The sequence below is a fragment of the Mya arenaria genome, chromosome 11, assembly GCF_026914265.1.
Source record: "Mya arenaria isolate MELC-2E11 chromosome 11, ASM2691426v1".
Lineage (NCBI taxonomy): Eukaryota > Metazoa > Mollusca > Bivalvia > Myida > Myidae > Mya > Mya arenaria.
This window is the reverse complement of record NC_069132.1, coordinates 7,816,904-7,879,435: the sequence shown is the minus strand read 5'-3', so window position 1 is coordinate 7,879,435 and position 62,532 is coordinate 7,816,904. Positions and strand designations below refer to the sequence as shown.

General features: G+C 37.5%; 2 protein-coding genes across 4 annotated transcripts; both read left to right on the top strand.

The window, feature by feature from the left end:
• The first annotated feature begins 10,509 nt into the window (after nt 1-10,509).
• Nucleotides 10,510-55,451, top strand: LOC128208275 (eIF-2-alpha kinase GCN2-like). Of its 3 annotated transcripts, none has more exons than XM_052911790.1 (40): nt 10,510-10,746; nt 15,251-15,372; nt 15,896-15,998; nt 16,464-16,637; nt 17,172-17,255; nt 18,030-18,163; nt 18,619-18,660; nt 20,548-20,672; nt 20,773-20,936; nt 21,116-21,226; nt 21,873-22,022; nt 22,268-22,332; nt 24,501-24,609; nt 25,245-25,345; nt 25,574-25,698; nt 26,001-26,194; nt 28,507-28,640; nt 28,944-29,255; nt 29,684-29,756; nt 30,115-30,186; nt 30,527-30,649; nt 30,895-30,999; nt 31,860-32,027; nt 32,312-32,464; nt 32,852-33,088; nt 33,377-33,574; nt 40,944-41,092; nt 42,129-42,312; nt 42,606-42,752; nt 43,086-43,166; nt 43,708-43,842; nt 44,243-44,350; nt 44,662-44,796; nt 46,260-46,346; nt 46,528-46,622; nt 50,904-51,078; nt 52,062-52,166; nt 52,378-52,430; nt 52,900-52,968; nt 53,316-55,451. In XM_052911790.1, exons 1-40 carry the CDS (start codon nt 10,642-10,644, stop codon nt 53,377-53,379), a joined length of 5,070 nt encoding a protein of 1,689 aa, XP_052767750.1. In that variant the 5' UTR covers nt 10,510-10,641; the 3' UTR covers nt 53,380-55,451. The 3 variants fall into 3 exon arrangements, with proteins under 3 accessions (XP_052767750.1, XP_052767751.1, XP_052767752.1); XM_052911792.1 differs by having other exon boundaries at nt 10,744-10,804; XM_052911791.1 differs by lacking the exon at nt 18,619-18,660.
• Nucleotides 55,452-57,332: 1,881 nt separating this feature from the next.
• On the top strand, nt 57,333-60,632 carry LOC128209151 (membrane primary amine oxidase-like). The gene is made up of 2 exons (XM_052913050.1): nt 57,333-57,376; nt 57,821-60,632. The coding sequence occupies exon 2, from the start codon at nt 57,843-57,845 to the stop codon at nt 60,303-60,305; it is 2,463 nt and encodes an 820-aa protein (XP_052769010.1). The 5' UTR covers nt 57,333-57,376; nt 57,821-57,842; the 3' UTR covers nt 60,306-60,632.
• The last annotated feature ends 1,900 nt before the right edge of the window (nt 60,633-62,532 follow it).

Here is a 62,532-nt window from a genome sequence, read left to right as displayed (position 1 = left end):
GAGTGGCAGCTTTAGTCTGTCTGTAGTTGTTAAGTGTAAAAGAGACTCATTATTACTATTTATGTATAATTGGCCTAGGAACTTGAATTCCTTGAAATAACATTGATCATGCGTAATATGCTGTTGTTGATCAAGCGATAACAAGATTAAATTCACGATAATAATGAAGATGATCAACATCTCAACAATGACCAAAGTGATAGCCAGCAAAAAATATTTTGTCAGTCATCAACAGTTGTCCAGCGGATAATTTTATTTGTTCAAAAAGTAACACAATACGAATAGAACACTCATAAACGGCTGCCATTCAAATACTAAAAAGTAAAGTAAAAAGGCTGACTTTGCCTTGATTGTTTACTTTTTGCGCCCTGGAACTTTTGAAAACAGATTGTGACGTCACCGCTAAGCGCGCGATTTTCAAACACCACCGAATAGGACTCGAGTCATTCGGAGCTCCTCGGCCATTTTTTCAACAACGTTCATTCGGAGCTCCTCGGCCATTTTTTCAAAAACATGTTCCGAATGAACAACGTTGTTTTTGAAAAAAATGGCCGAGGAGCTCCGAATGGACTCGAGTTGGTTATATACCCCACTAATATGGTAAAGAGATACATTAGGTAAACGCTACATCAATTTTAGACTGTTTTGCTGCTGTCATTTCCCCAGAGCCTAATGTCTGTTCCCGAGTCTGTATAAAATTATGTCTGCAGTGCTTGTTGAAAATATCTCCTAGGATTGAGAACTGTTCCCAGGATACTTGATGATAGTCATTGGTCCGAATGTCACACTAGGGTTCATTGTTTAATTTACTTATATTTGGTTTGTTCAGACTTTTTTCGACCACGCATTTAGCGCGGATTCTAATGACAGTAATCAGAACCTGGGACCAATAATATAATCTTACTCCCAGTCAAAACATTTTCGCATTTATCTTAAAACAGAAATATTGGCCCTATATAGTAATTGGGATTTTCTGAAATAATGGACACTTGTTTACTTGAGAGAATAACACTAGAATAACATGGAGTGTTATATAAGTAAAAGGTAATCTAGTAAACATTGTTAAACACTACCAAAATATAAGAAAAAGGTGTAATTTCATTTTCATTTCACAATAAATCTTAAAATGTTCGAGCTGCATATTTTTTGCAACCTGTCGATGTCCCATAACAGCTGTGATGTTACATTTTGTGATGGCAGTAGTGGGATACGTTTTCCATAAACGGATCTGGTGATACGGACCTTTGAGGGGAAAGTATCCACACCTGTTGGGAGGGTCGCACATGCGGAGGGCGACTGCTGCGCTCGAGAATGGGTTACATAGGTTCATCACTGTAGCAGCGTTGCGGGGCATCGGCAAATACCGGGGACCAACGTTGGCGCAGTGGGTAGTGCTGTATCAGCTCAACGGCGAGGGGCGGCGCTACACGAGGGGGAAGCGCTGTTTGACGAAATATCACAGATAGGCCCTGTGTGGCGACGTAATGCGAGGCTGCGCCGTTCAGGATCAGCTCGATTCGAGGAGGCACTGAGTGGCGGCGTCGCGTGTGTCTGCGCTATTTAAGTGACGTTGTTCCGGGTCGGCGAGTTGCTAGGCGGCGCTATCCACGGTCGGAGTTGAGCGGAGGCACTATCCTAGGCCGATGTTGCGAAGGTGACACCAGTTTATATCGATAAACCGGTGCATGTATGTGTGCTGTTGTGCACACTGTCTTTGAGAAATAAAATGTGACGTATAAATGTGTATGTTTTAAGTTTTATCATTTTCTTAACGAAATTAAATTGAATCCTTAGAAATGGTGCGAAAATCATTTGATCAGTATTTAAGTGTGTTTAGAAGTGCTGTTTATAATTTTCACATGATAGATAATAGAGAAATGAGAACGGAATTTTAATTTTGCTTTTAAAATGATGACATTAGTGGTATTGGTGTCTGATAATTAGTTAAATGTGAAGAATACTGTGCATGGAAACAAAGCCAAGACGGTGCAGTGCCTCCAACATTGCAACGCCCGCCGGTAAACAACGTGTACCGCCCTATAACGGGAAGGACGATTGGCAGGTGTGGACCACATGATTCGAGATATCACCGACCGTCTGGGTTGGAATAACGAAATGAAGCGGAACCAATTACATCAACGTCTGGATTGGCCAGACTTTGTGTAATTACCTATATATGCTCAACAATTACCAGGTAATCAAGACGGGGCTGTCGGGCAGAAGTCATCGATGACGTTTAGCCACAGGGATCAGCGCGATGTAGAGACGGTCAAGGCATACGTGGCTAAGGGCAAAATGTCGTACGGTATGGCACACCCACACCGGGAAAAGCAAACGCGGTGGGACATGGTCAGACGTTTTCTGGACGGTCTCGATACGCTAGTTTCAAAGGACAGTTCGAGAAGGATCCGAGCAGCATCGATGACGTGGTGTTCCACGTAGTGACACTAAAGATGCAAACAAGACATCAAATTCGCAAAGGCAAAGTCGTAATGTTAGAAATCCAATGAAGCGGACGACAGCCCCATCTATGGAAATACCGACCATGGCGAAACGCGTGTGATCGATAGCCACGATGATGACATCAGTGACGGACTTCTAGTCCAGATCTTAAAGCGGTAAGACAATCCTGAAGATACCGCACATTTCATGCGTTGATGAGCTAAAGTGCCAAAATGGGCCTTGGAGTGTTACCACCGCCTCACAATAGGTCATTAGGCTCGCGAGCACCCTTCAAAAGCACTATCAGAAAAGGAGACAAAACTTAAAATTATTCGACAGAAAATTCAAAGACTGAGCCGTTTAATGTTCAGGGGCCAGTTCGTGTTGGTCCGGGCTTGAGACAAACTACCGATGAAGTGTATCCTCTGAACAACGTCGACGCATGGGTTCAGTAGATGACTTATTGCGAGGGGCCAAATCAACTAGGATAGCGCAGTGTCCAAGGTAGACACTGGCAAGCTAATCTATTGATTGCGTCAAGGAAGTTAGTGGCAATAATTGGGCGGCGACGGGCCGAGGACCAGGGGTTCTGAAGAATGCATGAGAGCGGGGAGTTCCCAAGTAGTTCTAGGCTCGCTGCAAATCGTCAAGGAGTCGTCGAGGATAATGCGATATTTGGAGTTGACTTGGACACGGCGGACATTGTGTTTAGCAGGAGAGATATGGCCCGAAGTGCCAGCTAGAATGGTAGGCATGTAGGCATGAGACCCAGCAAAAGTCAAACGCATTACGGAAACAGCTGTTAACTGCCCTCTATATGTACATTCGGTGATTATACGACAGGGAGGGCGTTGACCGCACCTGCTACGCTATTGGCCCCTGAGTGCTGCGCTGAAACTAAAACGGTGACTGACTGAAACCGTCCGTGAAGAGAGTGTCGCCTGCTGTTGTCAAATGTCTTACAATCTTAATTACATAGACATTAATTTTCAATGTTTGGTCACTTAAGCCCCCCAAAAAGGTTTTTGATTCCACTAAACAGCTCCAAACAATGGGATTTAGGTAGGCATAACTTAATGTTCTTCCATAATTATCATTTGGAAAACTGGGTATCTGTACATGTATCAAACCGACCTACATCAGGGTATATCAATATCAATTAAGATTTTAAACATAAAACGGTGTACATGTTTGACATGTTCTCAGACATGCACATTTCTTAGGAAACTACAAAAAAATAGTTCACACCACGCCAAAAATATATAGGGTCGTACGCCGGGTAAAAATGGTCGGTCGGGTCTGGGAGTAAGTATTATTGGTTCCAGGTCGGGTAGAGAAAACAGGCATTTTACACTTTATTTGAAGGGAAAGAGATGAACTGAAAAAAAAATGCTGGATACAACCTGACGACGCCTTTTAACATCTGTGGTGTAAGTAACTGTATCGTCAAAGTTACCGGTGAGCTCTTAGGCTATACATGGTGATCAATGGGCAATGGGCAATACGAGGGTCGGTGGAATTACCGAAAATCCGAAAATCCCTGTAAATACCGAAAATCCCTTCCATTCTCTGAGGTATATAGCGTTTTCTTTAATACGCCCGGATTTACTACATTATTGTGTTCGAATGTTGTATGCCGTAATTGTTGGAGGTTGGAGAGGGGTGGGGAAGCCTAGGGGTGGGGGTCGTGGTGACTAAAACCCGGGACCCCCTTTCATTTTCAAAAGTTCGTACAAAAGAAGAGTATGCGAGGAGGTTCTTACGCCGTTCCTTCAAAACTGCATTGTGTTTTAGTGGGTTGTATGCTGTATATCTTGGTGGTTGGAGAGGGGTGGGGGAGTCGGAGTAGTTGGGGTGGGGCAGGGAGTGATTAAACCCCGGGAACCCCATTCATATATCTAAGTACATACACAAGAGTATGCAGTATGGTTTAAAACTGTATTGTGTTTAAGTGGGTTGTATGTCGTGGTTGAGGTTGGTTGGAGAGTGGTGGGGGAGTCGGAGGAGGGGGTGGTGGCTACGAAGAAGTCTCAAATACTACTTTCACATATCTCATTTCAAATTGTAGAGGTAAGGGAGGGTAAGGTCGTACCTTACCGTATGCAAAAAAGTATGCGAGGGTGTGTACGCCGATATTTAATACTTCATTTTGGTCGTCCTGTATGCCAAAGTTGTTGGTGGGTGGAGGGGGGTGTGGAAGTCGGACGAGGGGGGTGGCTTAATCCCGGGAAGTCCTTTTAATTTCATATATGTTAATGTTTTAACAACTAGTTCAATATCACATTTTATTGTGTTTGATTGCTATAATTTCTAACTACAATTCATATGATACCCAATACGAGTATCGGACGGTCATTCACATGAAGCCAGAAAACATTATAGTCAAATCACAATGAATAAGGTTGTATCAATAGTAGAAATATTACCTTTGAATCACTTGTACATAAGAAAAAGAATATCTAACAATTGTGTGCCTAATTTATACAATTGTTCTTATGTGTATCATAACGATTTGTATGTGTCTCAACTGTTATGTGGAATCGCTTGGTATGTTTCATTGCACAATCTCGCGAAGAAAGAAATGCAAATTGTACAATTTCACATAAATACCATCACTGTACCTAAATGAGAATCATCAACATATTTTAACATTTGTCATGACAATGATAGGAAAGTGTATTTAATGAATAAAGGCTTAATATAAGATAATAATATCATAAAGCATACTATTTAAATTCATACATGAAATATTCGTCTCAATATCGATATGGACATGTCATTGTGAGATATTGGTCCATGTCTGATACCTATCTGTAATGACACCCCGCTGTGACAGATTCTTATCGTGCGGTCAGTACTTGGAACCATGCTGTCACTGATGACTATAATACGATGTGTATTGAACCCCAATGGCGGTCAGGTTCAAAACGGGATGCTCCTGTGAACCAGAAATTAAATCTTGTATTTACACAAAGGAGTATTTGAAGATCAACTTTAAATATTGACTTATAATTATAAAAGTTTTGTTCATCCTCACCTGATGTGAATATTTTTTTGAATGTATTTATGATTCTATTTCATATTATGTATAACCTATGTTATACCATGTGTTTGTTTATTTATTATTCATTTGTGGTTAAGAAGATGATGTACGTTGTACAAGTCTTAATAAAATATCTGTTCTGTTCTATTTACACGAAGGTAACAAGTAAGAGTACGCGGTGTATGAGAGAAACATCTGAAGTCGGAATATTTATTTCTTAATGCAATGCAGTTCAAGAGTACATTGCACGTCAGTGTTTCTATTTATATATATATGTTGTTTTATCAATTATATTCGTATTGTTCTTGGTATAATAATAGTACAATATAGATTTAGTGAATACATTTTAGGAAAAGCGTTGTAAGCATTTGCTTTTAAAGAAAGCGAATATGGATTTTAAAATTGGCTAATTAAAGTCGGAACACCTTGAGAACGTGATATGTTAAATTTCACGTGTTTGGTAAAAAGGTGTGAATTCGCAGTACCTAATGAAAGCGCTTGTTGATATATCAAAGTTAGAACCGTGTAATGAATGTTTGTAGCAGAATTAACACCTTGGCATGGCTTGAGCACAATCGCCAGATTGTCAGTATATATAAAGGTGTGCTCAAATATATTGCATGTATGTTGTGTTCACTCTTGTTATTAAAAATGAAGAAAGTTGCAATTTTCGGGGACAGTCACGTCTGGCGACTAGGCGCATTCTGCAATGAGGACCTCAAGGTGCGTTGTTTTTTCATGTTCACTCACTATGTACAGTAAAACCTACCTTCCTATTTAGTTAGCTTACATCGGCGATTTATACGTGTTTGTTTCTAGTTGTCATATAACTACGTAAATGCTGATGTCGTTGCCTTCATCATGTCCAGCTACTTACGAACTAACCCCCAAATTTACTGTTTTTTACCATATCTGATAGGGCGCCTCATATGGGAGATCATGTGACACCGACATACCCGAAAAAAGCGTGTTGAAAATTACCAAACGAAAATTTCCCATTATATTGAGTAACATCAAATTCATGCATAGGCGCATTCAATTGTTTGTTGTGGATTTACTGTGCGCCATTGTCCGGTACAAAAAAAAATTGTCATTTTAGATGTTATGTGTTTTATTGTATGTCATTTTGTTCATATAATGTGTTTTTGAATTATGTAACATTTTGTATCATTTTTGCTCGTGCCATGCTGTGTCTACTCTGGAAAACATGTCATACCTTTTGAAGTGCTTGCGCGTGAGTTTGTTGCTGCAGAGACCCGCCGTGAATCCCATTGTAGGGAAACTTCAGTCTCACTGAGGTGGCATATCTCTCAGCGCAACTCGCGTCGCAAGTGCAACTACTCCTTTTTCCAAATTGCGTTAACCTTTTGTCGTCGTCGAAAACCATGCGCCAATAATAAGCAATAATAGCGGCTAGCTGATGTCAACATGCACTTTTATGTCAAACGATATACATGGTAAATTCAATTTTGGGGTGTACCATTTATGTCAGAGCTAGACAATCGGTGAGACCCTTTTAAGCGCGTGAGTTTGTTGCTGCAAAGACCCGCCGTGAATCCCATTGTAGGGAAACTTCAGTCTCACTGAGGTGGCATATCTCTCAGCGCAACTCGCGTCGCAAGTGCAACTACTCCTTTTTCCAAATTGCGTTAACCTTTTGTCGTCGTCGAAAACCATGCGCCAATAATAAGCAATAATAGCGGCTAGCTGATGTCAACATGCACTTTTATGTCAAACGATATACATGGTAAATTCAATTTTGGGGTGTACCATTTATGTCAGAGCTAGACAATCGGTGAGACCCTTTTAAGCGCGTGAGTTTGTTGCTGCAGAGACCCGCCGTGAATCCCATTGTAGGGAAACTTCAGTCTCACTGAGGTGGCATATCTCTCAGCGCAACTCACGTCGCAAATGCAATTACTCCTTTTGTAAACGGCCAGCAATAAATACGGTTAGCTGATGTCGACTACATTTACTGGGATGAATTATTCCATAATCATCGCTTTATGATAAAATATTTCTCTATATCGCATCAACAACAAATAAATAAAAATAGTTCAGGAAAAGTTCATGAAGAGTTCGAACTTGCTCGACAACATGACATGTTACAGGCATATTTTCCTCGCGTTTCGCTTTCGAGTCTTTGAGGTACGCATGAAGTAACAACTGTACTTAAAAATGAAAAAAAGGGTGCTTATGTTTTCAGCTTATGTCCCCCTTTAGGGAAAGCGGAGACATATGCATTGACGTGACATTCAACAGTACTGCCAACAATGTCACACCATTATACCTATCTTTCTAGCCATGGGTTCTTTGTATGCTTTGATTGATAATTGACAGTCATTATACAACTGTTTTGTCAACTCAGTTTTACATCTTGTACATATGTTTTATTTATTTTGTTTTATACACTGAATGTTCAGGCTATCATATGTGTATTTAACTTCTATTATTATACATGCTTTACATTTGCCACAACCCTTGCGCGTTAGTGCTACATTGCTGCTGAAGAGAGCCATTACATAGCTCTCTTACGTGGACTTAAAACATTGCATTTCTGTATGATTACTAACCCATTTAAATGCTGGTGTGCCTTTATGTGAATAGTTCTAAAACGGGATATTAAGGTTTACAGAAAAATGTTTGTGAGCTAGATAGGTCTATATAACAAACAAGGTACAGTTCACGAGTACTGTCATAGTGGCAAGACGGTTGTTAATTACCTTTAATTCGAACATATCACTTTACGGTCATTCCCGTGAATGTTTCGGCAACCTAACTGTTTTCGCAGAATAGGATGATTATTTCAAAATAAGTATCGATTTCTTTCGGGATTAATTGATGAATATTTTTAACATTGCATAAGCAGTCCGTCTTAAAATAATACGAAATGAAAGTCCATAAGGAAGGGAGGTTATTTTCAATTAGACCAATTTTTTTATGATTTTTTGAAGATGCTGTTGCATTTCAATGTTCTCTGAAGCTGTAGTACGTAACAAATTAGGAATGTGTTGAAACTTCTTCAACTAAATGAGGGTAGGTTTTGGGTGGGGGTGGGGGATGGGCCATGACGAGAGCGTGTATATATAATACAAATCTTTGGTCCAATTCAAGTCCACATTCATCCTGCCATAACTGAACGCTCTCATATGGTCGAAAATTAGCAATATCACTTCGCTTAAGATCATCCTCTTTCATATAATATACCACTTCGTGACATATGGCATTATAATAACCGCCTACTCAACCCCCGAAGGTGAACAGACCTCGGCTTACGCCTCGGTCCATATACACCTTCGATGGGTAAATGGCTGTCCTTATTATGTCATATGGCCCTCAGTGGTGTATTATATTTAATTTCTTTAATATCGTAAACACTGACGTGCAACGTACTCTTGAACTGCATTACACTAAGAAATAAATATTCAGACTTCCGATGTTTCTTTCATACACCGCGTACTCTTACTTGTTACCTCCGTGTAAATACAAGATTTAATTTCTGGTTCACAGGAGCATTCCGTTTTGAACCAGAACGCCATTGATTGGGGTTCAATACACATCGTATTATAGTCATCAGTGACAGCATGGTTCCAGGTACTGACCGCACGATAAGAATCTGTCACAGTGGGGTGTCATTACTGATAGATAACAGACATGGACCAATATCTCACAATGACATGTCCATATCGATATTGAGACGAGTATTGCATGTAAGTATTTAAACGGTATGCTTTACGATATAAAATATTAGATCATGCCTTTATTCATTAATAACACTTTCCTATCATGACCAATGTTAATATATGATGTTGATGATTCGTATTTAGGTGCAGTGATGGTATTTAAGTGAAATTGTACAATTTGCATTTATTTCTTCGCGAGATTGTGCAATGAAAATTACCAAGCGATTCCACATAACAGTTGAGACACATACAATTCGTTATGATACACATAAGGACAATTGTATAATCAACTCCCGCTTGATACCAGTTATTCACCTTTCTCGACACACAACTTGTTCACAATACACAATTAATTATTATTTATCGATTAACTTATACAGCACCATTTCTATATACACGTTCAAAGGCGCTTTCAACAATATAAACTGATAACTAATTACAAGCAATATCAATACAAAAGCTATTAAACAATCAATGTACGACATATTAAAAATCAGAAAATCAATAAAAAAATATAATGTGATATCAATTGAATTACTAGTTTGAAGTTAAAACATTAAATATCAATATCTACGATAACAAAATAACTCCAGCCCATGTAAAGTACACAACTTCTGTGTATCTCTATTACCGTCTGCTGTCTTATCAGATCGCAAATTTAAGTGTCTTGCTGTGCGGTGTCATCCAATACAGTACAATTTTCATAAACGAAACTGAATGAATAAATCTTGTTATCATACTTAGTTGGTTTTGATTACGTTTAAGTCACCCCAACACCCCTCCACCGACTCCCCTTCCCCTCTCTACAACCAACTATGGCATACAAGCGATGACACTAATAATAAGTTATTACTCCCGGCGTACAAACCACCTCGCACACTCGATGTAAAATGAAAGGGGGTCCCGGGTTTCAGTCACCACGACCCCCACCCCCACCCTTCCCAGGCTTCCCCACCCCTCTCCAACCTCCAACAATTACGGCATACAACATTCGAACACAATAATGTAGTAAATCCGGGCGTATTAAAGAAAACGCTATATACCTCAGAGAATGGAAGGGATTTTCGGTATTTACGGGGATTTCCGGATTTTCGGTAATTCCACCGACCGGCAATACAAGAACTACGGGGTCAGATCGCAATCCCTAAACTTAAAATAAGTCAAACACTACTCGTAGGGAGGACTTTAAATACAATCTTCGTCGTCTAGGTATGTCGCGCGCAACATCCGTTTCTACTGCCGTATAGTTCCGTTTTGTCTAATTAACGAATATTATCTAGACTGGTACCTCATTCTCTTTTCTTACCAAAAAGTAACGTAGGGTACTAGTCTATACCACAGTACAGTTTTCAAAGTTAGCAGACGCTTTGTTATTGTTGATTGTTGCAACGACTCACATTTTATTTGTAATTGTAAAATTATTCAATGAAATTAAGGATGTTGTTTTTGTTATCATATTGGAATTGTTAAGTTATGGCAGTCCAGTCTTACCAAGAGCGACAAAATGACGAACTGCAAGTGCTACAGTCTATATTTATGGAAGCTTTCCGAGATCTGCGTCTGAAAAATGCTTGGAAAGTATGTTGTTTGTCACTCCTTGTTCTGTTAACTTATTGATACATCAAGTTAAAAAAAGGTTCGAATTAATGTCATAGCGTGTGTGTTGTTGCTGCTTTTATTTTGAAAAAAAACAACCCAGCCTTCATGAAATTCAAGATCATTTTAGTTAGAACTTCTGCCCTTCTTTTAAACCGTTTTAAACAAAAATCAGCAACAATTTAACTTGTACTGTTGATGAATAGATTGACGTTCATGAACATTAGAGCTGGAAATGTTTAAATATTCTCTGTCGATCAATCTTGGTTCTGGAAAGTATAACATACAACTTCTAATATTATTTACATTGCTCTGCCAAGTTGGACCCATGGCACAGTCAATTTTCAAATGGTCCATAAATAAATGTATGAAGGCTAATTTCCTGCAAAAGTTCATTTGATTGAATTTCTGGATTCTGATGAAAGTCAAAATGGCTTATTGTTTTACTTTTTCATATCATTGATTGTTATAAGGGATGAAATATGAAATCAAAACTTGGGCACAAAAGTAAGGCCACATATAAGTAGATCTTCCTTATATGTCATAAGACACCATACAGAAGTTCGCTCAACTGTGAAAAAGTTACCACATATTGTGGTCAACTTTTTTGGTGCTGTGCACAAGATAACCTTCAGAAATGTTTTGTATGTAGGGCTTTAGGATGTAATGGACAGCGAAGAACTCTTATAAAATGTTTTATCAGTAATCTTAGGTTGTAAATGAAATCAGAAAATGGAAACAGTATGTATAACCATATAATAAGTATTAAACAAAACAATATTTCAGTATCATAAACTATCAGTTGATGAATTCAGACAGAATTGAACACATGCTGATCATTTTCTTGAGGGCAGAAATATGCTACCAAAAAAGGGTAGGGTGCAGCAAAGTCCTGAAATATTCAAATGATTCAAAGATACACGCGAACTTATGCTGTCATTCACTGATCAACAGTATCATTTCAATGTCTTGTGGTATTTACTTAGCTGTGATTTTGTTCTGTAAAGTGTATCACCTAAATTTGACATATAACATGACAGCTGTTTTTTAGAGTTTGTGTACTAAGTGTACTTGTAGATCAGTATAATGGTATTTGTATTCAACTATAAATAAAAGACCAGAAATGCATTTTACCTCCTCTGTGTCTTTAGAGAAAATTAGTTGAATTCTTGTCATGGCTTTGGTATCTTCAGGCTCATATGGCAAAACTCAAAAGCCTTTCCAGATATTTGAATGAAACTTGGTGCACATGTTACCAGAGACATAATACACTTGAAAAGCCAGGCCTATAAATATGGGTTCAATAATTGCCAAGTTATGCCTCTTGATAGTTTTAAAAAGGTCATGAAAAAACATCAACTTGGTCATAACTTTATAATCTTCAAGATATTCGCTTAGAACCTTTTACACATATCACTATATACATACAAAAAGCACATGACTGTGTTGCAAGGCCCATACTCTGTTTTTATTTAAATGTTTTCATGTTATGGCCCTTTGCAGTTGAAAAAGTCATGCAAAATCTTAAACCTGGTCTTAACTTTTAGATAACCATAATAACCTGACTGTTACTTAATAGCCATTCAAAATATTTACAATAAACTTTGTACTCATGATATTTGTAGCACGGCCTATTACTTTGACTTTAAAAAAGGTCAAGTTATGCCTCTTGATATTTTGACAATGTCATGCAGAACCTTATACTTGGCTGTATGTTAATAACCAGGCAAGATATTCTTATGAAAGTTATTTTACCAGTGAGGATGTGCACTGGTTTAGCAAGGCAAATAACTCTTGCTCAAAGAAGTGTTGAGTCTCCGATTTTTTTTTTTTTTTACATTTTGGTATGTTTTTTTTTACAATTATGATATCAAAGAGTAAAACATTTTATTATGCCCCCCTTCGAAGAAGAGGGGTATATTGCTTTGCACAGGCATGTCAGTCGGTCCGTTGGTAGACCAAAGCTTGTCCGAGTGATAACTCAACAATTCCTGGACATATGGTCATCAAACTTGACATGAAGGTTGGGCCTGACCAGTAGATGACCCCTATTGATTTTAGGGATCATCGGGTCAAAGGTCAAGGTAACAGTGACCTGAATGGTAAAATAATTTTAAAGCTTGTTCGAGTGATAACTCAACAATGCCTAGACCTATGGTCATCAAACTTGATATTGAAGTTTGGCCTGACCAGTAGATGACCCCTATTGTTTTGGGGGGTCATCGGGCAAAAGGTCAAGGTCACAGTGACCTTGAATGGTAAAAAGTTGTCTGAGTGTTAACTCGACAATGCCTGCACCCATGGCCCTCAAACTTGACTTTGAGGTTGGGCCTGACCAGTAGATGACCCCTATTGTTTTGGGGGCTCATCGGGTCAAAAGTCAAGGTCACAGTGACCTTGAATGGTATAAGGTTGTCTGAGTGATAACTCAACAATGCCTGCACCCATGGCCCTCATAATTGAATTGGAGGTTGGGCCTGACCAATAGATTACCCCTATTGTATTTGGGGGTCATCGGGTCAAGGTCACAGTGACATTGAATGGTAAAAGGTTGTCCACGTGATAACTCAACAATGCCTGCACCCATGGCCCTCAAACTTGACTTGGAGGTTGGGCTTGACCAGTAGCTGACCCCTATTGTTTTTGGGGCTCATCAGGTCAAAGGTCATGGTCACAGTGACCTTAAATGGTAAAAGGTTGTCCGAGTGATAACTGGACAGTGCCTGCACCCATGGCCCTCTAACTTGACTTGGAGGTTGGGCCTGACCAGTAGCTGACCCCTATTGTTTTTTGGGCTCATAGGGTAAAAGGTCAAAGTCACAGTGACCTTGAATGGTAAAAGGTTGTTTGAGTGATAACTCAACAATGCCTGCACCCATGTCCCTCAAAATTGACTTGGAGGTTGGGCCTGACCAGTAGATGACCCCTATTGATTTTGGGAGTCATTGGGCCATAGGTCGAGGTAACAGTGACCTTTAATGGTAAAAGGTTGTCCATGTGATAACTGGACAATGCCTGCACCCATGGCCCTCAAACTTGACTTGGAGGTTGGGCCTGACCAGTAGATGAACCCTATTGATTTTTGGGGTCATCGGGCCAAAGGTCAAGGTAACAGTGACCTTGAATGGTAAAAGGTTGTCCATGGCCATCAAACTTGACTTGGAGGTTGGGCCTGACCAGTAGATGGCCCTTATTGATTTTAGGGGTCATTGGGCCAAAGGTCAAGGTCGCAGTGACTTTGAACGATAAAATGTTGTCCGAGTGATAACTCAACAATTCCTGCACCCATGGCCCTCAAACTTCACTTGGAGGTTGGGCCTGACAAGTAGATGACCCCTATTGATTTTAGGGGTCAAAGGTCATGGTCACAGTGACCTTGAAAGCAAACTTGACAATTTCTTGACCAATTGTCATCAAACTTGACATGAAGGTTGAGCCTGACCAGTAGATGACCCCTCTTGACTTTGGGGGTTATCGGGCCAAGGTCAAGGTCACAGTTACCTTTAACACAAAAAAAATAACAAATCTTCTCCCAGTGATATCTCAACAATGCCTGAACCTATGATCATCAAACTTGACATGGAAGTTGGGCCTGACCAGGGGATGACACTTATTGATTTTAGGAGTCATTGGGTCAAAGGTCAAGTTCACAGTGACTTTGAATGCGAAAATGTTTCAAGTGATAATTCGACAATGCCTGCACCCATGGCCCTCAAAAATGACTTGGAGTTGTAGATGACCCCTTATGATTTTAGGGGTCATCTGGTCAAAGATCAAGGTTACAGTGACCTCGAACGGAAAAAGCTTGTCTGTGTGATAACGTTTCAATGCCTGCACCCATGGCCCTCAAACTTGACATTTAGATTTTTGGTGACCAGCTGATGACTCCTATGGATTTTGAGGCACCTGTGCGCTCGGGGGGGGGGGGGGGGGCATAATGTTTGACAAACATCTCTTGTTAAATAATTGTCCTGAGATTCATTATGGAAAAAAATGTAAGTGCCAATCTGGTGTACAGACTCTTTAAATTACAGGTCTCAACCAAAAAAAAAATTATGCAGCGTTGCCATGCATTGAGAACTTTACAGTAGTGAAAAATCTTTTATGTGACCAGACCATGACTGGTTTTACTGTTTGTCAAATGCTCCTTGATAGACTGAGGAAAACAGATGAGCATAAGCATCTTCTGTCTGTGCTCTTACTGTAGAGAGTATACTTGTATGTTTTTTGTGGGAACTATTGTAGAAAAAAATAATAAAAAGTATGACTTTTTGTTACCAGTAGACCAGTACTGTGCCCTTTTAGAAGAAGCTTGGATTTCTTGACTTTACTACACTCTGCTCTGTTCTGAAAACCATATTTTTATCCCTGTCTTCCACATATAAGTATACAAGTTCCAAGTAAAGTGGAGAATACTGAGGTCTTATACAAAAGCTCAACCAACTTGTAGTTAAACTAATATCTTATAGTGTCCTTTTGTTTGTAGGTTGAAAGAGCCCCTGAAGTAAGCCTTACTTTAAAACCTCAGGAGAGCTATGGCAATCATGCGGAGGAAGCACATGTTCAGTTGGACTTGGTCTTCATCTGTCCAGAACATTATCCTGACGAGTATGTGACATTAGGCATCAAATGTATCAAAATAATGTTTAACTCTTTCTCTTAAAAATACTTACCACATTATTCTGTAAATCAGCTGATTATATATGTTTAATTTTGGACTCTGACTGATTAGTAATGCAATGAAATGCCTACAGTAAATGTTTTGCATGAAGATTAGAAACTTGTAAACTCTCTGACATGAAAGACCAATAACGGCGCTTGTTTTACAAACAAATATATTCTTAAAATCCTTGTACCATATTGGTAAGTTTTTGTATCAAAATGGTAACTAGAAGGCAGAGCTCTTATGCTGCAATAAGTAGTATACCACTGATGATTAATTACAATGATACACTTATACACGCTACTTGAAATTTGTCTTACAAAACAATTACTACACATAAGATCCGTGTAATTGAAATCAACCAACTCATGCCTTGTGCTTGTATGATTACACCAACTCTGGCATTGTGTGCTCTAACTCTGTATGTAACTGTATTACTCAAACACAACTTTATTTTGTACTTTTAAGCCTTCCGACCATGAGGTTAGAGAATTCAAAGGGACTATCGAATCAGCAGCTTGATTCTCTTAAATCTGAATTGGAAAATCGTGCAACACAACTGAAAGGACAGGTACAAACTAATTTCAACTGGAAACCAGTAATAATTGGTAAAACTGGTATAAACAACTCTTAAAGCAATACTAGACTGATCATGTTTATGTCGATTTCCCCGCCAAATGATTTACATAGGCTTCTGACAAAAAAGAATGCTAAAGTTCTTTTTAATTATAATTTTTTATTAAGTGTCATATACAGCCATTTGTTTATTAGTCAGACATTCACGCAAATACAAAGATAGTGACTATTAGTTTTTGCTTTACCAAACAAAACACAGCCTGGCTTATAACAATTGAATGGTTTAGTAAATCGAAAAATAAACAACTAGTACACAATGGACATTTTGTGTAATTATATGTATGCATGTGCCCAACAAACTAGTAAAATGCTTGATAAAGATAGATTTAAAATGAATAAAAGAAAATATTGAAAAAACAATTTGATTACATAATTTACGTTGTGAATATAAAATATGCAGGAGATGATGTTAGAGTTGTCACAGCATGTTCAGACGTTCCTGTATGCCAACAACAAACCGCCTCCCCAGTCGTTCTATGAGCAGATGATGAGTAACAAGAAGCAACAAGAGGACCGTGAGGCGCAGGAACAACAGAGGCGCATGGAACTGCTGCGGAAGAAGGAGGAAAAAGAGGTGGGAGCATTTGAGCATTATTAATTCAGTTTAAGTATAAATGAAATTGGGTGTGATGTCATGTGTTTAAAGGGTCTGCCTCTCACCTAAGAGTATCTTTTTCCTTTGATAAATTCATCTTTTATAAAGCACCTGTGTGAATATGGGTCATGTCAGCTAAAAAACTAGGTCACTTGGTCAAATCAAGTAATAATATGCGTTCATAAAGTACACAGTGTTTATTCATTCTTCAAAAAACTCAAGTCAGAATATTTCTATGCATGAGATTTAGGACCAGTATGGGTAATCTCATTCAAAATCTTGTGAACTAGTTTGAATATGGGTTGGCAGCACTCTATTCTTCCTCTTTCAACTTGAACATTGCTGCAAAATCACATTTGTCAAAATAAAAAATCTGTGCTAAATAGTGTCTCGGCATTAACCCCTTGTTTTACAACTTACCTACATGTAATGTTATAATACCGTTGAACAGTTATGTTGATTGAGTGTACATTTAAGATAGTGTTCTAAGTGCTAGTGTTCTTTGATTTATAGTTACTCATGATCGAAGATGAGATTGCAAAGAGACAGGAGGCCCTGAAAGAGGAGACAAGAAAGAGACGTGACGAGGCAAGACAGGTAAGGCCCTGGAACATAGAATTAAGAACCAAATGTATATTGAAAGGGTAGATAATTATATTGCAAAATTTGTTGTCTCATCTATGTTTTGAGGAACCTGTGATTGTCATAGCCAATGTGTTGTTATTGTCAAATTTGCGCTGTTTTATTCATGTTTGACCAATCAGTTAATTAAAAACATTAAATATATTTCCATTAATATTCATTAGGGATGGCAACGAGTAGTAAAATTGGTACTCGAGTACTCAGACAATCTTTCGATCGAGTACTCGATTACTCAGAAAAAATGAGTTTGTTTTCGGGAAAGACAAGATCGTGTATACGTGTATCGTTCATGACGTTTATTGTGCGTTGGTCGTATTATTGGTCATTTCATCTTTAAATTAGACTTTCATTATGTACTTTAACAGAAAATTAAATAAAAGGAAAACGAATGCTGTTTCATGCTTTTAATTTTGTCTTTTTCATTTCACTTTAATGATTTTATATAAGAATGCCCTGCAAATTAGCTACAATAAAGCTGGAAAGTTAAACCCGGGTTTTATTCGAGCATCTAGATAGTCAAGGTTTATAATGAAATCAATCAGAATTACAATGAACGAAAATTAATAGCATACATAAAAATATGCTAAATAATGGATAAACGAAATACTTAGTACTGTATTATTGTGTGCGTGCGTGCGTGCGTGCGTGCGTGCGTGCGTGCGTGCGTGCGTGCGTGCGTGCGTGCGTGTGTGTGGAATATGAATGATATGTATACAGTGTGTATTTAAGGGTTCACTAGAAAAAGCCATTCCAGTGGGTTCACCAGGCAAAGGAAAGGTCGAGGCAGGCCAGGGGAGGCTATCTATGTCACCGGGGGAGAAACACAGGGACGGCCAGGAGGATGGGAGACAGTCACACAGGAGGTAACTAGAGCCTGGAGTGAGTTAATTGATTTAAAGACTTCTCAAAATAACTTAATGATAATAAATATTCAAACTACACCCAAAACTTTGTATTAACTGAAAACTTTCAGAAAACCAAGAATATAAATCAATCCAAAGAATAATTTCAAATCAATAAAAAATTTGGGAATTAAGTTATATTTTAATTTAGAAGAATACTTATGAAAGGACATTTACAATGAACTTGTCTTACATGTACTTCTTTGAGAAGAATTTCAAATGTATGCTATATAAAAACAACAGCACAGTACATATACTGAAAATAATCAAAAGCTTCCCAATACATCGCTCTAATGGGCATACTATATGTGGAATATTGGATAGTAATATGAGTTTGTTTTTTAAACTTCTCAGGTGATTTGTTTCTGTGATTAGAATATTTTATATAAAAAGGAAATAAACTGTCTTGTTTCAAGCCCTGTGGTGCAATTCACTGTCCCGGTGTCTCCTACACAGAGGTACCGCTTTACTTGAACAGTGTTGTGGAAATTATACAGCCAGATTGATCATTCATTCTGTATTCAGGCTTATTAAAAATGTGAAGACTTTTCCTCTGCACGCTGATCTGTTTATGTTATATTGTTTAAAGTTGTAACTGTTCATTTTATCGCTTTATTGAGGTGAAAAAACAACAGATATCATTGTAGGGTTTTAGCTGGAGGGTTGTGGGAGGGTGCCGCACCCTCACCTTTATTGGAACCACCCTTCTGCCGTCATGGAGACCAGAATGTGCACCCTGCTGCCTTCAAAAAATCCAATGCTTAATAAAATATTTCTTATGATTTGATTAAAACATGAAATATTATTATGAATTCAAACAAACTTTACATATTTGGCATTTAAAAACCTAATAGTACTTCAAATAAGCACAATATCTAACATTTTCTGTGAAATAATGCTTCAATTATTCACTGCCCGATACAATGTGGCCTTTTGTTCCTGGACATCCTGTCCTTTTCTGTAGCACCCTGTCCTTTTTAAAACCTGGCTAAAACCCTATTATTAGTACAGCGCTGGTACGAGTTTGTATTCACTGTACATGCTACTCTGCATTTATGTATGATCAGAAAAGCAACATTTATCTGTATAATTTTTCAATTATAAACTTTTCTTTATTTTTTTTGGAATTTTAATGATTTTATTGGTAGACTTTGGTTATTTTTCCGATATTGGAAAATACAATGATCTGATTGAGGTTGTTATTACATGTATATGTCTTTAGTCCTGACATGTCTTTCTTCATAATTATGTTACCTTACGTGAAGTAAGTGTACATGGATCTTCAAGAGTATTGCAAAGTTTTTAAGACCAGCTCAGCTGTCAAGTGCATGCATACAAAACTCAAAATATGTATACCTGTATTTGCTTGTATATCAGCTATATATTAGCATGGTTTTGTATTTTCCCACGTTAGAATTTGTTTCCAATTTGGAAGGAACAGCTGGTTGACATTCAGTTAAAGTAATTCAATATTTGACCTGCCGTGTAGAATACATGAATGGGCTTTCAATATTGTTCATGCAAATCCTGTTATAGTAAAGAACACCTTTTTCTTTGAATGAAACTGTAAATGTCCTGTACTTTGCCGGTTGCTTGCTAAATAATGGATAGATAAGACACTCTACGCACTACACTACCGCTGCTACATTGACATTTACTTGTTTGGTCTTATTGACTGAACGTTGTTTTGACTGTTATTCTACATGTTTCCCTGGTATGCTATGGCTGGTGATTTGCTCCCATTAATATTGTCAACTTTTATCATCAAAGATTTCATATCACATTTAATACACACATGCTTTACTTGTATAATGTATGTATATTTCTTTATTTTGACAACATATTCACTGAGATAGAGTCATCTGTAATTGAATAACCTAAATGTTGTTATATTATATAAAGAAAACAATTTTAAATACATAATATTGTAAAACAGGATTGTATAATTACTGTTAAAGTTTTAAAAATAATTGTTGATAAATCATTATTTAGTTCTGATTTTTGTGACTCTTATCATATTATTTGGTTTATATTTTATTTATTTAACAACGATTGTGAAGAAAGTTTTATTTACTTTATCTAAGTCACTCTCGTTGTTGGGCAGGAGTGTTATCTTGTCTTGTTGGGGAAACCAGAGAACCCAGAGAAAACCCATTTGTCTTGCTATGTAAGCACTAACATATTCACATGCGCCAAGGCCGGAAATCGAAACCAAAACACCTTGGTGAGAAACCATTCCACGAACCATGCAATACAATCAGATCATGTGATACTCAAGTGCTTTAGTTTTCAATACCAGAAGCTCTATCACATTTCTGCCATGAATCTGTTTCTGTCCCCCACAGGCGAACGGTGACCCTGAAGAGTGGGGAAGATGGAGATGGGCCCTGCAAACATCACCATGGGGGCGTGGTTGTCCTTGCCTTTAACACAAAGTCAGAGAGAATCGTCCACAGGGGAACATGTCTTGGTAGGTCGCACACTTTGAACCCATGGTTGATTTATCTTTAAAACATTGATGCAAATTTACCTATAAGTGAACTTGAAAATGATCTTCTTTGCCATTCCAGGGCATGGACTACATGGCAGTACAGTTTATGCAGGTATAGACACTAATACTGGTGAGTTGGTTGCCATATCCGAGTGGGTGTTGAAATGGCGCCATGCGGCCAAGAAGGCGGGAAGCAGTGGTCGGGTCGAGGGCGATACTGAGGGGGAGGGGTACAGTAAACAGGTCAGTGGACTATAGTTGGTAAACATTGGCATGTTTTTTGTTGATTTATACTAGACATTATTACATGTTTTCTGTTAAAATAAAATTTACTCAATTTCACAATTAACTTGGATTTTAAAAAACTTCATATAAATGTTACTTTATGTGCATATCATTATGATCAAAAGATTTTCTTCTAGGTGGCTAACATAGAGCGAGAGATGTTTTCATTGCTCAAGTTGAACCATAGAAACCTGCTACACTACCTGGCATTCAAATACATTGAAGAACCTGGAAAAATCACCATCTATGTAAGCATTATTTTTGTGGTAGGCAGTTTGAATACTGTTAGTGGATGAATCCTGTTGGTAAAGAATACTAGGGTTGCTATATAGTTAATAAATATAAGAGTATTTATCAATGAATTAAAAACGGTTAAAATATCTCTTAATTATATGTAGTGTTCACCTTCAAACATGCCCAAGAATCTCATTTAAAAGAACAACAGACACGAATTGACATCAACTAGCACTGACTTATCATCTTCTTATTCTTACTTTGAACCTTCAAAAACATTAGTGATCAATAATTCCAAATTGCATTGGTAGGTAGGGAAGGTTGTCATGAAAAATGTGTTAGATAATCAGGTTACCTGTCCATATAAGCCCAAATACTTATGGCTATCTGTTCAATGAATCTTTTGGGGGCATTTCTCACAATCCTGTGACGGCTCTTGTTCTTGTGTATATAATTGTAAAATTTATGATATTAATGAATCACACTGTAATTAATAATAGGTAGTAATATGATAAAATGTATATTACAGATATTTAAAATCTAAACTTGATCCAACCGTTTCTAGGCATTTGGTCTGGTACGGAAATGATTCTATATTGCCTTTGTGTTTTGAAGCTCTCATATTGAAACATGCACATTTCATTATAATTTCTTCCACAGGCACTAATGGAGTACTCTGGAGGCCAGAACTTGGACATTTATGTGACACGACGCACCTTGCCTCTTGCTGCCATACATACATACACACATGAGCTGTTAGGGGGACTTCAGTATCTACATAACAAAGATGTTACACACAAGAATCTCAGGGTGACCTTTGGTTTTTATTAACTTGTTTTATGCATGTACATAGCTTGATTTGGAAAACAGCTACTTAAAATATAGGTGATGAACACTTTCCTAAGTATTTAACTGCCTAGAGACCAGTGCTGATGTCCATTTTACATGTATCAGAAATATGTTTCTTTTTTCAAATTGCATATATAAGTAATTTTTATTTTTCTGCATAATTTAAGAGTCCTTCATTTCAAACATGAGGGCCTTTGCTGTTGTAGGCATCAAGTGTGTTTATTGATGTGACTGGAAGAGTCCGAATAGCAGACTACAGTATCAACAGGAGGTTGGTGAATTTCTTTTCCCTTTGCGTTCTTAATTTGAACAACATGTATAGACTTAAATATATTTTGGCTTTAGAATAATTGTTTACAGCAACTCTCAGACAATCATACTTACTGTAACAAAGCTTTCTTATGACATTATAGTGAAGCATATCACTCATAAGAGCATACAGACAGGGTTGGACAATACCTGTGTTTCGACATCCCTAGGCATTTCATGTTCAGACACCAATACGCCCATTATTTGGCACAGGAGTTTTTATATTTACCGTTGGTCAACTTCCTGTTTCAATTGATTCATTGCTGAAATTGATTTGTATTCTATTCATTTGTATTAATTATATAAGACGAGCTACATAAGCACCATACAAGCACCATACATCATGTGAATTCTTTGTAAAACAGGCAAAGACTGCCATACTAACACATAGAAAGTAGAAGAAAACAGACAAAGTGGCAAGTTTTCGAAAGGACACCTGACTTCAGGAAGGGACATTTAATTTCAACTGGCTTAACCAGCTAAATAGTCAAATATACCCAGCTATGTGTCCCCTGTTTATTGGCCATATAACAGAATCAAGCTCAGGGCAATACTTGTTTTGATACAGATTGTGTATAATTCTCCTCTAACAAGTCTCAAGTCTTGAGGCTTTTAAGGAAGTTTTTAGCACCCTTTTTTCAAAAGAAACATTCAAGGTATTGTCAAAGTCTTGGTGTTTCTGTCAACATTTGTGTCACCCTGTTCTCTGTTGTACATTAACATTTGCCATAACTTAAAAACATTCAAGATATTCCAAATGAAACAGGGTTCCTGAGAAAATACATGGATAGCAAGGCCAAAATTCTTGCGCTAATAATTGTTTAATTTGCCCCTTATTTGATTGTAAAAAAAAACCGACATTGGTGTTTGCATAAAGATGCTCTTGCAAGTTAATCAAGTTCAAGTAAGTCATTTTGCTCAACAAATTAAGATGATTTTTAACTGCTACCCTTAACACATTTTTTTGAGAAATTATGGGTAGGTGTAAATCGTGTATGTTATGGTTTCCGCCAGGCCGTTTTCGCTTGTCAGGCCCAGCGTGCCTTCCCGCAGTGAAGCTTAATATTTACACTATTGTTAATTGCACCGACATGCCTTAATCCCTGCAGAGACTAGCTTTATCAAAACAGTAATCATAATTGACAATACTAAGCTTAGGCTTTTGTAATAGTTGACCAGAAAAGAAGGCATGTCGGCCATATAACCAGTTACTTAGCTGCTATCGTAATGGTTTTCTGATCGCCAGAAGGCGTATTGGGAATATTTCCCTTGATGCATCATCCAAATCACGTTAGCGGCTCTCCCCAATTTCTCCCACCATAAATTGACAAATACAATGGACAGTCATATTTCCAATCAGTAACATTATTGGCTTTCGACTTCAAATTAAACAATGATGTGTTAATTGATTGGCTACTCAATTTGTAATTTAACGCGAAAATTTCACACCTTACACAGCGTTGAATTGTTTTACAAAATTGAAATTTTGGCTAAGGATCCCATCTTAAAAATTCAATAAAATCTTAAAAAAGAATTCCCACTTGAGGAAACAGAAAATATTTTCATATCTTTTCTGTTCAAAAAGTTATTCAGAAATGAATGTCATGTTCTTGTGAAAACCTCACAACCTTGCAATTGAGTATCAGAAATTAAGAGTGACAATTGAAAGTTTACATGAAAAACAAATCATTTCTTCTAAGAATTTCAACTTGTCTTAATGCAAATTCCTTGTGCCTCCTATGAATTTGATGATCTCATCGTTCTTTAAGCAAATACATGCAAGCGTGTGCAGGTGACGCCAGCCCGGCTTGAAGGTGAAGCTCGTGATATTGTCACCGTAATATAATAGAATATAGAAGTCTTTTTTCCTACTTGAAAGTCTATCTTAACTAAAAAGTGTGTGATATATTACTTTATTGTACTTAATTATTATTTATGAGCACATGATTCACAGCTAAAAATACAGAACATCGCACACTTTACACTACTATAAAAAAAAATCTGAGAGGACAACCTTCCCATACCCAACCCCGTAAGTGAGTCTATACAAGCCTTCGAAAAATGCTAGCAGAAACCCAGCTTGTGTTATTCACTGGAAATGCATATGACTGTGATATATTGTTGTTTTAGACTCTGTGACCTGCACAGAATGGCAGAGGAGTCCTGCCCAGGGGTGAAATTCACAGACAATGTTCAGACTGCAGGCAGGGGAGGCAAGAAGGGAGACATATTTCAGCTGGTGTGTTCCATATCCTGATATTGTTTGCTTTAACCAATGTTTAGCTATTCAGGTTATCTAGTGGAGCCATTTATATTTATTTAAAGTCTGTTTCATTTGAAATAAGAATAAAATAGAACATTATTTTCAATAATGTTATTTATTTGACTGTTATATGTTAGTGAATTTAGTAAAGATTTCTTGCATACAATCATGTGACCAGTGCTGAAGTAATGGTCTTCTCTCCGCCATAGAAGATGAGTCTCGTGCAACAACATGCCAATTGATAATACTTTAATGTATAATTTTAAACAATTACCATTTCAAAGCTGTAGGATAAAAATTTGTTTCTTAACAATGAAATTTGAAATAATTGCACTGTTAAAATGGATGTTTTATAGGAACTACGGTATTCAATGTCTTCTGTGATTAAAAACGGACATCAGTAAACACTGTCACACTTAAATTTTGTTGATTTCACAAAACTATATACTTAACATCCATATCCAGATAGAGTTTGAAAGTTTAAGGTATGCAAGAAATCATGTATTTCATGTATGGATTGGCAAAAGATACTTATGTTTTTCTCTGGAACACCAAATATTGACTATGCTAGGAGGTTTACAGTGTATGTGTCAATGTTTCCTTTCCCCTAGGGTGTGTTGCTACTGTCCCTGGCACAGAGTTCTGCCTGTGATGAGCTAGTACCATCCATACCGTCCACCTTACCGGCTGTTCTCCAGGACTTCCTTGCCAAGTATGTCGAATAGGTTTTATACCATGCTATGTTGTATAAGTAAAAATGATTAGAGCAGATAATTTTCTGTTTTTTTTTAGAAACATAAATACAAAAACTTCAGCCTCAATTTCAAGTTTTTTTGTTTTATTTTTGTTTCCAACAATAAATGGTCAATTTGAATGAAAACATTTATCTCACTGAAGATGTGACATTTTGAATAAAGCCTTACACAACTGTTACTATCAGGTGTTTGTTACGGGATGACAAGCTGCGCTGGTCCTGCTCCCAGTTGTTTGAACATGCATTTGTCAAGGAGCCTGTCCCCACCCTCATACCAGCCCCCACAGCCACAACTAGCAAGCTGCATAAAGGTTTGATTAAATTGAATGTTTTATGTATATCAGACAATTTCAAAATTTGACTTGTGTATGTTTTTTAGGAAGAAAACTTGAGGTAACATTACCATCTTGGTTTCTATGGAGGTGGTTTATTTTTATAATGGCCAGAACTTAAAATATCAGCATAACATTTGGAACACATATTCATATGTAAATGGGTTCATGTAATAAGTTCCAGAACACAAATGATTTATGTTTACAATTTTCTCTTTTTTGTGTCAGTTTTTTGCTTGAAAGCTCCAATAATGTCTCTAGTATGATTATGATACATTTAGCCAAAGACAAATGTACATGTGAGGGAGGCGTTTGCCTAGTCAGGAAGGACAACTCTCTGGAGAATTCTGACAGTGAGGGTGAAGAGTTGCTGCCCTTTATAACTGCCTGGGAGGCCAGTGGTCAGTCGAGGCTTACAAATGAGTTTCATGTACTTAAACTACTGGGGAAAGGAGGCTTTGGAGATGTGATAAAGGTGAGAGTTAAGTTTGTAAGAACAAGTTTAAATGCTGTGTTGTAAATCAAAGACTTAGGAAATAATTTGTATAATTTAACAAAAGCATTGCATTAAAGACCTAGATCGGTTGTCCTGGAGAACTGGTCTATGATTGACAGGAGGAATTAACACAAGCTGGGTAATGGGTCATTGAAAAGCAGTTTGCTGGTCATAATCATTATTAGCAGCACGGTCAGTCTGGAATTTTTGTGCCTGGGTAAAGAGAAGAAATATATGAACCCAAATAGTTTAAAGTATGTTTATAGCTTTTTATATTATAATGCAAGGCTATGTAGATTAAATCAAATCAAATTCAATTCAATACATTATTACCATCAATAGTGAGTATATGTTATAGGACAATGACGTAAAACATAATAAAAAACATATATATAATGTATATATATGAAGAAGTTTTGTACAAATAATTGTTACATGATAAATGTGAAAGGATGCATACCAATAATACAAATTAAATTTGATACAGTTATACAATGTGTTGAAATCTAGTTAATACCTTTTCAAAATGAAAAAGAAGGTATTTTAATTTTACACATTGTATTCAAACATTGTACAGGGTATAATACATACAGCTGTAAGGTACAGCTATGTATATCACCGGTTGTAGTATAACAGAGGTTAGTGAGACTGTAATAATTATGCACATACATTTGGCTGTTCATTATACATGATATGTTCGAGAAAAATAGTAGAAATATTATACTTATAAATATTAATCATTGCGATAACGTTGTTATCATAAGTAGGTACAAAATATTTTATATTTCCTCATCATAATGATCAGCATTATCTACATGTTGGTCATTTGCTCCTTGAATGATCTTTCCGTCTTCTTTCACACTTACAAGGAGAGACCAGATGTCATTTACAAATTTGTACGTTTTGTTCTTACATGTTTCCCACGGTTTCTACGATTATGCTGAACATTTTGTCGATTAGACTGGGACGTGTATGGATCATCAATATGTTCGTTCAAGCTAAGCGTTGCTAGATCAATCCTGGTTTTGTAGCTTGAATTTTTATAGTGTATTCGTTTGTCCAAGTAAATTAGAACACTGTTGTTGAAACTTTTAACATGTTTCTTTAGATTGTAAGTGCATAGTCTGCAGCATTGAGACTATGGAGGAAATTCTTCAAAAGTCTTACAGCCACTGGATCTCGTTACACGAACAAAGTTCGGTGTTTTGCATTGTGACTCTGCAGGACAACTTTCATGAATAGTTTGAAAATGAGGTATACAGTTGTCTATTATAGCACGTAATTCGTCAGGGTTGTTTCTGCAATTGTCTATGGCAAAGTACAAGTGGTTATATGTACTTTGGCTGCTTTGTCAGACAATTGTGGGTGCCATGTTATTGCAATATTTTTTGAGCTCCTGATGAAATTTGTTTCATTTTCTTAGATACCGTCTTTTCGTTTTTACATTTTCTTTGGTTCATATGGTCTAAAAAAACTTACTGAAAGATTGCGGTCATGAGCACGCATAAAATTACTTATACAGGTTTACCTTAATATAAATATAACAATGTTCTTTCTGTGTAAAGTTGTTAGTAAAGTCGTTATTACATGATTACCTCAATATTATTAAATGAAAGTGTTGACTTCACTTGAATAAGGTGACCCAGACATAGGAATATTATTAAATAAAATAAATAAAAAACATATGAACATGTGTTTTGTTGTGGTTACTAAATTAATATGATAATATTTAACGAAATTATGATAGTATCACATTGTGAAATAGAGATAATAGCTGTGGGGTAATTACATTCATCATGTGAAATGTTAAATGTATGTTGGTGTAAAAAGCCTGGAAGTTATGATCAAGTCAATATATTCAAGTTGTAGTTGATAGCTAGCTGCTGTATTAATCTGAGTAAAATCTGGAATTTTCACTTTTGCTTGAATTCTGTGGAAAACTTCATGAAAACAGTCTGGCCATACTGATGTTATAACTTGCCCTCAGTTGCCCTGGTCAGCGTAGTTTTATAGCTTTAGACTCCCGCTATCCTAATGTCCTGTCAATCACAGACCAGTAGTCCAGGGCTACCGATCTAGGCCTTTAAGGCATGTTTAAGATTAGCATTTCCAACCTAATTGTTGTTGTTTTTCCTTTTCCATTAAGCATTGATAGGCTTTAAAGTCAAATGTTGTACAAGAATGACATGATGGAACTATTGGTATAAAATTTTCAGAATAAATTTTCAGGTAATTGTAAAGAATTTTTGTGTCAGTCAGGCATATCTGATAGAAAGTCATTGTCTCCTCAGGTAAAGAATACGTTAGATGGAAGGTTTTATGCCATCAAGAGGATACCCTTGAACCCCAAGAGTCAGCATTTCAAGAGGAAAATCACCCGGGAAGTGAAACTACTCTCCAGACTTAACCATGAAAACGTGGTCAGGTGGGCAGATATGGAATCAAGGATTTAGTGAAGAAAACAAACACAACAAAACAGTCAATTGATCTAATTGTTGGCCTTTATCATGTGTTATAAGATACGTTGTTTTTTTTATTTCCAGCACAATTCTACTCTCCTTTTTTTATGGATTAATGATAAGTTTTATATGACACAATCATCAGCGAAAAATATTGCATTTTAGCATAACTATAGTCACTTGACAACATATAAGACAATGGATTTAGATTAAAGCAAATAAACACAAGCTAAACAAAATTTGTACTCTTATATTAAATATTCTTACAGATACTACAATTCCTGGATCGAGACAAGTGATGAGGCAGCCAGCAGTGAATCCTCCTCTTCTCGCACTGAAACTCCCAGAAACTCTCACTCAGAGAGAAAAGTCTCCTTACCAACAAACTTTGGCAAAAACAGTCTTGAAATCACAGATGACATTGAGAAGTTTGCCCCGCAGGTTAACAATGCATCCATGGACTTCAGTATCTCATATGAGTTGTCAAGGTCAAAGTCACATGGTTTCCATGGTAACGATGACTTGTCTAGTTCAGATGATGAATCCTTGCCAGATGAGGATGTGTTTGCTCTTTCCTTTATGTGAGTACAAGATGTCTTTTCTCTGGAAGTAGATTGCCAAGCAATGCTAATACTTGTAGCTTCTAATCAAGTTGCAGTTGGCCTAAAAGTTCTTCCATATTTACCAGTAGGCTCCCCATATCACATTTTCCACATGATTTTGAAGATTCCATAACACTTCCCCTCGGACAGCCTACTCATATCTGTATGTAAATCGCAAACAAGACATCTATCTTGGATATTGACTACAGTGCATGGTTTAAATTTGAACAAAGAATATATACCTGGGTGAAGCAGTTTGTGTCTTCATGAGTTGAGAATATTAATTATATTAAGTGTTAGCTCTAATTCTAATCTATTCTACTTTTGTAACCTAATCTTAGAATTCATTACATACGAAACACACAAATACAGTCAAGTATAGCCATTACGACTTGTGCATGTTTCAGGGATGAGAAGTCGGACTCGTCCCTGGGTGTAGTGTTTGAGCAGGACTTTGAGGACGCCACTACAGCTCTGCCGGTAAGTCATACTACATATATGGTATTGGCTGTCTTTGTATACAAGCTATTACAGCTCTGCCGGTAAGTCATACTACATATATGGTATTGGCTGTAAGTCATACTACATATATGGTATTGGCTGTCTTTGTATACAAGCTATTTGTTGTGCCATGAAATTTCTGCTCTGAACAACCAACATTTGTGTCAGAGACCAATTGGAAAATCATCAAATAACTCAACAAGTTGTTGTGTTCTCCCTATCCTTCTATTGGCAAGGTTCTGTTAAAAGAATTGTATTTTATAGGCTCTGTACATGTAAGTTGCATTGAAATGAAAAGAAAAATACTTAAAAGAGATAGTGCTTTATTGTATTTCAGGAAATTGAGGACGATGACAAGAAATCAACAGAGCAGAGTGTGTTTGTTCCTAAACAGTACCTGTACATTCAGGTTAGACATTACTGATATTACAAACCAGTTTATTCATGTCAGATTAGACAAACCAATCAATACATTCGGGTCAGACAAAACAGATAAGTCAAACCAGTCCATACATTTAGGTCAGACATTACAGATTAGACAAACCAGTCTATTCATTCAGGTCAGACATTAGTCACAAACCAGTTTCTATGTTGTCCAGGATTGGTTCATAAATGAAATACATGTATGGCCAAGAAGGGGACACAATATCCCTTAAATATGAATTTGCTTTTTGTCTAAAACCATGTTTGTAATGTATTAAAATGAAAAAATGTTGATTAACATCGGCCTGTAATTATTTATGTGCCAGATGGAATATTGTGAGAAGTCCACCCTCCGTAACTGTATAGATGCGGGACTGTACCAGGACACTCGTCGCATGTGGAGGTTGTTCCGGGAAATAGTGGAGGGGCTCGTACACATACATGAACAGGTATGCCATAATGACATTTTTGCTTTTGGGGTAGACATAACAGTCTTATTACTTTATTTCTGGAAGACAAATATAACAAACGCAAAATCTAATAACACTATTATCAAAGGATAAGTAGGGTCTAAGTGAATTGTTTTATCTGTAATTGAACTTGAGTAAGAACTCTGCTGTTTTTAAAGCACTAGCTGTTGCTAGAATTGTGCAAGATAATAATTTCACAACTTTTAGATTTGAACTCTTTGCAGGGTATGATTCATAGGGATCTGAAGCCAGTAAATATTTTCCTCGATTCAAACGACCACGTTAAGATTGGGGACTTTGGGCTGGCAACATCTGACATCATCTCAAAGGTAGATTGAGGTTAAAGCGGCCCATCCAAGGTCAATAAAATTTACAACAATGTTGTCAATATAGGACATTAACAATAATAATGAACATGTGTGGTCAATATTGAAGACTTTATCAATATATTGTAGAGGTCACAAATATTTATTGACAAGTTGTCAATAATATTTGAATCATACTACTAAAGAATGGTTGTTTGAGTCAAATTTTATTGACTGTGAATGGGCTGCTTAGAAAGGTTATTAGGTTGAGCAAATGAATTGTAAGCAAAACGTTTTGTTCAACTTGTTTATTTACATTGCTGTACATGTGCATGTATTACAATGTTAAAAGAGACTGAAAATCTTTTGCTGATAGCATGTAAATAAATTGAATAAAATGAGGTGTATTTTTTTGTTGCTTTCTGCTTTCAAGTTTTATCACATATTCGCTGTATGTATATCTCCTTTTCCACTTGAAGTCTCACCATACACATGTACATAGTTCTCCCGGCTTACAGAAACCATATAGAGAATAATGGTTTATTTCAGTGAAGAATTGCAATGTATTTCACTGAGTGAGCACCAAAAACTATATATCTTGATTTATTGAAGGCATGAGTGAAATATTCACTTTTGGTGTTCATCAGGTGGACATTGTTGCGATCTTACATGGAAATAAACTATAAGGTCTAGAAAGGATATTAAATGGCAGATTATTGAAGTTTAAAAAAACCCCAGTAACTTAAAACTCATTGTATTAAAATGTAACGTAACAGGCCTTTGCACCTGACATTTGAATTGGTTGTGGGAGCAGGCTAAAATTTCAAACGGTGAAAAATATCTATTTGAAGAATGTAATAAAAGTGAACAATCTTCAAATACAGAGCAGCCTGACCGAGAGTGGTGCTTTATTGACGAGTGCGGGGGACATCCATGACAGTTCTTCCCGCTCTGGTAGTCTTGGAGATGGGAGCATGACGGGGCAGGTTGGGACAGCACTGTACGTGAGCCCAGAGATGATGACACGCCAGGGCAAGGTCACATACAGTCAGGTGGGTGAAGGGTTTCATATGTGTGAGACTTATTATTCCTAGTTGTTCCTGTGTCAGAACAAATTATGCTGGTATATAATATAATAGTTAAATGGTGTCCATGCTAAAAAGTAAACAAAAATCATTGTTTGAAATAGATGACAGAAACATTAATAAAGCATTATATTTGTATAATTTTGAACCAAGTTTTTTTCATCAGTAAAACATGATTTTGTAATAGCATGTTACTTTGTACTTGATTCAAGTAATTTCAATATTATGGATTTATGGATTGATATTTGTAGAAAGTTGACATCTACAGCCTGGGTATCATATTCTTTGAGATGTGTTACAAGCCCCTACAGACCGGTATGGAGCGGGTGAAGATCCTGGGTCACCTCCGCACACCCGATATTACGCTGCCAGAGGACTTCATACAGGAGGATAATGAGAAACAGGTGATTAACTTTATCCATAGTGTAAAGTATGTGATGAAACTAGCTTTTTACAAATCGAAACTTGCTATTCTTGACTGTTGTTTTTTAACTTGACACTTTTTTGTCGGATTCTTTTAGTTTATTAACCAGGCTTTCACATAGTGAAACCTGGTTATTAGAATGAAGTAAGTCGTTGTTTGGGCGGGATGGCAGGCCAAGATCATTATCACTGTTACTATAAATAGAAAAACTGTTGAAACTGAATCTCACAATGAAGGCTAATGTTCTTCTGTCAATCATTTAAAACCTGGTTTAGTTGCATTGCGATATTTAATTTCAGATGCATATTTTGAAATGTTTTTTATCAAAAGAATATACATCTATTATTGAAATTATCGTCCATTGCAGGTCTACATTGTGCGTTGGCTGTTGAATCATGACTGGAATGCCCGACCAACATCGAAGCAGCTGTTGCAGTCTCCTGACCTCCCGCCCCCTGAGATGGAGGAGGAAGAACTGACTGAAATGTTACGGTCTGCCATCTCCGACCCCCAGAGCAAGACGTACCATCGCATGATCAGCACACTGTTCACCCAGAATGTCAGTCTGGCTGATGATCATGTGTATGATAGTGAAATGTATAAGGTAAGTAATTCTGTTCTCCCTGTTACTGAGAGAATGATGCGTTGCTATGAATTGCTGACAGGTTTACAAGCTGAATTAAGAGGCTTAATTAGGAAATTGGCACAGTCAATTGGAAGTACCCTTCTGACAGCAAGTTTTGGGAAACACTTTTTTAAACATAGGATATCATAAAGAACCTTCTTTGTAATTGAACTTAAGTTAAACTAAACGACTATCAAAAAGAACTTATTCTTGAATATTAACGAAATATAATCAAATGAGATCTTGAATTTACTATTTCTTTTTCAGGGAAGTTTTTCCATCAACACGTCTCTCACCCAGGGCCTGATACATGACAGCCTGGTGCGTGTGTTCCAGCGTCACGGGGCAATAAGACTGAGTACATGCCTGCTTGTGCCCCGTCAGAAACTTTACGAGCATGTGGAGAACTATGCCTGTCTAATGGACCACAGTGGCAGACTTGTTAGCCTGCCGTTTGATCTCAGGGTAGGGGGATTGAATGCTTTATGATGAATATTATTATAATAATTATGTATATTCTGAAGGGGACTTTATTAGAGTCACTATGCAATTGGTTGGTTTGTCTGTTGGCAAAGGTTTCAGGGGTGTAGAAATGTTTTGAAATAGTAAGGTATACTTAAATTATGCTTGGGGTCCTCCCCCATTAGGGGTCAAAGACGGAACACCCCTTGTACAGGTTGAGGTGGGTGAAGCCCTGCTTTTCGAAAACGAATTTAAGCCTTATTTGAAACACAAAAATCTAGTCTTCTGGTGCACCTTTTCCATGATTTATTTTTTATTCAGAGAAACACAAAAGAATCATGTACAATAGTAATTGACTAACATTAGATAGGTTCATTAGTTAGCCCTCACTGTCATACTCAGCTTATACAATTATAACATTCATCTCTACCAAAATAATGGATTATTTTAGTATGTTTGTGATTATTGGTGTTAACGGATGTAAAACACACAAACTTGACGAAATTTTATTTCCGTTGCTGCAAGAAAAGTAATTGGGCGAGGATGTCATTTTTCTGGCTCCCAGCCCATTTCTACACCTCTGAGGTTTGTGGAGCAAACTTCTTCAAAGGATTTAGAGCTAACACTTTGATACTTGCTAAATGTTACCACAATGATGGTTAGTAATACCCGGAATATTTTTAGTGACCTATTGCATGTTTTGCTACATTTAAGTTTTTGGAGTAAACTCCTTGCACTCCTTGCACCGTTTTAGAGATATCACTCTGATACTTGGTACACATTTCTACTTACTTGTCTTAATATGCCCTTGAACATAATTATTTTACTCTTTGGGCATGACTGAAGTTTTTTGAGTGAATTTCTCCCACAGATATAGAGGTATCACTCTCATATCTGGTTCACACTATCACCGTGAGAGGTTGTTGTGTCTGGTATATTTTTCCTTGTACATGGTAAACATTTTACCCCAGTCAACACCTTTTTAGCTCACCTGTCACGTAGTGACAAGGTGAGCTTTTGTGATCACTCTTCGTCCGTCGTCCGTCCGTCCGTCCGTCCGTCCGTCCGTCCGTCCGTTCACAATTGCTTGTGAACACAATAGAGGTCACAATTTTGACCTAATCTTTATGAAACTTGGTCAGACTGATCATCTCTATAAAATCTAGGTCAAGTTCGATATTGGGTCATCTGGGGTCAAAAACTAGGTCACTAGGTCAATTAGTAGAAAAACCTTGTGAACACAATAGAGGTCACAATTTTAGCCTAATCTCAATGCAACATGGTCAGAATGGTCATCTCTATAAAATCTAGGTCAAGTTCGATATTGGGTCATCCGCGGTCAATAATTAGGTCACTAGGTCAATTAGTAGAAAAACCTTGTGAACACAATAGAGGTCACAATTTTAGCCTAATCTCAATGCAACTTGGTCAGAATGATCATCTCTATAAAATGTAGGTCAAGTTCGATATTGGGTCATCCGCGGTCAACAACTAGGTCACTAGGTCAATTAGTACAAAAACCTTGTGAACACAATAGAGGTCACAATTTTAGCCTAATCTCAATGCAAGTTGGTCAGAATAATCATCTCTATGAAATCTAGGTCAAGTTCGATATTGGGTCATCCGCAGTCAATAACTAGGTCACTAGGTCAATTATTAGAAAAACCTTGTGAACACAACAGAGGTCACAATTTTGACCTAATCTTTATGAAACTTGGTCAGACTGATCATCTCTATGAAATCTAGGTCAAGTTCGATATTGGGTCATCTGGGGTCAAAAACTAGGTCAGTTGGTCAATTAGTAGAAATACCTTGTGAACACATTAGAGGTCACAATTTTAGCCTAATCTCAATGCAACTTGGTCAGAATGATCATCTCTATAAAATCTAGGTCAAGTTCGATATTGGGTCATCCGCGGTCAATAACTAGGTCACTAGGTCAATTAGTAGAAAAACCTTGTGAACACAATAGAGGTCACAATTTTAGCCTAATCTCAATGCAAATTGGTCAGAATGATCATCGCTGTAAAATGTAGGTCAAGTTTGATATTGGGTCATTCACGGTCAATAACTAGGTCACTAGGTCAATTAGTACAAAAACCTTGTGAACACAATAGAGGTCACAATTTTAGCCTAATCTCAATGCAACTTGGTCAGAATGATCATCGCTATAAAATCTATGTCAAGTTTGATATTGGGTCATCCGCGGTCAATAACTAGGTCACTAGGTCAATTAGTACAAAAACCTTGTGAACACAATAGAGGTCACAATTTTAGGCTAATCTTAATGCAACTTGGTCAGAATGATCATCTCTATAAAATCTGGGTCAAGTTCGATATTGGGTCATACGCAGTCAATAACTAGGTCACTAGGTCAATTATTAGAAAAACCTTGTGAACAAAATAGAGGTCACAATTTTAGCCTTATCTTAATGAAACTTGGTCAGAATGATCATCTTAACATAAGCTAGGTCAAGTTCCATATTGGGTCAACCCAGGTCAAAAACTAGGTCACTAGGTCAATTAGTAGAAAAACCTTGTGAACACAAAAGAGGTCACAATTTTAGCCTAATCTCAATGCAACTTGGTCAGAATGATCATCTCTATAAAATGTAGGTCAAGTTCGATATTGGGTCATCCGCGGTCAACAACTAGGTCACTAGGTCAATTAGTACAAAAACCTTGTGAACACAATAGAGGTCACAATTTTAGCCTAATCTCAATGCAAGTTGGTCAGAATAATCATCTCTATAAAATCTAGGTCAAGTTCGATATTGGGTCATCCGCAGTCAATAACTAGGTCACTAGGTCAATTATTAGAAAAACCTTGTGAACACAACAGAGGTCACAATTTTGACCTAATCTTTATGAAACTTGGTCAGACTGATCATCTCTATGAAATCTAGGTCAAGTTCGATATTGGGTCATCTGGGGTCAAAAACTAGGTCAGTTGGTCAATTAGTAGAAATACCTTGTGAACACATTAGAGGTCACAATTTTAGCCTAATTTCAATGCAACTTGGTCAGAATGATCATCTCTATAAAATTTAGGTCAAGTTCGATATTGGGTCATCCGCGGTCAATAACTAGGTCACTAGGTCAATTAGTAGAAAAACCTTGTGAACACAATAGAGGTCACAATTTTAGCCTAATCTCAATGCAACTTGGTCAGAATGATCATCGCTATAAAATGTAGGTCAAGTTCGATATTGGGTCATTCACGGTCAATAACTAGGTCACTAGGTCAATTATTACAAAAACCTTGTGAACACAATAGAGGTCACAATTTTAGCCTAATCTCAATGCAACTTGGTCAGAATGATCATCGCTATAAAATGTAGGTCAAGTTTGATATTGGGTCATTCACGGTCAATAACTAGGTCACTAGGTCAATTATTAGAAAAACCTTGTGAACACAATAGAGATCACAATTTTAGCCTAATCTCAATGCAACTTGGTCAGAATGATCATCTCTATAAAATCTAGGTCAAGTTCGATATTGGGTCATCTGCGGTCAATAACTAGGTCACTAGGTCAATTAGTACAAAAACCTTGTGAACACAATAGAGGTCACAATTTTAGGCTAATCTTAATGCAACTTGGTCAGAATGATCATCTCTATAAAATCTGGGTCAAGTTCGATATTGGGTCATACACAGTCAATAACTAGGTCACTAGGTCAATTATTAGAAAAACCTTGTGAACAAAATAGAGGTCACAATTTTAGCCTTATCTTAATGAAACTTGGTCAGAATGATCATCTTAACATAAGCTAGGTCAAGTTCCATATTGGGTCAACCCAGGTCAAAAACTAGGTCACTAGGTCAATTATTTTTATTTACCGGTGATATTTGAACATAAATGTCTATGTTTGAGAACTTTCAGCTGTTTCATATATCTGATAAATATGATTATCATTTTGCAAGTGCAACTACCGACTCTTAAATAATGTCTATTTGAATTTTCTTGTATCATTCTATTTATGGCAGATATTAATTAATAAATCCGTCAACAATTTACTTAAAAGACATCTCCTCCTTAACCGCTAGGCCAATATTAATAAAACTTCATAGGTTCCTTGGGTTGTCTTCTATCAAAGTTGTTCAAAGAATTCAATTCCATACAGAACTCTGGTTGCCATGGCAACCAAAAGGAAAAACTTTAAAAATCTTCTTCTCCCAAACCACAAGGCTTAGGCCGTTGATATATGGTAGGTAGGATCACCAAATGGTCCTCTACCAAGATTGTTCAAATTATGGCCCTGGGGTCAAAATTGGCCACGTCCCGGGGGTCATGGGTTTTCTCTATATGTTTATAGTGAAAACTTAAAAAATCTTCTCCTCTGAACTTACTTGGCCTAGAGCTTAGATATTTGGCATGATTCATCGTCTAGTGGACCTCTACAAAGTTTGTTCAAATTATGGCCCTGGGGTCAAAATTGGCCCCGCCCCGGGGGGTCATGGGTTTTCTCTATATGTTTATAGTGAAAACTTAAAAAATCTTCTCCTCTGAACTTACTTGGCCTAGAGCTTAGATATTTGGCATGGTTCATCGTCTAGTGGACCTCTACAAAGTTTGTTCAAATTATGGCCCTGGGGTCAAAATTGGCCCCGCCCCGGGGGGTCATGGGTTTTCTCTATATGTTTATAGTGAAAACCTTAAAAAATCTTCTCCTCTGAACTTACTTGGCCTAGAGCTTAGATATTTGGCATGGTTCATCGTCTAGTGGACCTCTACAAAGTTTGTTCAAATTATGGCCCTGGGGTCAAAGTTGGCCCCGTCCCGGGGGGTCATGGGTTTTCTCTATATGTTTATAGTGAAAACTTCAAAAATCTTCTCCTCTGAACTTACTTGGCCTAGAGCTTAGATATTTGGCATGATTCATCGTCTAGTGGACCTCTACAAAGTTTGTTCAAATTATGGCCCTGGGGTCAAAATTGGCCCCGCCCCGGGGGGTCATGGGTATTCTCTATAAGTTTATAGTTAAAACTTCAAAAATCTTCTCCTCTGAACTTACTTGGACTAGAGCTTAGATATTTGGCATGATTCATTGTCTAGTGGACCTTTACAAAGATTGTTCAAATTATGGCCTTGGGGTCAAAATTGGCCCCGCCCCGGGGGTCATGGGTATACTTGATATGTTTATAGTTAAAACTTCAAAAATCTTCTCCTCTTAACTTACTTGGACTAGAGCTTAGATATTTGGCATGATTCATCGTCTAGTGGACCTCTACAAAGTTTGTTCAAATTTTGGCCTTTGGGTCAAAATTGGCGCTGCCCCGAGGGGTCATGGGTTTTCTCTATATGTTTATAGTGAAAACCTTAAAAAATCTTCTCCTCTGAACTTACTTGGCCTAGAGCTTAGATATTTGGCATGATTCATCGTCTAGTGGACCTCTACAAAGTTTGTTCAAATTATGGCCCTTGGGTCAAAATTGGCCCTGCCCCGGGGGTCATGGATTTTCTCTATATGTGTTTAGTGAAAACTTAAAAAATCTTCTCCTCTGAACTTACTTGGCCTAGAGCTTAGATATTTGGCATGATTCATCGTCTAGTGGACCTCTACAAAGTTTGTTCAAATTATGGCCCTGGGGTCAAAATTGGCCCCGCCCCGGGGGGTCATGGGTATTCTCTATATGTTTATATGTAAAACTTCAAAAATCTTCTCCTCTGAACTTACTTGGACTAGAGCTTAGATATTTGGCATGATTCATCGTCTAGTGGACCTTTACAAAGATTGTTCAAATTATGGCCTTGGATTCAAAATTGGCCCCGCCCTGGGGGTAATGGGTTTTCTCTATATGTTTATAGTGAAAACTTCAAAAATCTTCTCCTTTGAACTTACTTGGACTAGAGCTTAGATATTTGGCATGGTTCATCGTCTAGTTGACCTCTACAAAGATTGTTCAAATTATGGCCTTGGGGTCAAAATTGACCCCGCCCTGGGGGGTCATGGGTATACTTGATATGTTTATAGTTAAAACTTCAAAAATCTTCTCCTCTGAACTTACTTGGACTAGAGCTTAGATATTTGGCATGATTCATCGTCTAGTGGACCTCTACAAAGATTGTTCAAATTATGGCCTTTGGGTCAAAATTGGCCCCGCCCCGGGGGGTCATGGGTTTTCGCTATATGTTTATAGTAAATAAAATCAAAAATCTCTTCTGAACTTACGTTGCTTAGAGCTTAGATATTTGGCATGATTCATCGTCTAGTGGACCTCTACAAAGATTGTTCAAAATTGGCCCCGCCCCGGGGGGTCATGGGTTTTCTCTATATGTTTATAGTTAAAACTTCAAAAATCTTCTCCTCTGAACTTACTTGGACTAGAGCTTAGATATTTGGCATGATTCATCATCTAGTGGACCTCTACAAAGATTGTTCAAATTATGGCCTTGGGGTCAAAATTGGCCCCGCCCCCTTGGGGGGTCATGGGTTTTCTCTATATGTTTATAGTGAAAACTTCAAAAATCATCTCCTCTGAACTTACGTGGCTTAGAGCTTAGATATTTGGCATGATTCATCGTATAGTGGACCTCTACAAAGTTTGTTCAAATTATGGCCCTGGGGTCAACATTGGCCACACCCCGAGGCTAATGGTTTTTCTCTATATGGGTTATAGTGAAAACTTAAAAAATCTTCTCCGAACTCACAAAGACAAATAACGTCTTAATTTAAACTGGATAACATATTTAGTACACATACCAATTTTCAATATGGGCCACATACAACAATTAATTACAAATATACATATATAGATACACACGTAAAATCAAGTAGTGACAAGAGCTTAGATATTTGGCATGATATACCATCTAGTTGACTTGTACCAATATTGTTCAATCTTTGGCTCTGGGGTCAAAAAATGGCCCCACCCGGGCGGTCATGGGTTTCCTTATATATGTATATGATGAAAACTTAAGTAATCTTCTTCTCCGAAACCAAAAGGCGAAGGCCTTAGATATTTGGTATGAAGCATCGTTTATCGGACCACTATTAAGATTGTTCAAACTTTAGCCCTGGGGTCAAAATTGGCCACGCCCCGTGTTCATAGGCTTAGGTTTTCAATATTTGTATATAATGGAAGAATGTGCAATATATGACAGGTGAGCGATTCAGGGCCATTTGGCCCTCTTGTTGAATTAATGTGCCCTTGAACGTTATTTTTACGCTGGTTATATAGGGGTGAAAATATTTGAAACCTTTTTCGTTCCACCAAAGAGTAGCGGTACATGTTCAGACTGTTGTCTTGCTAAATAGAGGGTTCACATTTAAACATAACCAAATACCATTTATCAGTATACTAATTAATTAGCGGATCTTGAAGAATTATATTAGTTTCTAATAACAGGAGTATAACTTTTGTTTCAGATGCCGTTTGCTCGCTACATATCACGGACTAATGTAAACTACATTAAGCGCTACTGTATAGACAAGGTGTACAGAAAAAAGAAGGTGGGGGGCTTCCATCCAAGGGAACTAACTGAGTGTGCCTTCGACATTGTCACAAATTCATTTAGGTGAGCATTTACTTGTAAAATAATTTCACATTGTACAGTGCACTGATTTGATGATTTTGCTCATTTCAAGTATAGTTAAATGTAAATTGTGTAGTGGAAAGTTTAGTGTACAGTATAATTTGTTCTTCATCTATTTGAAGAGTGATTTATTTTTAGGTTCATCAAAATGTTATTTTTTTCCTGTATGGCATGATATTGTAGGGTAATTGTATATTGTACATAACTTCTTTGTTAATTTTTAGCTCACCTGAGCACTTTGTGCTAAAGAATGAGTTATTGTGATAGGGGACTGTCTGTCATCATCTGTTGTCAACATTTTCCTTCAAACAACTTCTCCTTATAAACCACTAGGCCATTTGTAACCAAATTTTACAGGAATTTCCCTTGGATGGTCCTCTTTCAGATTCCTTAAAATTAAAAATGGTTCCATGTAGATCTCTTGTTGCCAGAAAGAAAAATCTTCTTCTCAGAACCTGTTGCCTGATTTCAAAATAATTTCACTGAAATGTTTCTATGGTGGTCTTGAATCAGATTCTTTAAGCCATGTCATTTGGTTAAAAACTTGGAAGACAGGGGGCAGGACTTGTTTTCACTATGACATTAAAACTTCAAAAATAATCTCAGAAACCGCTGGCCAGATTTCAAAATTTTCACAGAAATGCTCCTAGTCCTGCAAATAGAGCTGACTCGTCTTTGGTGGTTGATTTTGAGAGTTATCTTTCTTTTTTGGTATTTATTTTGTTTCAATAGGTTAGTCAGTGATGCGAAATAAAGTTTTTAATTTTGACAACAGGAAATGCTCTTCAATGTAGACCTTTGATGTAGCCTTATTTAGTGATTCTCCTCCAAAAACATTCAAATTGTAGTGTCATTTTAATCAGGTGACTGATATTGGACCGTGTTGGCCTCTTGTTTCTGTATGGCATGATATCGTAGCCTGATAGTACATTGTAGATTTTTCTGCTTCAAAACAAATCAAAGTAAGTTTTATTTGATGACAATATTAGACCATTATTAACTGAAAATTTGTTTGCAGTTTGATACCAGATGGTGAAGTGATTGTGGTGGTGCAGGACATCATCAATGAGTTCCCTCCCCTCCAACAACGCAACTACTATGTGAAGCTCCACCATACATCCCTTGTCACTGCCTCACTGCTACATGTTGGTGTGCCCGAGTCACAACATGGGGAGGTGGTACGGGCGCTAGTGGCGGTCAGGGTATGTATTGAACAGCACCTTCTTGGCCAAATAAACGTGCCTATGTGAATCATGTTGGCTTGCCATAGTCATACAACTAGGGAGGCGGTCGAGGCACTGGAGGTGGTGCATGATGCATTAGGCTACATGTTCTTCATTGATATGGGGTTAATTTGTTCACCATTTGATTGTATCCCAAAACGCTGTTTAATATGTTAGTGACAAGTAAACATGTATGGTAGAACTTAAGTTAGGCAAAATAAGGAAGCTAAAAAAATTCACCAAAAAAATTTAAACTAGTAGTTTATTTTCAGCGGGATAGCAAGTCACGACTGGCCACCCTAAGCCAGTTTGAGTTGTCAGAACAGTCGGCCCAGATGTTATTGACTCTGCTTGAAACTGAGGGGCCAATTCACAAAGTCCAGAGCATCCTTCGCATGCTTACGAAGGCTAAGGGAGAGGTAGGTACTTCATCATAAACATTAATTAAAAAAGCAATCTCAGTCAATATTTTGTGTGTTGGACATTGCTTAATACATCATTAATGGTAAATTAAAGTTATTAAAGATTGAAGACTCGTTAACGTAGAGCTACATGTATATTCTCGCGATTTAATAACTGTGCATGTATGTGTAATGTTCGTCATAGTCAATGCTTAAGAAACAAAAAGATTCTTATAAATGACTTAAAAACAGTTTACTTTTGTCATTACATGTACTTCATATATAGCAAGACTATATGTTGCTATGAAGTTAATTGTGCTCAAGCTATACCATATATAACTTCCCTTGCAGGCAGCAACACTTGCCAAGACTGGTTTACATGAGATAGAGGCTGTCAAGACCAGCGCTGAAAACCTGGGGCTCAAACTACCAGTAGGTCTTCATGTGAAAGTTATTGCATGGTATTTCGATTATAAGCCAGCATTTATTGACCATCAGACAATATGTCTTAACTATAACTTTTGTGTGTATCATGAAGGGAATAAAGATGATTGAAAATACATGTGCCTTCAATAATGATGTGGACAATATATCACAAATTTTAGTAGCCTGTTCTTTTTTTTAAAAGTCAGGGAATTGGATTTTCTTGGTGTTGACATCATTTTTGTTTCGCATAACCATTGTCCTTGGCTTGGCTATCACTCAAAAACTATTGAAATGAACTTGGTACACATGTTGCCAGAGACAATATGCACATTAAAAGTAAGGCCAATAACTCTTTCTTGAACAATTTTTGAGTTATGTTCCCTGTTTGACTTACAAAATCAACAACAGGATATTATGGTTGTTCATTACACACCTCTCTTGTTAATAATGTTATGTGTAACTACTGAAGTACAAAACTTGAAGCTATAATTTCTAATATATGAATTCAAATGACATATTTACTTGACAAGCTCTGCCTTGTTTGCAGGTGATTGTGAGTGTGGGCGGCATGTACACCACACCTCTATACAGGGGAGTCACGTTTCAAGTAGCGTATGATGTCATGCACAAGAAGAAAACCGTCTGCGAGGTGCTGGCTGCTGGGGGACGCTTTAATCACCTGGTTAGTGGTGAATTTACCATGAGTTTTACACTTTAACATGCTTTAAAAATTAGTATCATACGGTTTCTGCACCATTTTATTTCAGATATTTATCATACTTTCATCTGCTGATGCTTGATAATTGAAAAGTGCATGGATTACAGGGATAATACACATTTTTGAGGGTGTAAACATTCACGTTTTTTCTAATGTTTTCTTGCTGTTTCAGACAGATTTTTGAAAAATATTTGCATCCCTTGAACGGGCGTTAATGAGATAATTTATGAAATAATTTTTATTTGTTGTTTGTCAGTACTTCATGTAACAATATGGAATTGCCATCATTGTCAGCAAGAGTTTTGAAGCAACAATTGTTCGTGACTCATTTCTAAACTTCAGTACAGTTTTGTTTGTGTTTCAGATAGAGCAGTTTGAGAGTCGACACAGGAAGGCCGACTCACGGCAGTCTGCTGTGGGTGTCAGCATCACCTTTGAGAAAATTGTCCAGGCCATGTTAGAACAACAGGATGTGAGTAGTATTATACAAATATTGAAATATACTGAAGCTACGTGAAGAAAATTTTTATCCAAGTCATTATGAGGATTCAGGAGAGTTACTTAATGCTTGAAGGTTATATTTTTCTCATTTTAAGCTTATGTTTGTAAACAGAATGACTTTTGGTGTAGTAGTCTCTTCACAATTCTGTTCAACCACGTTGTGTTCAATTAAAGTGCTTATGCCAAAAAGTGCTTATGATGTGTTCGTATGATTGACAAAGACGACATTGCAGTAGCATAAATATTGTAGAATATTTAAAACAAACACAGGCTTCCTTTCAGTTCCAACCTCCCAGTGCTTATGATGTGCTGGTGTGTACTATAGGGCATCAACCCATGTTGAAGGAGAGGATGGCCCTTGTTCGCGACATGTGGAGGGCAGGGCTCAAAGCAGAAATACTGCATGAGACATTAGAGGTGAGTAAGGACTGTAAATAGGTTATTGGTTAGATCAGGGGCCAAAGCCTTTCACATCCGTACTGCTTTCTAAACAGGAAACCCAACAGTGATTCTATAACTTATCTGTTTTCCTATTAACGATCAAGGCATAAACTATTAGCAACTACTAAAAACCTAAAACATAATATGAGCCGCATTGCACGGTTTTGGGCCTTCGGACATATAATTGCTATTATTATGTTTTAAGGTATTTGAATTAAATGACATTTCAAGAAGTAATTCTGAACATTTCATGATGATATCACTTCAATTGGGTAAGATATGTGTTTACAAGTGAGACCATGTATTGCGCATTTTGAATACTAAATTTGACATCATTCACATAAGGTTGATACGAAAGAACATTATTCTTAACACAGAATCTTTAAGGAACATAAATTAAGAAAGAAATGATGATTAATTTTTGTACTTTTAACACATTGTGCCGATTTAAACACAGACTATGAATGCAGTCAAAATAATTCGGAACAAAATTCATGGTTGCTATGGAAACATGAGTAAACCAATGGTAATAAATCGTCGACAAAATGATGCACCAATGACAAACCTTAAAAAGAAAGAAGTTTGGAAGAAATTGATAACATAGACAAAATCATTATTTTTGACATTTTCATTTATGATTATTTCATTTGTAATATTTATGTCTGAAGGCCCAAATTCGCACGATGCGCCACATTTCTTATTACTGTCGCATTACACTAATCTTAAAAGTCATGGCTTTCAAACATGTCTTTTTCAAGACAAGCAGTCAAAACATCTCCAATATTTTGTATACAAGGTTTTTTTTATATAGATTTTATGCAACCCGCAATAGATACAAAAATTGCATTGTTATAAGCCAACATAATATGCCACCATGTACACATATGCATTTCTCTGATCCTTCTATCCATTGTTTAAAACCGTCAGAGTAGTCTGCTCTTTGTGCATGTTCAAGGCGCTGACACATTTTACTTGAAGCATCATTTCCAGTATTATATATATGCCCTTTAAGCCTGTCTTTGAAACTATACATAGGAAAACATAATTATGACAACAATTTGATTAAATGATTAATAAGTTTTACCACAATTTCATTTATATATGTCCAGCAATTACACCACACCTTTATTTTTATTGCCCTGGGATTTGCTCTATACCTGGTAAAGGCCCTTTCTAGGTTCAATTGTCTTAGTCAGAATAATATGGTAAATGTTCTCCCTTCTGACATTCCTACCTCACACATGGTAGCTCAGTTCCATCATCATACTTTAAAATTACATTGCTTTCCATTGCTACATCAATTTTTAGGAAAAGTTCATGTGTAGTAGATTATGTTCACGTAGAAGATTTGAGTAAAATGGGATATTCAAGCATGTTATTTAATTCAACATAACTTCTAAGTACCCTTGTACATATAAATGATGCTGTGTGTTTATTAGGGTCAGGAAGAGATCCAGGATTTCTGCCGAGCCCAGGGAATCTCCCAGCTGGTCATATTGAAGGATACAGAAGGATCTACTGTGAAGGTGAGAAAGCGTGCGGGCGTGAAAGAAAAGTGATGTTTACATTGATCTTTTTGACAGTCTGTCTTATGCTGAGGCATGAAGATAAAGTTAAATTGTGCTACGTATTGTAATCGGCCCTAATTGTATTTCTTCTATTAATGATTAATATTTAAAATTATATTTTGATATCCTCCCACTCCAGGTTCGAACAATAGAGAAGGAAAGGATTACAGAGAAGGTCGTGGCTGTCAGTGCCCTGGTGGAGTTTCTACAGCAGAAGATACACACAGTAGACAGGTAGGGGAAGGGAGGGGTCAAGTGGGATATACACAGTAGGCAGGTAGGGGAAGGGAGGGGTCAAATGGGAAATACACAGTAGACAGATAGGGGAAGGGAGGGGGTCAAGTGGGAAATACACAGTAGACAAATAGGGGAAGGGAGGGGTCAAATGGGAAATACACAGTAGACAGGTAGGGGAAGGGAGGGGTCAAGTGGGATATACACAGTAGGCAGGTAGGGGAAGGGAGGGGTCAAATGGGAAATACACAGTAGACAGATAGGGGAAGGGGAAATACACAGTAGACAGATAGGGGAAGGGAGGGGGTCAAGTGGGAAATACACAGTAGACAGATAGGGGAAGGGAGGGGGGTCAAGTGGGATATACACAGTAGAAAGGTAGGGGAAGGGATGGGGGTCAAGTGGGAAATACCAAGTAGACAGGTAGGGGGAGGGAGGGGGTCAAGTGGGAAATACACAGTAGACAGGTAGGGGAAGGGAGGGGGTCAAGTGGGATATATACACAGTAGACAGATAGGGGAAGGGAGGGGGTCAAGTGGGATATATACACAGTAGACAGTTAGGGGGAGGGAGGGGGTCAAGTGGGAAATACACAGTAGACAGGTAGGGGGAGGGAGGGGGTCAAGTGGGAAATACACAGTAGACAGGTAGGGGAAGGGAGGGGGTCAAGTGGGATATATACACAGTAGACAGTTAGGGGGAGGGAGGGGGTCAAGTGGGAAATACACAGTAGACAGGTAGGGGGAGGGAGGGGGTCAAGTGGGATACACACAGTAGACAGGTAGGGAAAGAAAGGGGGTCAAGTGAGAAATACACAGTAGACGGATAGGGGAAGGGAAGGGGACAAGTGGGAAATACACAGTAGACAGGTAGGGGGAGAAAGGGGGTCAAGTGAGAAATACACAGTAGACAGGTAGGGGAAGGGAAGGGGACAAGTGGGAAATACACAGTAGACAGGTAGGGGGAGAAAGGGGGTCAAGTGGGAAATACACAGTAGACAGGTAGGGGAAGGGAAGGGGTCAAGTGTGAAATACACAGCAGACAGTTAGGGGGAGGGAGGGGGTCAAGTGGGAAACACACAGTAGACAGGTAGGGGGAGGGAGGGGGTCGAGTGGGAAATACACAGTAGACAGGTAGGGGAAGGGAGGAAATCAAACAAGACGAAGTGTACACCCATTGAAGGCAGTTTGTTTATGGATCCTCTATAATTGATAAAGTGATACATATATGAACAAATGTTTTCACTCGACATTAAAGTAAACAAAACAGTTTTTTTTTAAGAAATACATACTTGAACACATTAAGCTGGGGGGTTTATCTTTGGGTATGAAAATGTAAGGTATGATCCTTAACTTCTACAATGTACATGTTTATACTCATACCCACATACCAAAATGTAGGCAAACATGATATACTTTCAGAGTACATGATGATGTGCCCCGGTGTTGTGACACTGACTGTACATATATATTAAGTGAAAGTGTTATTATCAAAGTACTCACAGTTGTCATGTCAAATTTGTTGTTGTCCGCGATGGGGTAACTTAATTTTAAACCCAATTATAGACACGAGTTTACTTTGTAGAAATACCCCACCCGGCATTTCGTTTACTGTTTCCTGCTAATCCAACGTATATTCCGATTTAGAACATGCAAGCAACTTAGCTATATTGTGTAACAGACTTATAAGACTTCATTTCATAAGCTTCTTACTTTTAAAACATGAGAAATATCACGTAATTTTGTCTGTTTCATAGCAACTTATTGCAATATCATAGTCAGCCATATTGTTTCATTGATTTTTGACATTTACGTCACATCCTTTTTACCAAGGTTGCTATAACCGCGAAGTTTAAACTCATGAGGTTGATAATTTTTACCTTGTATTGTAATTTGCTTTGCTTTAGCCCTGAAAACTTAAGGCGAAAATGTATATTCTAGCATAACTATCTTAATAGCCATATTTTCAGCGGTTCTATTTTTAGACCGATCAAAGTTTTATTAGTCGATTCAATTTTAGGCGATCGATCGCATTTTCCTAGATCAATCAGCTGTAGTCGATGCGCTTTTTTGGTGTCGATCTACGAGTCGATGCAATAGTCTGCATCAGGCATATATAAGGAGCGTAGATTTTTGCTCAGGAGTTCTCCAGTTTTCTTTCGTGGCGGAAGCCTGCGTTTAACATCTCGGCATTTTTTCAAAGTAATTATAGCATAAAAGAATCAAGAAATATTAAAGAACATTAGTTAAATAATAAGTGGAACCGTTTTACAACGTTTAAGTAATTTATAAGATTTTGCTAAGGTTTTATTAACATTTTATCAATTTAAGGCGTTTGATGTTTTAGTGTTTGATTGACAGGGAAATAAAACTGCTTTAGTCATAAACTATAACAACATTTTAACCTTTCTCAAAATGACGGTTTTACCATGCATGCTTTCTTGTTGATGTTAACATAGTAAACTGAATAAATATTTTAACGGTTATTATTATACCCCCCAAAACAAAGTTTGGGGGGGGGTATACTGGAATCGGGTTGTCCGTCTGTCCGTCTGTCTGTCTGTCCGTCTGTCCGTCCGTTTTTTTTTGTCCGGGATTCATCTTTGTCGTTATTGAACAAATCTTTTTCAAACTTTCAAATATTAATGACCATGATGTAAACCTGTGCCTCCGTGGATTTGGTCAGAGTCGCATGATCCTGAGTGGAGTTGTGGCCCCTTAATGAGTTAAATTGGGCAAAATTAGCTTTGTCCAGGATTCTTCTTTGAAGCTATTGAGCAAATCTTTTTCAAACTTTCAAATATTAATGGCCATGATGTAAACCTTTGCCTCCATGAATTTGGTGGGAGTCACATGATCCTGAGTGGAGTTGTGGCCCCTTAATGAGTTAAATTGGGTAAAATTAGTTTTGTTCGTCCTACTCCTTCGTCATTTTTGAATGAATCTTTTTCAAACTTTTAGCCATGGTGAGAACATTTGCCCCTGTGATTGTGGTTGGAATCACATGATCATGTCTCCAATTATGGACCCTGAATAAGTTAAAATAGGCAAAAATTATACAGCTTTGTCTAGCCTATAATCCTTGGTCATTTTTTCTCATTTTTTCTATAAATCTTTTTCAAACTTTCAGATGTCAATGACCATGATATGAACTGTTGAATATGTGATTTGGTGCACCTGTATTAATCAGAATGTTTGCATGGCCTTAAAAAGACCTTTAATTGATTTTGTCCTTAAAAAGACCATCAAAAGTCCTGAAGTTAGGTGCATACAGGCCTTAAATTTGTTACAATATTCGCTTTGGTGGCCTACTCCTTTGTCATTTTTCAATATATTTTTCTCAAACTTTCAGCTATCCATGACCATGATGTGAACCTTTGTATATGTGATTTTGTGCACCTGTATTTTTTCCTTGGTACTCATGTGTGGGGGGGAGGTGGTGGGGGTGGGTAAACAGAAATTGGGTTGGCAGACTGTCAAATTCACCCGTCCACCTTCATTTTGGAATATCCTGTCAGGAGTCATGACCCCTTTATGGTGAAAATGAGAGAAATAGGTTTGTTATCTCCCCTGAGGTGGGTGGGAGTGGGGTAATATTCGCTTTGGTGGCCTACTCCTTTGTCATTTTTCATCATGACCCCTTTATGGTGAAAATGAGAGAAACAGGTTTGTTATCTCCCCTGAGGTGGGTGGGAGTGGGGTAATATTCGCTTTGGTAGCCTACTCCTTTGTCATTTTTCAATATATCTCAAACTTTCAGATATCCATGACCATTATGTGAACCTTTGTATATGTGATTTTTTACACCTGTATTATTTCCTTGGTACTCATGTGTGGGGGGGTGGGGGTGGGTAAACAGAAATTGGGTTGGCAGACTGCCAAATTCACCCGTCCACCTTCATTTTGGAATATCCTGCCAGGAGTCATGACCCCTTTATGGTGAAAATGAGAGAAACAACAAACTTTCAGATATCCATGGATATCCATGACCATTATGTGAACCTTTGTATATGTGATTTTTTACACCTGTATTATTTCCTTGGTACTCATGTGTGGGGGGGTGGGGGTGGGTAAACAGAAATTGGGTTGGCAGACTGCCAAATTCACCCGTCCACCTTCATTTTGGAATATCACAGGGAAGGGTTGGGTGGTATTCGTTAGCCTTTGGCTTACAGTTCTAGTTGTTTGTGACTTATCACCCGGATGTCAGCCTAAAGTCCGCGCCAGAACTGTAATACACGTAGGGCCAGAGCTAGCCCACTACAATATTTGTGTTTTTCAGTGAGAGCAAGCCCAGTGCTGTTGGTTCTGGCAGCAACAAGTCCTTCCCTCATGTTTCATCCGGCCAGGATATCTTCAGCCAGTCAGGGTCAGGAAACATTTCCGGAAACTTCAGTTTCATACTGGAGGCAAACACCAAGATGGCCTCCAACACTAAGAAGAAACATGAGGCTCAGGTGACAAGATGTACTTGGTGTTGCATAGCAACATGCGTGCTTTAAATTAAAAAGAATCATGCTGTTTTATGCATTTGGTACACTTTCATATAGAAAGTGCTGCAAAGTGGCCAATGACAAAATTCTTGATAATTATTTAATTATTCATGTGTAATAATGCTAGCTGATTAAAAAAAATAATGGCATTAAAAAAAACAGGTAAAAATTAACACCAAACAATATAAGTGTAAAGTTACAACAAGCTGTTGCTCTTTTTTTTATACCTCCGAAGGTGGGCATATTGAAATTAAGATTGTCATACACAGAGGGATTTTAAAATGAATTGGCACATGTATTTGGTACATAAAGGGAATGTGGCATGTGCAAGACCCACATCCCTACTTCAAAATTCAGGGTCAAACATAGATTTATAACTATGGAACGCTGCATATATGCACTTTGATAAAGTTGTTCATGTTTGGGCTTTAATTTTGTCGCACCAGGAGAGATTTTAAAATTATGTCACATGTTTAAGGTATAAAAAGGCAATGTGTCTGTTCAACCAGCGGTCAAGGTCACACTTATAGGCTAATCTTTATGGTTTGATGCATATGAGCTTATAGAGAAAAAGCATTCCTTTTTGGGCTGTAATCTTGTCATGCAGAGGTTATGCCCCTGACGACCCTGAAGATGAGCATGTTAAAATTATGCTGTTTATCTGTGCATCTGTCTGTCCTTTGGCTTTTTCTGTTTATGCACAGTTACATTGTCATGCATGAAGAGATTGAACAATAACTTGGCACATTTCTTTGATTCATAAAGTGCAGGACTCATCTCGGGGTCATACACAAAACTTGTTGTATGTCTCATGAGCAGAACTCATGTACATGTACCTACTTCATCACACCCCCACATTTAGGGTCAACCATCATGTGATCTGGCATATGCATAAAAAAAAAGATGACTGCGTTCCTAAAGTCTTATTACCATGTATTAATCTACAGATTGTGTCACGGGTGACGCTGTGTTTCCCCTGGCTCAAGTGCCTGGAGGTTGTTGCCTTGGAGATGTCACTGTCCGCCATCAAAATCATCACCGCATTCATTGACGTATGTATACTTGAGGAATAGATGAATTTGCGCTTTTTTGATAAATTTATCATTATCAATAATTATCAATTTATACTGTAAATGATGCATTGAACGAGGAACATTAAATCGTTTTGGGTAACTGTAATGTTACAGTGTAGAGGTTTTTTTGTAAAGTGATTGTGCTAATTCAAAATGATGATAATTCTTATCAAAATTAATTTCATTTCAGATTGATAATTCAGAGTCTGCATTTGAAAGTAGTATTGGTGCTATTGTTGAAAAGTATGTATGCATTTAAAAAGGTTCTGTATGATACTGAAATATTATAAAATAGGATTCTTCAGAAGAAGATTCGATTTATAGCTCAACAGTTTTCAGAACATCAGGAAGTCAAGTAGAGATACATATGTTGACTTGGTGCCTATGTGGTAAATCTTTAATCTTCACTTAACTCAAAATGACATTGAAATCAACATGATACACATGTTGCCAGAGAAGTAACGCACATGTAGAGCTTTAAAAATTGTTAAGTTATGCCCCTTGTTTCAATGAAAAATTACAACCATTAAGTGTTACCATTCACTCCGAGCACTTTTTTGTCTCACTAGATGTATTAAAGACTTAAGTTATATTTGTAAAGAAAATGGGTTTTTATTACCATATCAAGTTGCAATACAAAATGTAGTTGAATTTTTATCTTCAATATTTTAGTGTTACTGAACCTAGATTGTATATGCTTGATTTCCTGCAGATTGCCTCGATACAAAAAGTACATGAGCAAAATAATGGACCACATCCACCAGCTGGTGTTCAAAGACAAGTAAGTGTGACTGTTATCACTGGTCATTTACCATTCTACATGGCTGGACAACCATTTCACTCAATTACAGGGCTACTGATGTGTTTAAATAGTGAATTTCACTTTTATTGTAACAATTTAAGGACATATAGTATGGTTCATTTAAACAGTAAACATAATTGTAGGTATTTCCTCCACTTATTGTATACTTCCATACTGTTGTTCAATATTTCTACCTTTAGTTAACAAAGTGATAGTTGGAAAGTTTTCCTTACAGTTAAATTTGTAAGAACTGGGACTGATAACCAACACTTCACTGTTTATATATTGATGATGTCATGTTTCCTTACATATTTGTCTTCCTGTAGGTGTACCTGTATCGTGATGTACAGTATAAAGGATGAAAGAGTGAAGCTACTCACCACATCCTAACCCGCAACCCTTGCCAGAAAAACAATATTCACCATGGGCAAAAATGCGACCTTCACTGGCAGAAATACAACCTTCAAGGGGTTTCTCACAACAAAAACTGTCTTCTGCTGATATGATGGACAACATGTTTGACCAGCCAGGGCAATTGCAAAACAAAGACCTTCCCTGGCTTATGCACAAAGATGTTTGCCAAGTGCTAGGATGGAAGTTTGACCCATTTCCTTTTCATTTACGTCCTAAATCTATAAAATGCCAAACTGATTTTTATTGCACAGTTGAGCATATAAGATTAGGCTTCCTGAATTTGTTCCAAATAATAGGTTTTCATTGATTATAAAAAAATAAATCAAAAAATGATAAAACATTCAGGCTCAATATGTTAGTGAACATGGGCCCAGAGTTTGAGACTCAGGCTCTTAAAGATGTGTATCTGATCATAAAACAGGTTATTTGTAACAGATACTTTTACCATCATACCATCTGAGACCTTAGAGACTCTGATAATTCTGAGACCTTAGAGACTGATAATTCTGAGACCTTAGAGACTCTGAACCTTAGAGACTCTGAGACCTTAGTGACCCTCAGACCATAGTGACCCTCACACCTTAGTGACTCCCACACCTTAGTGACCCTCACACCTTAGTGACCCTCACACCATAGTGACCTTCACACCTTAGTGACCCTCACACCTTAGTGACCCTCACACCTTAGTGACCCTCACACCTTAGTTACTCTCAGATCTTAGTGACCCTCACACCTTAGTGACCCTCACACCTTAGTGACCCTCACACCTTAGTGACCCTCACACCTTATTGACCCTGATACCTTAGTTACTCTCACACCTTATTGACCCTCAGACCTTAGTGACCCTCACACCTTAGAGACTCTCAGACCTTTAAGATGCTTAGACCATAGAGACCCAGGATCTTAGGAACTCTGCCAGGGAGTGATCAAATTAAAATGTTTAATGGTCATCTTTGTATGTTTTAATGTTTTAATTCAATTTCTTAAATGCTAGTAATGTGCTGGTGCTTTTAGATCAAAAGCTTTTAGTGCTTGTTGGTTGATTGTAGTTTTAGGACTAGTTCATCGTTATAGATGCAGGACACACTGTTTTGAATGTGTTTTGATGACGCATCAGTTTTATCAAGGATAAAGTGTGATCAGTCCGAGATCTAGGTCAATCATTTCAAATGTGCCAGTAGTCTCCACATTGACAAAAACTGTGATCTTATTCATTCATATATAGTTATATACATGTACACATTGTTTATTGAAGTGCTATATGAAGAGTCAAACATAAACAAAAAATATGTGTTTCAAAGTGAATATCAGTATTTATAAAAGAAATATTTTGTACATATATATATTGAGTTACTGTTAACTATACATGCAGACTAAATATTAGATATTTTGTTTCATATTCCAAAATGCTTCATCAAAGATGACATTGAAGAAATGTAAGAATCATTAGAGCTTTATAGGGGGCATGGTGCAATGTAGGTAACATCATGTGTGTAGCTTGTCTGTTTTTGAAGAAAAAGTTGGATTTTTTTAGCCTTAGTGTTGTTGTTCCTGGTTTCGTTTAGCCTTGGGCATAACTCGAAACAATGTTCATAGCCAAGTTGATGTTGTTGTTGTGTCAGTGTCTTCGTGTGAAAGCTTAACATTGGACACTCACTCAAAAACAGTTAAAAGATATTCAAATGAAACTTGGTACACATGTTGCCAGAGACTATTTGTATCTGAACTGTAAGGCCAATAACTCTGGATATAATGATTGTAAAGTTATGCCCTTGTTTGAATAGAATACAAGAACAGATGAACAGTTCCATGGCGATCTTCTTAAGTTCAACAAGCTTTGGTTACACAGCGATCTTGTTAACAATTTATTGTTAATTTAGTTTGACAAATGTGGGTTTTTTCCTTGTAGAAAATATGTTTGAAGGATGTTATTAAACTGTAATATGAAATAGAATCATATGTAATATAATGTTCACTTCATTTAGTTGTAAACTTTCTGAATACATTTGGACAAAAGAGAAATAATGAATAAAATGAAAATTATTCAATGTTCTTACTCTTAATTTTTCCTGATAAAGACTCCAGTGACCTCAGTCATATATTATTTTGAATAATATATATATATTTTTTTATCAAAATTTATTCAACTTTATACAACACCATGCAGAATGTTGGTTGTCTAGTTTATTATCGCATGGATGCATTGTTTTCAAAATGGTTAAAAATGCTTGTTTGTTAATTCTTGATTGAGAAATGTAGCCTTACAGTTCAAAAAAATAAATTTTCACCTACTTGATAAAGTACTTTAGATGCTCTCTGAATGACCGTCACTCACATGTATTCAATATCCACTGACATGTTAATATTATCCGAGTAGTATAACAGTAGTTCTGTTTTGTTTTCCGATAGATGTTGGTTTAGGTATTGATATGGGTTTTTTTTTCAATGTAAACGTATTAGAAATACTGGTTTGAAACCAAAACAGGTATTTGTAAGCATGGAAAGGTTTTCATTAAAGGAACTATTTTGTTCATGTTATTGTGATGAGCATTGTCAAGATATTGTCTTATAACTGCCGAGGTCAATATTGTGATATAGATGTGAGCTACAGGTCGGATCATTCTATTGTTTATCTTGACATTAACTTTGAAAATATCACACACACGCGGGGAAAGGTCTCTTGAATAACACGCTTCTACTTGATCAACAATACATTTTATTTTTATTATTATTATTATTATTATTATTATTATTATTATTATTATTATTATAATATCTTTATTTAGAGAAGGTATACACACATGACGCAATTACGGGTTCAGCCATAACAACATCATATTTACAATGTGGCCTTCTATTAAATAAATACAAAAATGAATAAGTAAATCATATAACATCTGCATCGCACTTTACTTTCTTATACAAGAATCATTCCGAACTATTGATGTTTTGAATATAATTATTCTATACACATCATGTTTAATTAACATAACAATTTAAGTCATTTCAATGTACAACATATACACGCTGACAGACACTCAATAAAACACAACTATTTATGAAACAACAGTTATTTCAATCTTTAACATAATGAAAAGATAATACACCTTTTTGTAACTAATGATATGCACATTTCAGTAGTTACGATTCAATATGCTGTTCCAGTATACCAATTTGAAAACATAGGTACTATCGAAAATTGGGATGAACAACTAGTTAGCAATGACCAATATTTTTCTTGAGACTCCATTGATGGAAATAAGAGAAAAGAACAATATCGTTTTATAGGTTTTTAAAAGAAAAGGAAAATACGGGTGAATTTGAGTTAGTTAAAGAGACAGAAGCCCTATATATAAACAACTTATTACCTGACAATGTCGAACATCTTCAATGTTTAAGTCTGAACTAGAACAGTTACGAAATGAGATTGTTGTACAACGTTTACGCCGCTTCATCCGTTCAAAACATTTCCATGGAGGTGCAACGAGGTAAGGTTATGTCAACGTTGAATGATTGCTTCAACTGAAACGAAACTAATGTTACCATAAAAACACTTGTTACATACGATTCGTACATACGAGACTGCGGTCGTCTTCCTCAGCACTATTAAAACTGATATACAAATATTTACAAACACCACATTAATGTATCATTAATGTTATAATAAAAGCCAAACTGAAAAGAGGCAGGATTAAAACATGATGTATGCCACACAGATTCCGTATATGGACATTCAAAGTCAGAGAAAATTTGACAATTTTTAAAACGATGTTTATTTCATCTCGTCTGAGCGTCGAATGACCAATTCAATACAAATGATCCATGGCGAAATTTTATTTACGCACGCATAACCAAGCCTGTTTCAAGTATAAATATATCATGTTCACGCTCTGCAAGCTCTCCAAAAACCGAGTATAAATTGGTAAACGCATTACCATAGTCATTGGTGCAAACTTGGACACTAAACTAAAAGGTATTTCACCTTTGTTTTTCCTTTTCTCTTTACATCTTTAACTTCACTTTATTACACGGTTTGTGAAAGAAAACAAGTTATTTCATACATAAATCTTTAATGTAGTTCGATCATAACCCATTTATATTCTACACTTAGTTCATTACATATTTACTTAATAGCATTGAAAATATCCATGACCTCGTGTAGAGGCAATTTCCGTTAATGACAGACTATTTACAATCGTATTGCTGTAATGAAAAATCAACAATAATTGTCTTAAGAAAAATACAATGAAAAGGTAATGCGAATTCCAAACTCGACTATTTCCTGATTTCAAACAATTACTTTGCAGCCCTGAATAACGTCTGTCTCATACAAACAAATGTAGTTTTTGTGAACTATTTTGATAAACGTTTGGACCAGAAATAAGTCAGTAGACAGCGCCTTTACTTTATTTTACAGTTCGAAACGAAAGCAAACGACAATGTACGGTCTGGACGAGAGCGGACAGAAGAAGGGCTTGCGTACTCGCGACGTCTGCTGCTTCCTTTTCGCAGGTGTTTTAATATTTGCCGGCGGAGTCGTCGGCGGAATATTTATCGGGATATACGCCTATCACGGTGGACCGTCCGGTGATGACGTCACAGTTGAATGTGTTATGGGAAAAGACGGCGGCACCGCGAGAACCACCCAGCAGACGACCACCCTCCCTGTTCACACCACTTCAGACCAGTCAGCAGATTGCGAGGTGTGCCCTAGACGTAACCCGTTTATACCGCAAACAGAGCAAGAAGTATTTGCCCCATTGAGTTCCACGGAAATGAAGACTGTTAGGGACTTCTTGATCTCTAAAGGTATTGTTACAGACGTGATTGGCGGAAATGTGACATTCACATCAAACTACATCACAGGGATTGACATTCATGCGCCTCCTAAGAAAGATGTGCTCGAATACAAGGATCGTAATGGGCGGTTTCCCGGGAGGCACGCTAAGGCCGTAGTGGTGCGGGGTGGAGCGTCCCCGCCGGATGTCATGGAGTTCATCGTCGGACCGCTTAATGGGGCCACACGTATGGAGTTGACAGAACTATCTTCTGCGGGAGAAAATGCGTTCACTGCCCGCGCTATTAACTTTTGGGAGATAGCTAAAATGGAGGAGGTTCTTAAACCAATACAGCAAGTGTTAGAACCGCTTGTTAAGGAAAGCTTTGATGGTGCCGACTTCAATGGTGGGGAGCTGTTTTGGTGGCCATATAATGGTCCGCCAGGCCTGAACCATGATGTAAGAGTAATTAATCTGAACGCACTATTTAATCCTGCCTACGTTTCTGGTGACTATCACTTACTTGACATGCTTCCACTGAGTTTAGACATTAACACAACAAGCCAAACTCCAAGTGAATGGACCATCTACAACATCCATTACCTCAACCAAGGGCCTTATTCCACCGCCCAGGAACTACTTGATGACTACAATGCAGGGACCATACGGAAAGTAAAACTACCTGCGGGGTATAGGGACACGCTAGTGCAGCGATTTACTGTGGGCAGGGATACGTCTCGGCCACTCCGAGTGCACGCGGACATGCCTCCACCGCGGACGTATGAACCGAAAGGACCGCGATATACAATCAAAGGTCACCGTATAAATTGGATGGGTTGGGAATTTGATATAACCACTCGGATGATGCGGGGCCCAGCTTTGTTTGATGTTCGATTTCAGAACAACAAAATTGCTTATGAGATATCCCTTAATGACATAGTGCTACAGTACGGGAGCGACAGTTTTGAACGGTCGAATACATTTTACACGGACGCAACCTATGGCATCGGTTACTACACCGGAACAATAAAGGGCGTGGATTGCCCGGAACACGGTACCCTGTTAGAAACATCATTTTACGACTACTACAGCGGTGAAGCGGTCACCAGTCGCTCTATTTGTGTTTTTGAAAGTGACGGGGAGGGTCCGGCCTGGCGGCACAAGTCAAACAGCTACCAGGGGGGCCTCCGCGACTCGTTCTTGGTCGTACGTATACCAGGGACCATCGTTAACTACGACTACATCACAGAGTTTCACTTCAAGCTAAACGGCCAGCTGCAGACCAAACTTGTCGCCACCGGCCACATCCAGACCGCCTTCTGGGATGCCGAAAACCCAAACCACGGTAATAAAAACACAGACGACAGCCCGGAGGCAAGGGACCCGTTTGGGTTCAGGGTTTCTGACTTTGCTCAGGGATTGATTCACAATCATCTATTTGGATTTAAGGTTGATATGGATGTGGTCGACGCAAATAACAGTTTCGAGGTGATTCACTTAAAATCAGGAGATGTTGTGGACGCTTTCAAGAAAATGAATCCAACTGTGAGCAAGAAACCGGATTACTTTAGATATAATGTTACTCAATATGTTGAATACGAAACAGTTCAGACGGAAAGTGGCTACAAGGCAAATCCATTGGAGCCCAAATACTGGACTATAGTGAATGAAAACTATAGAAACCATTGGGGCGCCAAGCGAGGCTATCTGATTTCACCAATGGCAACATCCACCCAAACACAAGTGGACTCCCATCCTACCCTCGGCGCTGTATCATTTACAAAGTATAATTGTGCGGTCTCAAAGCGGAAAGAAAGCGAACAGTTCCTTGACTCATTATTCGATGGCTTCCGGTTGGATTCTCCTAGAGGTGATTTCAGTCGAATACTGGATGGCGAAAATATTGTTAACGAGGACTTGGTTGCCTGGGTAACCGTGGGTTTCGTGCACATTCCTAGCTCAGAAGATGTCCCGATGACGGTTGCGGTGGAAACAGGATTCACCCTGAAGCCGTATAACTTCTTTGACCGGACGGAAATCTTCGATGTTCCACAAACATACACTGGCGAGTACGGACTTGACGAATCACCGCCGGATTTTAGAAAGTGTCGGGAAACGGATTGACAATGATCAAGCGACTTAAAATGGCTGGTTAACTTTTGTGAAACTTATTTTTTTTTAAATGCATTGAAACTGCTTTTATCTAGGTAATCATCTACAGTGATTTGTTAGAAATGAGCCCCTGCTTTCAAATGACCTGTAAAACATTTAGTGACCTTTAACCTATTTTGTATATATAAGGGGTCACTTCTACCACTGATCTAGCATAAAATGGCTATGCATTACTGCATTACGCGCCAGTTGAAAAATGTACGAATATCTCAATTATGAATCTTTTCAACCCAATGCTTTTGCAAACAAATATTTATTATAATTAAATTTCTGTATATATGAAGTCTTGTTTTGGTCTGTGCACCTATGCTCTTCAATCCATTATAAAGCGACAGCTGAAAATGTTATCAAGCGCGTCAAGCAGACGAAAAGGATGATGTCGACTTTTTTTTATTTTATATGCGCATGTAAATACTATAAATATAAAGTACATATTTTTTTAAACTATTTAATGCCTGAATACTCCTTGCATTGATAAACATTCTGAACATTGAGAGAGATTGGATGGAGTTTTAATAACGCTGAACTCATTATTAGGTCATAGTTATGAGAAGTTAACAGAACAGATCAGACATTTAATTTAGACTTATACAATAGCACATCTTCTAAGTACTTACGTTATATTGTATATGAATAAATATAATTATATTCAGTTAACGTGTCTTGTTTCCATGTAGTTTATATTGAATATATCAGCAAATCATAAAATTATAAGGGATGGCAGTATTTTTTTAAATGTGCCATACATTATCTTGATAAATCAGCATTCAGCTTTTAATGATTAAAATCAGGTGAATCTTAGATTTAAGCAGCGGCTGGGCCAGAATCAAAATCAAATCTCACACGTTAAGCTTGTGAAAGAGTTATCAGTGTTACTAACAAAAACTGTGAGGTTTGCGTTGCATTAAACCTTTTATTTGGGTAAATACATACTAAAACACTCAAACCATTCCGTAAAACCATTTAATCTAGGGTCACACTTTAATTGAAGTAGGAAGACCGAAGGAGAAGGAGATGTTGTGGACGCTTTCAAGAAAATGAATCCAACTGTGAGCAAGAAACCGGATTACTTTAGATATAATGTAACTCAATATGTTGAATACGAAACAGTTCAGACGGAAAGTGGCTACAAGGCAAATCCATTGGAGCCCAAATACTAGACTATAGTGAATGAAAACTATAGAAACCAAGTGGGCGCCAAGCGAGGCTATCTGATTTCACCAATGGCAACATCCACCCAAACACAAGTGGACTCCCATCCTACCCTCGGCGCTGTATCATTAACAAAGTAAAATTGTGCGGTCTCAAAGCGGAAAGAAAGCGAACAGCCTTGACTCAGTATTCGATGGCTTCCGGTTAGATTCTCCTAGAAGTGATTTCAGTCGAATACTGGATGGCGAAAATATTGTTAACGAGGACTTGGTTGCCTGGGTAACCGTGGGTTTCGTGCACATTCCTAGCTCAGAAGATGTCCCGATGACGGTTGCGGTGGAAACAGGATTCACCCTGAAGCCGTATAACTTCTTTGACCGGACGGAAATCTTCGATGTTCCACAAACATACACTGGCGAGTACGGACTTGACGAATCACCGCCGGATTTTAGAAAGTGTCGGGAAACGGATTGACAATGATCAAGCGACTTAAAATGGCTGGTTAACTTTGTGAAACTTATTTTTTTTTAAATGCATTGAAACTGCTTTTATCTAGGTAATCATCTACAGTGATTTGTTAGAAACGAACCCAAATGACCTGTAAAACATTTAGTGACCTTTAACCTATTTTGTATATATAAGGGGTCACTCCTACCACTGATCTAGCATAAAACGGCTATGCATTACTGCATTACGCGCCAGTTGAAAAATGTAAGAATATCTCGATTATGAATCTTTTCAACCCAATGCTTTTGCATACAAATATTTATCATAATTATCTTTCAGTATATATATATATATATATATATATATATATATATATATATATATATATATATATATATATATATATATATATATATATATATGTAGTCTCGTTTTGGTCTGTGTACATATGCTCATCAAATCCATTATAAAGCGACAGCTGAAAATCAAGGCGTCAAGCAGACGAAAAGGATGATGTCATCTTGTTTATTTTATATGCGCATGTAAATACTATAAATAATTATAAAGTACATATTTTTTT

Bases quoted from the DNA above. Each gene is read 5' to 3' on its own strand.
- LOC128208275 (XM_052911790.1), top strand. From the start codon at position 10,642: ATGGCAGTCCAGTCTTACCAAGAGCGACAAAATGACGAACTGCAAGTG. The intron at 22,023-22,267 runs GTGACCTTTGGT...TTGCTGTTGTAG, and splicing joins TTACACACAAGAATCTCAGG to GCATCAAGTGTGTTTATTGA. The intron at 52,431-52,899 runs GTATGTATGCAT...GATTTCCTGCAG, and splicing joins ATTGGTGCTATTGTTGAAAA to ATTGCCTCGATACAAAAAGT.
- LOC128209151 (XM_052913050.1), top strand. From the start codon at position 57,843: ATGTACGGTCTGGACGAGAGCGGACAGAAGAAGGGCTTGCGTACTCGC.